General features: G+C 39.0%; 1 protein-coding gene across 1 annotated transcript; it reads right to left on the bottom strand.

Moving 5' to 3' along the window:
• Positions 1-18,313: 18,313 nt before the first annotated feature.
• On the bottom strand, positions 18,314-34,585 carry sob (sister of odd and bowl). The gene is made up of 2 exons (XM_065220179.1): positions 32,690-34,585; positions 18,314-18,722 (listed from the first exon to the last, which is right to left on the bottom strand). The coding sequence occupies exons 1-2, from the start codon at positions 33,637-33,639 to the stop codon at positions 18,329-18,331; spliced, it is 1,344 nt and encodes a 447-aa protein (XP_065076251.1). The 5' UTR covers positions 33,640-34,585; the 3' UTR covers positions 18,314-18,328.
• Between the last annotated feature and the right edge of the window lie 37,504 nt (positions 34,586-72,089).

Below are 72,089 nucleotides of genomic sequence, written 5' to 3'. Positions count from 1 at the left end.
CTGATTCTGGCTAATTATGAACATATGTGCCCAATAATCTAATATATGGATTTTAGGCTACTTGCAAAACCCATAAACACTTCTTTTAAAAAAAAAAAACGTGTAACGACTCTTTTTGCTTTCGAATAAAATGTACGACCCTATTTTTAATCTTTTTACAATCAGAATAATCAAAAGGCCCCACAATTTTTTTAAAATTCATCAAGAAATAGCTAAGTTTTGCTATCGCAAACTTGCCGTTAAACGTTTTTCGGAGGCATCGTATTCGGAGTGTTATCAGATTTCAGCCCCATTCTAACATTGTTCTTCTCCCTGAAGGCATCCGAAGAATATCTGGAATGGTCAGAAATGGAGAGAAATTGAAAAAAAAATACAAAAATCCGTTACAGTACGTATAATAGGCATGAGAAACAGCGTGGAGGGAGGTATAAAAATTGAAAATGTTTTGGATGTAATATTTCAATCGGTCCTCACCAAAATCGAGTCAAGTATTAAGTGGCAAGCGTAATGATTCTCTATGCCCAGAGAAGCCGAAAGAATTTCGAAAAAAAAACCAGATCGAGCCGCGCATCAATCCCACCACCTCCAGCTTGGTGACTCCGTGTCTTAACTGACTTGGCTATCTGAGGCCCCCTCTAACTGACATTACGTTCAATTCCAGAAACAGTTACTCGGACTTCAGCTCAGGCCGCTTATCTTTCCAAGTAGAAATGTCATCTAAGTCGCGTTGAGCATAATTAACGACATCAGCGAACGCTGATCATGCCAGCTGCTCAACCACATTGAGTAGGTAAGTAATCTCTGCCAGGTTCGCGATTGGATTAAAGTGAGAATCAGGAGACATAGGCCTCTCTAACCTCAGCCTCGGAAGATGCGCTCATATGGGGACATGAGCAATAAACAACTCAATAAAACCAGTCACTCCTCATTAGACCCTTACCCTTTTCTGCACTGCTTTCTTCGGGATTCGGCTGCTCACTGAGCTGGATTAAATTCGTCCTATAAACACTCCCATATTATGCACTTACATGAAAACTCAATAAACACACATCCAAGAGCACGGAACACAACAACCAACGACGCGACGGTAATACATGCGTAAATGAAATAAATGAATGACCGTATCAGTTCCTGTTTTTCCTCTTTGAACCTCGTTTCCAGCGTGCCTCAGGTTTTGAGTGCTGGGGAAAATTATCGAACTTGAGCCCCATTTTTACTTACCCTGTGCTCATCCGGAATCGGTTGACTTGTTGGATAAACTCGCGAACAGCTAATCTGCTGTCCATACGCAGACCGTTGCTGGTGCCTGTTGTGAAGGTTTCGTTACATAACCTCCCATTAAACTAACAAGTGCGGACTGATATCGTCCAGAACGAGATACAGCGAGAGAACAGGAAAGAACTGGATCCAATGAAAAATAGCCCCGTCGATGTGGCCTACGGGGTGAAGCGGGTCATCAACGATGGGATTTGTCACATGTTCTTTGACTTAATTTCTTTCTCCTCAGGTGGAACGATAAGGAAACCGGTTTTCGCGTGGGTCCGCTATTCTGCAGATGTGATGTTTGTTACGATAGAAAACTACTTCTTTTTAGATCTCTTTTAAATTATAAGGGGAAAAAAATTACTTACCACATTCACCGACATAAAAGGTTACAACTCCAAAGAGCGAGATCAGGGATGTGAAGGTTCTCACAAAAAAGCATCAAGTAACTCCAGTTTGATTTACATCTTTAAATTAAGGTCCTCTTGTGAGAGCTTTATTGCATTTTTATTAATAAAAAAAAAATCAACCACAAAAAGTTGTGTCCAAGTACATGTTTTACACTTATGCTCACTTTTCTGTTTGTTTCTTCGTGGATCTTTGTATCCATCTCACTTGTCGCTTATAATTAGAGCAAATCTACTTTGTACAACTGTCAACTGGACACGGCTTAGCATGTCGTTTAACTTTTATTTTTAATCCTCTTGCCTTCTCGTCTAAGCTCGCCTAGAGCAATAAACTAGCTGCCTTGTTTTGCAAACTCATCTCCTATCATCGTTATGCTATAACCTTGTTTCTATTTAATACCTTTATTTTCGGAGTTCCAGTACTGATTTCGCTCCTTACCTTCTAGGAATAGGAACAACGATATTCTTATCCGTAATACATTCTAGCTACTTATCGAATTATTGGATGGAAAAAAGTACATTTATCAATTCTAAAGCATAGTTATCGTAGATTTACAGGGGCGATAAATTTATCAATACTTAAACAAGCTGCTAGCTGATGAATTTAATTGCTCAGATAGCACATTCACTTTTGATGGCTAGCTAAGCTGTTTACATGAATTTAAAACTCCTAAAAGATTTGAAATAATATATTCAATCACATACTGGTTGCGTATTGGAGTGATGTTTGCGATGGTTTCTCCACTGCGGTGTTGTCCAAGTGTCAAAGGGTATGTTCATACCGTTCTATTACAAGTTTACGGACTTCCGAAAAGCGATCTTCTTGGCTTGGTGGAGTTTACCGACTTTTGGTGAAATAAATGTTTTCAATTGGACTTACATTTAATTAGTCTGTATTTGTCGTGAAGGGAAAAAAAATCTGGAGTCACTGAAGTTCTGCCAGCAGATAATCAGATAAGAGGGTCAATTATTAGCAATCATCGAAGATATAGTAAGGACTACGACATTAGGCCTCTTTCTTGCTAGAACTCAGCTTGATGCAAGTTTCGTCTGAAAAGTTGAGCGAAAAACTTAATGAATACCCAGCTTCAAAAGGCACATATTCCTTATTTTTATTAAACATTACATGGTACAGCTTTCATCCTTGTGTAGTGTGTATGAAGTCTAGGATTTGTAAATTTTAAATAATCTGTACTTCAATCAGTGATGTGGTCGCTGGTAGTGACTGACTACTTAGCACTCAAACCAATCAACTATCTGTTGCACTGATGCGTGGTATTCATATCCTGGTTTGTATCGGGGTGATTTACTGCTCAATTAATAGACGTTTAATGAATGCTATCTAGCTTTAGGAATAAAATTATTGAAACTATTTTCTGGAACACACTTTATGGATAAATGCTGTCTATAATTCATACAGGGTGCTCACTAATCCAGTCAGTAAAAATTTACTGATTTTTTTAAAATCTGTGGAAAATTAAAAAATGTGCATTTTTTCTAGACTTGTATAGACATAGTTCTGTTATTAAATATGTCAATTTTATTGATTCCTTACGAATAACGGTCATTTGAATTATTACCGAGTTTTTCAGCAATTCAAAACCCAGTAAAAAGTACTGACTCCTGTAAAATAATCTAAGTGTGTGTCTTCTCATTTGGCTAAATAAAACTCCCTGAGTTTCCCAGAACTCTCTCGGAGGTTTACAATAAGAAAACTGCGTTAAAAATAAAACATTTTTGGTGAAACAACAACAACAAAAATTAAAGTAATAGATCTTCAGACATGACAATCTGTTTAAAGGAACAGCATAACAATCAAATCCATTAAATGTTGAAGTTTAACATTTGATTAATTTTAGTAAGTCGAAGATCTCAAAATATTCAATGGATTGAAGTTTCGTCGTTCAAGTACAAGTTCAAGATATTGAAAAAAAAAAAAAAAAAAAAATATTGACAATTTTGACTTGGGAAGCATTACTGCCCCTAAAATGAAATTTTTACAGAAATCATTAATTGACATGATTTCTGATATGCTTAAATCTAACTCCATGTTTGATGCTATTCAAACTGGAGTACAATTTGCAAACAATATTGTCAATGGATGTGTAATGGATTTTAAAGCATTAAATATATTAAATTCGACTGGTCGATCTCTTAAAGATAATGAAGATGAGCTATTTAACTTTTTGAGAGTTCATAACGTGCATATTGCCGTTATAACTGAAACGTTCCTTAAACCTGACGATAAGGTTAAGAAGGACGCAAATTATTTCATTTATAGAAATGATCCTCTTGATGGACCCTGCGGTGGCATTGCCATCATTGTTCATAGACGAATCAAACATAAAATTCTTTCTTCATTTGAAACCAATGTTTTTGAAACTTTTGGAGTTTCTGTTGAAACAAAATTTGGACAACTTACGTTTATAGCTGCCTATTTGCCATTCCAATGCGTAGGCCAGCAAAAGAATTTTCTCAAGGGAGACCTTCAGAAGCTTACCCGTCATAGGTCTAAATTCTTCATTATTGGTAATGCAAAACACCGCTCATGGAATAATGCTCAAAGCAATTCCAATGGAAATATTCTGTTTGATGATTGTTCTGCAGGTTATTACACTATTCAATATCCAACAGTCCAACATGCTTTTCTTCTGCAAAAAATCCCTCAACTATTGATTTGATCTTAACTGATTCATGTCGACTTTGTAGCCAATTGGTTACCCATGCTGACTTCGGTTCTGATCACCTTCCAGTAACTTTTGAAATATCGCAAGAAATAATTTCTAATCCCAAACGCTCTACTTTCAATTACCATAGAGCTGATTGGGAGCAATATCGAACATTTATGGAATATAACTTCGATCCAAACATTCCTTTGCAAACCAAAGATGAAATTAATTATGCTCTTGAATCTCTGACTACTTCTATAGTTGAAGCAAGAGCTGCCTCAGTTCCAAAATGCGAGGTTAAATTCGATTCAATTATAATAGACGATCTTCAGCTCTTGATCCGTCTTAAAAATGTCCGTAGGAGACAATATCAAAGAACACGCGATCCTGCCATGAAAATTATCTGGCGGGATTTGCAAAAACAAATTAAAAAGCGATTCTCTGCCCTGAGGAACAAAACTTTTGAAAATAATGTTTCTAAACTAGACCCGAGTTCCAAACCCTTTTGGAAACTCACAAAAATTTTGAAAAAAACTTAAAAGCCTATTCCAGAAGGTGGTAAAATTTTGATAACAAATTTGGAAAAAGTTCAGAAACTTGCTAAGCAATTCGAGAGTTCCCATAATTTCAGTTTGGGTCTTACTAGTCCTATTGAGAATCAGGTTGCTCGGGATTTTCTGAATATTTTCTCTCGGGAAAATATTTTTGATGATTCCTGGGGGACTGATTAGGACGAAGTAAGGTCTATAACTAAAAAGTTTCAAAATATGAAAGCTCCAGGTGATGATGAAATTTTTTATATCCTCATCAAAAAACTCCCTTGTCTTTCTTGGTAAAATTATTTAACAGATGTTTCCATTTGGCATACTTTCCTGATAAATGGAAAAATGCAAAAGTTGTTCCAATTTTGAAGCCGGATAAGAATCCAGCTGAAGCTTCCAGCTACCGCCCAATAAGTTTGCTTTCTTCAATAAGTAAACTTTTTGAAAAGATAATTTTGAATAGAATGATGCTTCACATCAATACGAACTCAATTTTTGCAGATGAGCAGTTTGGATTTCGCCTTGTTCATTCAACTGCTCATCAACTCTTAAGAGTTACCAGTTTAATTCGTTCAAACAAATCTGGAGGCCACTCAACTGGAGTTGCTCTTCTAGACATAGAAAAAGCATTCGACAGTGTTTGGCATGAAGGTTTGATTGCTAAATTGAAGAAGTTTAATTTTCCACTTTATATTATGAAATTTGTTCAAAATTATTTAACTGACAGAACTCTGCAGGTAATTTAAATATCAAAATTCCAAATCTGATCGACTACCTGTTAGAGCAGGAGTTCCTCAGGGTAGCATTATTGGGCCTATATTGTATAACATTTTCACTTCGGACCTCCCTGATTTGCCTCAGGGCGACCACAAATCTTTGTTCGCTGATGACACAGGCATTTCCGCTAAAGAAAGAAGTCTTCGTGTTATTTGCAGCAGACTGCAGAAAAGTTTAGATGTATTCTCTTCTTATTTACAAAAATGGAAGATTTCTCCCAACGCTTCCAAAACTCAACTTATAATAATTCCACATAAGCCTAGAGCTTCCTTTTTGAAACCTAGTAGTAGTCACATAGTCACTATAAACGGAGTTCCAATTTCCTGGTCAAACCAAGTGAAATATCTTGGATTAATACTTGACCAAAAATTAACTTTTAAAGATCACTTTGAGGGCATTCAAGCCAAATGTAACAAATATATAAAATGTTTGTATCCTCTTATAAACAGGAAATCCAAACTTTGCCTGACGAATAAACTTCTAATATTTAAACAAGTTTTTAGACCGGCCATGCTTTCCGCTGTGCCAATATGGTCTAGTTGTTGCACTACCAGGAAAAAAAGTTCTGAAGATGATTTTGAAGTTGGCTTCTTGATACAGTTCTACCAACAATCAATACGAAACTAACGATTTTAAATTGGCTCACGACTTGACTAGCCAATTGGTCCCAAGCAAATCGATTAACGTGCCCTATTCCAGCCGAAATTCTAGTACTACACTAGGTTTGCTTTGATTCGCTATGAAAATTTGACAGACTAAATGAGAGGCTCGTGGATTTTCCTATGTTTCAAGGGGTGCATCGATTTGCTTGGGACAGAAGAGAGTACCAGAGCTGAGCCAAAAAGTTGAGCACATTTCTTCGGGACCTTCTGGTCTTAGAGTTACCTCTATGGTTCTACCGAAGTACATAGAATTTCGAATGTTGAGACATTAGAACAAATGTCCAACAACATTATTAATAACTTCAGGCAAAAATCGCTGCAATTCTCAATTGCAACAATTAATTCCCTTTATACTTAGATAAGATTTAGTTTTAGTTTTTAGGTTTAAGATTTCAATTGTTATACTGACATGCAGGTTTAAAAAACCTGTTTAAAATACTGAATTGCCAAGGCAGGAACAATGTAAAAAAAACTTAGATATATATCATAACAATTAAGGCTGGTAAGTTACTGTAGTAACTGGAGCACCTAGGTTAAAATGAAATGTAATTTATTTTGAATTTGAAACAAATATAGAGTTAAAAAAAAATCATAAAATATTATTTTTAAACTTCAATTGTAGGAACTTAACAGAAGCTCTGAGGAACAAAAGGAAATGCTTCAAATTTCTGTTAAGCTTATTAAACAAGCTGCGCGACGGGAAGTTCATAAACACCTTGAAAATGTGGGGAACTTCATGGAATTCTTAAGAGCATCAAAGCGGTTCCAAAACCTTCAAAGAAGCTGCAGGAGCTTTTAAGAAGCTCTTAGAATTTCAGGACTATTCAGGGAACTTAACGTAAGTCTAAATATATTCAAATAAGGGAAATGACTTAAATGTTGCCCTATGGATCTAAGATTGAGCCCATCGCAAAAAATTTGCTATTTATCAATTTTATCTAGATGAACGCGTCATTGGGACGGTACTAATGGATATTTTTGGTAGCGATTGAAAATTTAGTCGAGTCCTGAATTTATGTATGGGCCCAAATTAGGGGCATTTAGGCCGACCGTTTCCCCTATGTGGAGAGAATTTGAGAAAAACTGTGGAAACTTTTAAGAAGTTCCCAGTGCCTCAAAAAAGCTAGATCTAGAGATCTTTGGTGAATTCCTGAGATCTTAAGGGCAGTTTGCGAAGTTCAGACTTTTGAAGGAGTTTTAAAATCTGTAAGTGTGAGATTAGATAAATTAAGAGCAGCTCCATTGTCATAAGGAAGAAAAAAATACGATAAACATTAAGATTTGCCGACAATTTCAGGGAAGTATGAATACCTTCAGAGAACTTATGAAAAGTTTAGCGAAGTTATGGAAACTTCAGAAATATTTCGGGATTTTCATTTTATATTAACACAGAGACGTCGTGTGCCTCATTTGTTTACCTGAGCACCAAACTTTGTTCGTTATAGCTTACCATCACATATTAGTTTTTATTTTATTTTTCAATGCTCCATGAATTTGAGGGACATATTCTGAATTACTTTATTAATCACTACCTAACGTAACATTTAAAGGGCCTATCATCTTGTGTAAACAAAACTTGTATGGCCTTGTTCGCGCTAACCGAAGTAGGAGGAATTGATGATTTTTTACAGGAGTCAGTATTTTTTTACTGGGTTTTTGAATTGCTGAAAAAGTTGGTAAAAATTCAAATGACCGTTATCCGTAAAGAATCAATGTAATCGACCAATTTTATTTTCTATCATTGAATGGGGTTAACAGAACTAAGTATGTATAGGTTCAGAACAAATTTTCTCATTAATAAATTTTTCAAAAAATTTTAAACTTTTACCGAACAGTTCCGCAATTCAAAAACTCGGTAAAACCGTACTGACTCGATTAGTGTGTATCTCTCAAGCACTTCCGAAAACGTTTTTTGATACAAAACAGTGTCAAAATCTAGAGAAATTTCATGAAGTCAACTCTTTATTCATCAGAACAACACTATCAGAATGAAACAGGGGAAGCTCATAAGTTTTGACAGGCGTATCGGCGCAACCATCGGTATTTGAGAGATTTACAACTGACAAGACAGTGAGAGCGAGTTTTTGCGCTCTCTTTCTCCATTATTCTCTTTGCCTGCAATCAGATATCCAAGTGCACAGCGAGAAATGCACACTTTAGGCACCTATGCATCACAAATTCTAGACCAACAATTGAAATAGACGGAACAACCAAACGTAAACAATGGCTCTAAAGACAAAATTCTCAAGAATCAAAACACTCCCACGCAAACTAACAATGCCATTCGATAAAGGTAGTTTGCTCTATCAGATGACGGTGTTAGATTGCTTGAATGTGCTTTGATTCTCGAGGAATTTGTGTTTAAAGTCATTGTTTACGTTTGGTTGATCCGCCAATTTCAATTGTTGGTCTAGAAATGTTCTTATTTAAACTCACACATTCAAACCGGTCTGCAAGTATGATAACGTCCAAAGCGTACCAGACTGCTGTTTCCGTGTTGCTCCCGTTTGACGCGTGACTGCTCAAAGTTTCAATTACAACTAGTAGTGCAAACCGCCATGTATTGTAGAAAAATTATGGTATGTTTCACGAGGTGATAGAAGGTCTGCTTTGCTTACATCAGGCATTTGACCATTCACAAACTTACCACCCGCCTCGCAAAAAAGCTTGCTTTTAGGTGCACTATTTAACGAATTTTGTCATGGTAGTGATATCGACATGCTTAAAAATCAATGCATTAGGGATTAGGCAGACCATCCGAACTGAATTTTATCCTTTCTGAAGCAAACCAAGGTCGAAGGTTTAATTGAGCCACATTATAAAATAGTGTATTCATGGTCACTTGTGGTCTGGAGTAAAGAAGTACAGCTATAATGTGACCATAAAATCTATACAAATTATAAGCGCTTTTTTTAATCATTTACACCTGTGTCGTGCACAGGTTGCACGTGTGGACGCGACGTCACATCAGGAAAATGAGAGAGTTTCTTTATTAAAGAGATTTGCAGCCCTAGGCTGGTTCGTCTCTAAAAAAAAATTAGAGTAATTTAAGAATTTTATATGATTATCATGCAAATTCAAAGAACTTTAATTCCAAAAAAGCGATACATTCAAGAAATTCCAGAGATCTTCAAAGAAATTTGAAACTTTTTAGATAGTTTCATAATATTCAGCGTAGTACATCGAGGACGATCAGATAGTTTCCTACAAATCTCATTAATTTAAGAAAATTTGCAGAGGCTTACTCATTATTCCGTGAAACTCTATGACTGATCCGAAAATGTCATAAGCGTCAGGGAATTATGAATACTTAGGGATCCCCAGAGAATCATAGAAAACTTCAGGGATGTCCAGAGAAGTTCAGGAAAAGTTAGTGATTTAAGGGAAAGCACCATAAGCGTTATGAAATTGACAAAACTTAAGGAAAATTAAAGACAATTCAATTATCTTCACCACATTCAAATTCTGCATCCATAAGAGGCAATTAACCATCACTCAATTTGCTTTAGCTACTTCTTCTTGTATTTCTAAATCATGACATTTCTAAAAGTATTGAAAAAATTCGTTGGTAGCGTGCGTCGCCGTGCCAAACAAGTAAATGAATCATAAATATCAACTGGTATGTTGAGGAAAATCTACCGTCTCTTTTATTCTTTTACTTTTCAATACAACAGCAAATGTGACGTCACTCATGCACGGGTATAAGAGTGTCGTAGACACAACATTCACACTGCTTAGCGTGGTCATGACATTTTGTTTACATCCCTGAGCGTGAAAGCCAATAACAGGCTACATGCAATGTTGCCATCTTCCCTGTTTGCGTTTAATTCAATCTTTTTTTACCTTTTGTAATTGGAACGATTAAGTTCCAAAAAACGTCCTTTTAGTTTTATTTATTTTGATTTTGATATTAATTCACCATTAAAAACATCCACTCATTTAAGTTATTGGTTTAAACTTCGTATTAGCATGTTTAATAAACTTACATTGACTGCTAGAGGCAACGCTTGGTCAATGATTCTTTTACGTTCGCTAGCAAAGAAGTGGAGTCGAAGTGATTTTCTTGGTGTTTTCTTTTGTTCACCAAGAGATTTGACCTTCAGTTTATATTAATTTAGTGTATTCGATTACGTTAAATTACGGAATGCCACGAAGAACACAAGTAAGTAAATGCAGTGATGGTGACTTACCCAGAAAATATGCGATGTAAAATCATGAAATACTTGCTTTAAATATGTATACTAATGATGACGATTGAAGAATATTTCAAAAACAAGAATAATACCCCCTCCCTTGTGTCTTGAGAGCCTTAATAACACCCAAAAATACTAAGCACTTGCACAAAATTTGATTTCAAGCAAAGTGGCAATGTGATGTTAGCCATACATTTTCGGAGACTCTGTGAAAGTTGTTCACTATTTTTACACATAAGTGACGCCTGCTAATATAAGTACTGTAAAATTAAAAGCTTTTTTAAACAGCAACGTTATCTTTATTTAGATCATATTAAACAGATCAAATAATAATTTTCACAATCATTGCGAGCTTAAACAATAGTATCTGTTTTCTGAACAATTCACTAAATGGATTTAAATCACATTGTCATCTCACGGCAGTTCTAAGAAGATCCATATCCGTTCGGAAAATTGAGAAACTTCAGAAAGCCCAAAAAGGTTAAGTGAAATTTAAATTTTTTGAAGAGAAGTCTTGTAAGCATCAGGCTGATTTCTCTAACTACAAAAGAATTTTGAGACAGTTTAATTACCTTCAGGGAAATTTTGAGAACTTTCAAATAGCTTTGAAGACCTCAGACCAGGAGATTCTTCCTTCCTTGGAGTTCACTTTGTATTCTCCCGAAGTGCTTATGAAATTATTTGAGAAATTATATAAATTTTCTCTTCATAGTTTACTCCGAACGCTTCTTTGAAGCCTCTGAGATTATCACCGGAATATCTTTGGAATACTTTTGTGAATTCCCTTGAAATATTCCTCAAAACGTTGGAACTATCATTCAAATGTCCCCCATTGGCGATACTGCCATACAATGCAACAACTGGAAGCAGATCCCGTTCTGATGGAGCAGGATTGTTGGATAGCGGAAGATAAGATGTTTGCTGTGCTGTACCTTTTGACTTTAGTTCTACGATGTTTTGTAAAGTGAACAAGGATTCTCGGCTCTGTGAAGTTAATAAGATTGAGCATTATCAAATATATCAATAATTACAACAACAAAAAACCCTTTGGAACAATTCTCAGAATATTTCCGAATTCATTTAAAAATTTCATTTGAAATGCACACCTCCCCGTGTACTGGCATTGAACTATTTTACAGTTCTCTTCACAAATTCCTTAGATTTCACCTAAACATATGTTTTTCAAATCTCCTGGAATTCTTTTCCGTATAACTTTAAGGTTCTACTATTTTCAAATTTAATTGTTAGCCTTCATTTAACATACCTAAACCGCCTAAGACTCATAAAAATTTCTAATAATAACGCTCCGGATTCATTTTTCCCCATATGGGTCATTCCAGCTCAAGTGGGTGCAGAATTTTAAAAAGTTGTGGTCGATGTCACCGATTTGAAATATTATTGTTCCATCAGCGTGAAGGAATTCAAGAAAAAATATAAAAATTATTAAATAGCATTGATTTTCCACCAGAAAAGCTTAAAACTACCTCTCACTCATCTGGTCATATTAAAAAAAACTATTTGATCAAATAATTTGCCCCGCATCAAGTAGAAGAGTTTTCCAAAGTGTGGTGAAAATTTGAGCCCAATATATTAAGAAATAAAAAATCCCGCCCATGGTGAAAATAAGCCATTTTTTGACAATTTGGATACCTGCTGGTAATCAGTCTGTTTACTGTAGTTACTATAACAGAAACAAAATGTGGGTACAATTATGTGAATCTACATTAAAAAACCTTCAAATTGACGTTCTAAGATCACGAATAGCTTATTTGGTTGTGGAGTAATCTCTTCTGAAAGATGATTTTTTTTTAAATCTCAAAAATCCAGGGTTGTAGCCGAGAGGGATCTAGGCACTTCAGAGCAAAATAAAAAAGGCGTTTGTTCAGAATGCCAAAATAAGCGTTTCGGCCAAGTTTGGCTCAAATCGGAGACATCGACTCATATATTTCTTGAAATTGCACTCAGATTGCCCTTGGATTTTTGCTCACAATAATCATTGAAAAATCCTCAGAAATTTTAATGCGCTTTCATCAAAATACACTTTGAATCCAATTCAGGATTTTCTGGAAATTCAACTTAAAATTATTTCAGGTTTTTCTCATGATATCCAGGATTCCGCATAACTATCTTAAATGCATATTGCACTTGGTATTTCTACCTTGTAAAGATCATTATAAATTATATTCAAATTCTAAGAGCTTTCAAAACTGTGCAGGGGATTAAATTAATAATTTCTGGAATTATAATTACTTTTTGCCCACAATTTCAGAAAGTTCTTAAAATTTGTGGAAAATATTCATATTACTGAATTTTTTTTCTGCGGATCTATTAAGTTCGATAACTGAAAAGTAAAAATGAGGAAAATTAAATGTTTGCATTATAGAATGCAATTAATTCTTAAATATTCTTAGTAAGAGCATTTGAAAATTATCTGTGTAATGATGATTTAACAGGTATTTCCAGGAATAATAAAAATCCCTGTGAATTCTTGGCTTTCAGGTTTTTTTTCATAGAGCAGACACCTATTCATATCACCTTGTAGCAGTTGACGATTATGAAGTACATACTATGAATTATTAACATATGAAGTACTATGAAATATTAACATATTAACTAAAAAAAAAAAAATTGTGGAAGCTGAAAAAACTTCCTGCCGAAAACGAAAACAGAAAAAAAACTTCTGATGTAGTTTGAAGGATACTTCAGTAGATATTCGAAAGAATCATCCAGCAAATGGACAATGCCAAGCACGTGGAAGCTCTTTATACTGACTTCAGTAAAGCATTTGACCGAATCAACATACCATTTTTACTCTTTAAATTGCAAAAAATAGGAATGGAATCTAGACTTCTGAATTGGATCCAATCATACTTAACGTCGAATGATGCGACAGTAGAATCTACACTGTGAAGTCATTAGCATCACTATGTCAAAAGAAGAAATTAAAACCCCACTAAACCATAATAGAAATAATGCATAGAATGTAAGTAAAACATTGTAACCATTGTATGTAGTCTACTTTGCTTGACGAAATAAATAAATTAATGTTTTGGGGCAGTTAGACGTCTAGGAGAAGCCAGCATAATCTTGTGGAAAGGATGCCAGAAGACGATACCTGAAAGAGTTCTGGAAATCGCAGGAAGATGCTTCGGGGAGAAATAAAAAAAAAACTTCCTGGATGCCAACAAAGCATTCCAGGGGAAGCCAGAGATCTTCATGTATCGTTCAACGAAAATTAAAAAAATGCATTCTGATGCACAGCTATCTGAACACAGAATAAATAGTATTCTCCAATTTCCTGGAAGTCCCGAGAAAAGCCATTTCATTTAGGCCACAAATGATTTAAGAATGATGAAGTAAAGTGTGTTGTTCGACAGATTTTGGCTCATTCTATTGTCTTCTTCCTTGGAGGCAATTAAGAAATGTTTGATTTTTTACAGAATTAGAGAGAAAACTGAAAAAATAAAACACATTACGATAGACAATTTTTAGATGGAACAATAAATTGTAAATCACAAAAAAAAAAATAAAACCGTTCGTTTTTGGCACGGTTCAATGTTCTTCATTCCTTTATTTAACATCGGTCACTGTTCCTTAAATCTAGTGCCAGTCACCGACGGACATCGATTGCCATCCACAGCTTCCACACCTGCGTAGGATATTGCACCCATTCAAACACACATGGACCGGGACCAACGGCTTTACTTCCCTTCTGAAGGAAGACATGACCAGAGGTGTATGTCTCAGAAAAATCGCACCGAACTCGGCTGAGATTGAACCCAGACCCGTTGGGGTGAGAAAGCAGTCACGCTTACCACTACATCACCAGCGTCAGCAACGTGGTACAAGGTGGACAACATTACATTTTCAAGCTTGTTGTCAAAATTGAACGGCACTGGACATTGAATAAGCATGAGCAACGTCCAATTCTAATCTCCATTTTCTCATTCTGCACTCATTATTCTACCTCGATGTTTTTAAAACAATAATGTACGCACTAAGTTGATTTAAGATTCCTTTAGCGAATTGGGGATTAGATCGACAAATTGAGGAACAGAGAAAAATGTTCAAAGTCTCGGACTTAGACAAATGTTGTCAATGTAGATCTAGGATATAAAGGGTGTTACGATCAAAATTTGGTCGACTTAAACTTGGCGCATTTCTTTTAATCGAGCATTTAAACAACCCTCGTTTTGTAGGTTTATGTGTGCAGAATGATGCCTCTATTTAAATTTTGACATTTGTTCTTCAGTTATCAAAATGGCGTCCAAGCAAGTGGAGCAACGCATCGACATTTTGCATGCGCATTGCGAAAATCCAAACTACTTCCACGCAAGACAGACTTCAAACAGCTTCCTGGGCTGGAGTTTTATACGGCAACTGGAAGGGTAAAGGTGGCAGAAATTTTCAAGGATATGAAACTGTCGAAGTTCGCTAAGAAATATCTAGTTTGGCAGGTTATCTGTATAGGGTGTACCGTTTAAAATATGCACACTTTCAAATTGCTCTAGCTTTTGATCCGTTTGGTAAAATAATTAAAATTTTGCGTAGACATTGTTAAATGTGTATTGTTTATACTGTTGATTTCATCAGGTGCACACAAGTTTTCAAAATGGCGACGAAAGAACAGTGCGTGTGCGAAAAAGTTTTGCACGAGTACTTCGAGAATAAGGATCTGTCGCATCGTGCCATCGGATAAAAGTTGAGAATCTCGAATTCCACGGCGTCTGGTATCATAAAACGGTTCAAAGAACGCCTGACTGTTGATCGGAACCGAAGATCCGGAAAAAGCCACCAGGTCTACGAGAACGATCACAAACACGTGGCTGGGGCCTTTAAACGGAAACCGAACGCCTCAGTTCGAGACGTGGCTAAAAAGTTGCATGTGAGGAAGACTTTCGTGCAGAATACCAAAACTCGAGCTGGACTACGTACGTTTAAGGTTACAGAATACGGTCACAAAAAGCCGTGCCGGAAGTTGTTCGAAACCACACTGCTGCGTAATGGATGACGAGACATATATGAAGGCGGACTTCGACCAGATTCCAGGAATCCTGTATGTGACTGCGAAGGATAATTGTGATGTTCCCGAGAACCTCCGGACACAGAAGATGTCGAAGTTTGCCAAGGTGTTCTTAATTCGGCAAGCGAATTGTATTTGTGGAAAGCGGAGTACACCTTTCGTTACCGCAAGCACCATGAATGGACAGGTGTATTTAGAAGAGTGTCTCCAAAAGCGGCTTCTCCCTCACCTGAAGGCTCACGACGGTCCGACGGATTTGGCATCATGCCACTACACGAAGGACGTGCTAGAGTGGTATAAAGCGAATGATGTCAATTTCGTGCCAACTGATCTGAACCTCTCAAACACTCCAGAACTGCGCCCAATATACTGGGCCATTATGAAGGAGCACCTTCTAAAATGACCTAAAGTGGAGAAGAATGTAGAAGAAATGGAGAAAGTATGGGTTAATATGCAAAAAACTGTCGATTCTGAGGTCGTGCAGAACCTTATGGCTGGGGTTAAGGCCAAAGTTCGCGCATTTGGATATAAAGGCGAAATAAATTAAGGTGATACTCTAAGGAAGCCTTAGCGTGAAACTTCAAAGGCACAAATGTCAGCTTCCACAAAACATACAAATTTGTAATTGCTACTCTCTGTTTGTAGTAGCACAGCAAACAAGGAGTAGCAATTTCAAATTTGTATGTTTTGTGGAAGCTGACATTTGTGCCTTTAAAGTTTCACGCTAAGGCTTCCTTAGAATATCACCTTAAATGAATGATGCAAAACTAACTTTTTTTGTTTCTTTTTACGCCCTGAAAATTTGGTGATAATCGGATAAAAACTCAAATTTTAAGAATGAATTTTGTGTGTGCGAATTTTAAACGGTACACCCTTTACCCGTAGCTTAAAAAGCGACATTTTCATTGAAACCGGGACCGTCAACCAGGAAATTTATGTGAACGAGTGTCTGGAAAAACGTGTGCCTTTCCTGAAGCAACACTATTTTTTTATTATTATTATAGTCACTTTAACGCTCTTGAGTCATTCGTGACTTGTCCGGTAGTGAGATTTCAACTCGTGACTTTGGCGTTATAGGTATGGATGCTAACCACTACGCCGGGGTCGCCCCCAAGGAGCAACACTACTGTTCCGTGCTGTTTTGGCTGGATTTGGCATGCTGGCATGGAGCGGTATTCCGCCAACTATGTGGAGAAGTAGGAGGACCCTCCCATCACGCCAGAGCTCCTTCTAATCGAAAAATATTGGGACATCGTCAAGCGGAACCTGAAAAAGACCCGAAAAATTGTTGTTCTGCTCTGCGGCAAACAAAGTGGATAATCTTATGGCAGAAGTTAAACGAAAGGCCTGGCAATTCGGATTCGGTAAAATGGAAGCTTAGCTGAATATTTTTTCTGCATTTTATTTTGAATATTATATTTTATATTATTTTTAAAAAGAAAAATAATTTGACATTTTTATAAAAAAAAATTAAATCAATTTACACGCATTCTTGTTTGACCAAGTTTTGATCATAACACCATAAAAAAATGCTACAAGTTGCTCGTTTGCGTGAAACGAAATACGAGTTTACGTTTACGGAATGTTTACATCATAATTAAAATTCAGAATTTTTGCTGGGTAGATAATACCAGAGAATCCAGTTTATCAAAGAATGAAATGCAAACTTAAGGAAATCCCAGAATAAGAAACAGTATGAGATTTATAAAGCTGTAACATGTGGTTCAAGGCATCTCGACATACGAAGCATAGAAATATTCAGAGAATATCGCCATGGGATTCAAAGAACACCAGAATAAAATTCAGATCCAGAATTAACAGCACAAAATCCCAGAATTACATCCCTAGAATTGTCATGTAAGTCCACTCCGTACCTACCTATGCAATTATGAAAACCTCTCTGAGATGCTACCGAGCTTAATCACAGGACAGTGGCTCTATTCCAAAAGCTTCAGACTTATATGAAAGTTCATTAAGCTAACCCCCGAAGTCCTGCAGCCTTTTTTTTAATAAAATCCACAGGTCTTGTTTGCAGTTCTTGGCACACTACCATAATCTACCTAAAATATCATGCAAATTTCTGCGAGATATAGCGCCCATAAAATTAACGCTAGACTTGGCATAAATTTATGCGATATTTCGTGTAAATTTAAGCACAATATTGCATAAATTAGCAATATTATATGCAAGCTTGTAAACGATTTTGCTGTTTATGCCAAGTATAGGACAAAATAAAACTGATTTTACGCGATAGTTGAAATTCAGATTTTTTTTTCTGTGTAGTCCGTGAACCATACCAAACGCTCCTCTAAAACTCATTAGGATCATTTGAATGTTTTGCCAAAATTATGTCACAACTACACTAGTAAATGTAAACTGAATCTAGTGAATGCAAAACTATCGTCAACCTGAATGCAAAACAATCAAGAAACCTGATCTTATTTTGGCCAGGATTATCGTCATTTGACTAGGGATAATCAAATGGATATCAAAGTTTTAGTAAAGAAGGACCCTACCAAAAATTGCAGACGAGTAAATCGTGTAGGCTCCATTTAAAAATCCTATATCAACCAAATGCATTACATCAAACACCATGACATTGATCAAAACGCGAGAGAACCATCGCAAACCATTAAGTGTATGACAAAAGATTTCTACAAATGCAATAAAGTACAAGCGACGAACCTCGCTGCGTCGAGTAAAACCTATCTCACTAAATGTCAACGTTCCCTAATCTAGAATCGATTCCAATTAAATAGGACAATAACATTGCACTATTCCGTCAACTTACTTCAATCCACCCCGGCCAACGCCATCAGATCGATCGTGTTGGTCTCAGAGTCACTGGCACCACCCATCGACGAGGAACTTCCTGCCATGTCCAGCTGCCCATCCGCTCCGCCCAGGCCGGTCGCTCCCAGATTGTGCGTCAAACTGTGCCTTCGTAGATCACAATTCCGTCGGAATACCTTACCGCAAGACGCACAGTGGTACGGTTTGATGTCGGTGTGGGTCAGCAGATGTGTCTTAAGATTCGATCGCTGGTTGAAGCTCCTGCTGCACACGGGACACTTGTGGGGGGATTCCTCCATATGCAGGATCTTGTGAACGGCCAACGTCCGCGACTGGCAGAATCCCTTTCCGCATTCCAGGCATTTGAAGGGTTTCTCCTTGGAGTGGATGTATCTGCGATCAGTTTTTTCGGCAAGGGAAATCCGAGGGGAAGAGAGAAGAAGAAAAAAATGAAGATATTAAATGCCGAGTTCTGAACGAAAACATAAAACACAATAAATTTTACGAAAAAAAAAAATGTTAAAGCCAAGCAGAAATCGTAAAGGTTAGCAGCGATGCGCCAAGTGTGAGTAAGACAATGGATTTTGGAAGAAGAAACGGAGAAATCATTTAATGTATCCATCCGAGCGACCGTCCGTCCGTCACACCATCTCACGTGTTCGTGTGCGCCGGAGTTATTTCAGTTCCGTCTTCGCTTCGTTCTTATATTTCATCTTTATCAAAGATTAAGCATTAACAGATGTCGGATGAATAAAAACATAATATTTTTATATTGATTTCATCAATTGTCTAGTCATCTCATCGTCAACGTTGCGCTGAATGCCGTTGCTTTTCGGCGGCAGTTCTGTTGGGAAGAAGGAGATTGGAGGAGGGACCTACGAAAAAATGCAAAAGATCTCCGCAAGAGCAAAAGACGCGGAACTTTGAGGCTAACAACCGGATGGTCGCGTTTCAACGCTTTCCGACTCTGTGTCCTAGGTGTCGATCGGGTGGTACAACGGCTTGGATGGCTCGAATTGGCGATGACAGCCGACCAATGACGACGATGACTTCAAGAAGCATTGATGTGCACCAGGGTGGGTGTAATTCAAGACTTGTTGTTCAGAACATCCCCTTTGTACGCCCATGGCTGCGCCAATTACGACCGGCCAAAAAGAGGCAACGGTCATGCGGTTTTAGTTCGGGATCATTGGATGCAGATATCTGCGAACTGTACACACGCGCAACGACCGGCCGGCTGCGGAGATCACTTTTGAAATCGCTCTTTTTTCCCGTGTTGACGCGATACCTCAACACGGATAACACAACACACAAAAAAGAACGCGGAACGGAAACATGTTTTTGATTTTTATTATATTCATATACACGACGACGACGACGACGCTGAAAACCAGAACTGACGTGCTTGTTCTCGCGTGCCTTTTGCGGGACTCTCGGCGGGAGGCGGAGAGCCACGGGAGATCATCCCGCATAAACTGCCTCCTGCCCCTTTCGACGATCACCGCACAAAGTGACTGCGTGGCATCAAACTCGGGCAGGTTCTTTACCTTCTTATCGACAACTCACATGATCGTGCATGTCAGTTTGTGACCTTTTGTTTGTGGGTTTGCTAATTTTGCCAATGCCCAACGAACTGGAGTGGATCAACTTTTTGTCAAGAAGTTACGATATAGATAGAATTTATTGGAAATTGGTGGCTCTGAGCTTTTTCATCCTCTTCTACCTTGAAGACATTTTCCCACGGGTATGAAGCTCAAACATTGAGAACATTTGGAAACATTACAGGTAATCAACAAAATGACTCAATAGTCGTGACAAGTTCTCCATTATAATAAAGATTGCTAAGCTACATCAACTCTTTCAGTATGAAGTTCAACAGCCTAGAACATCGCTATTCAAAAGGGTATTAAACTTCATACATTCAACCGAGAATTTTAAAGCAAGTACCACACGGGCAAACATATTTTTCAATTCTAAAAAGTATTGTCAATCGTAGCAAATATTTACCGCCCAATTGTCTCCAGTTCAGGCCCATTTGAAACTACTTGGCAATTATGAAGAGGAAACTGAAGGTAAAAGGTACAGTCATCAAAACGGCAGTTCAGATGAAATATTTTTTGGGATAAAATTGTTATCCGAGACCGTTGGGCGCCGCTTGATGGGTCGTATTAAGGGAAAAGTTCGAAAATTCCTTCGAAACCATGACGAATAATTCGTTTCATATTTTGTTCTTAAAAATAAGGAATAGTATGCACTTGAGTGAAAACTGTTTTCAAATCCGTAAATTCAAATCCGAAATAGTCCAAAATGATGTTGTTCCATTACTTTGTGAGCCATGATTTACTTTGTCAGCGAAGTTGAGCATTCTAAGGCTAAATACAGAGGAAAAATATGAAAGCACAGGCTTATAGTGAAATTGATGACCTAGATCTCAATAACCTTTATCATAAGAAGTTTCAATTGCAATTTATTTAAAAAAAAATTCAAATTTAATAATCATTCTCTATCAAGAGAAAGATGATATGATCTCAGAGATCTGCATTGCTGATAATCGAATGTAATAGTCGATCTAAAATATCCTAGAGCTCGTATCTGAAGAGCTACATACTGATGCAAATATTTACGACGAATATATTGATAAGCATTTTGACGCAAAATCAAAACAGTTTGATTTCATGTTTCAATATTTCCCCTCATTTTCCCCTTCTGTTTTACTTTACCAGCAGATGGGGCCTGCTCTTCAGCACCTTTTGTTAAGGGGGTTGTAATTTGACTCCAAATATTCCATCGGATATCACAATGTTGGTGAGGACCCTGAATTGATAACCCCCCGAAAATATTGTTGAAAATATTGACATGAACATATTGATGGAAATATTGACGAAACTTCAGTCGTTTGAACAGATTCTGTGCTGTGGTCGCCGGAAGGTTATTAAATTATGTTGTAATTTTATGCTAGCTTATTTTCCAAACCAAGTCTGTTTCCTGTGAAAGTTTTGTAGGAAAATATGCATTCTGGAACAACTTGGCTTTAAACTGCAGTCCATTCCAATAACTGCCATTACATTTATTGTATGCAGAGGATGTAATAATTCCAATTGGATGTAAGAGAAATTTGTGTTGCATTTACATGGGTTGAATCATTCGACTATTGTGTTACTGTGTAACATCACAGCGCATTGTATGCCTCATAAACCATGGCCCACTTAGTAATGGAACAAACTCTTTTGCTTATTACAACGCTCCTACTGGACGTTTTCGAAAGCATTTGACGTCTATTTGATGACAATAATAATAACAATAACAGTGTATTTTTTCAGTTCATAAAACGCTCTTGCTTTGGAGACAGTAACCATGCAAGAGGAGCGTAGAAAAAAAATCGTGTATAGTCCAAGCTGGATAAAGTGTTGAATTTTCCTAGAAACTCCGTATGGCATGTGCTCAAAACGTACAGGGAAACCTTGACGACGAATCGTAAGCCTCAAAGTAAACGCCGAAGTGGAACTACCAACGGTCTGCTCTATGGAAAGGTATTGAGGTCCGTCAGAAGCAACCCAGGTTTGTCCGATCACGATTTGAGTTAAATGTATGGGAGGCCCAAGGCAGTACAGTGAATTCGCTACCGCGAAGGCTTACAGGCATACCGCACCAGTACGCAACCAAATCGATCGCTCAAGCAGAATACCATAGCTAGAACCCGTGCTCGAAAGCAGTATTACAACCTGCTGACCAAGTCCGGTGGGTGCATACTTATGGATGATGAAACCTATGTAAAGGCCGACTTCGGACAGCTTCCAAGAGCAACATTTTACAAGACGAAGGCTCGAGGAGGTGTCCCTGGCAGATTCAAATTTGTTTGTAAGCAAATATATGATTTGACAGGGAATTTAGAGCTGCGGCCCGAAGACAAAGGTTTTCGTAACTGAGAAAATTATGAACTCAGAGGTTTACAAAATCGAATGTCTCCAGAAGCGAATTCTGCCCTTCACCCAGCCACATGACGATACGGTGACATTTTTGCCGGATCTTGCGAGTTGTCACTACAGCCAGCAAGTACAACAATGGTACAATGACCACATAGTCCAGTTTGTTTCGAAAACCCTCAATCCACCCAATTGTCCCCAGTTAAGGCCCAATGGAAACTACTTGGCAATTATGCAGAGGAAACTGAAGGTAAAAGGTACAGTCATCAAAACGGGAGCTTAGATGAAAAATTTTTTGGGATAAAATCGCTAACGAGACCGTTTTTTTACTAGTTCGTTTATTTACTAGGCTCAGTCGTGTGTGACACTTTTCGGAGCCAAAAATCCATAATTTTTAAGTAACATTTTAAACAGCAGTAAATCTATGTCAGTATTGGGTACAATTACCACTCATAAATTAATATGAATAATAACTCAATAAGACGGTACCCAAGTAACAATTCTGCAATCATTTGGCATCCACTCTGATTTATGATGGTTTTATAATGGCAATGAATAATCCATTTAGTTTAAATACAGCATTTCACAGTGTAAACCGTTCCTGCTTAGTAGTTCACCTTCTCGCTGTTTTAAAAACCTTTTACAGTCTGACGAGAAATCGGAAAACTGTCTTGTTTTAAAATTAAATTTAAAGTAGTTCTCAATCCCGCCATAAAACTGTTCTAAAAATCAGTCATAAACTTCATTAGCAATTTTTTTATTAATGCCTTGATAAAATACTCTAATAACCTGTTCCATCATTAAAAAGCAATCATTAAACCATTCGGTTTTAAATGAGAGTAAAGTGCATATATTGTTGCCTTTTAGGCTTTTAAAAGTGTATCATAAAATCTCCTCTGTTTACAAATTGAACTTTAAGGATGGATCCTCATAGTGAATAAAAACCAAATTTATGACAAGGATATCTCTAAGGATAAACGAAGTTGGAGGAAAAATTCAAGCGAAGTCGATTTCAGTAAAATTTAGTTCTTTAGAAGAACCAGCACGGCCGGCGGAACGAGTACCATCAACGACTGAGCATCTGGTGGAGAAGAGTGAAGTGAGCGTGGTCCTCAAGTTCATAAAACATTGTCAAAACAGTCTGAAAACAGACCAGCCTTCTCCAGTCCTTGCGAATAGATGAAGATCGGAATAACTTGCGTCAGTACCGACAGCAAACCACTGAAACTGTCAGTTAGCGGACACTAGTTGGTTTCCGATCCATAGCTGCGATTTAATTCGGTGAAAGGATCATCACTTGGAAAAACTTCATTCAACCGTACATTCCTGCATAGTTTGATGGTGCACTTCCACAACCATCCGGAAGAAGGAGATCTTTTCGGGAATGATCGAGGTTACAGCTGTGCGAAATGCGAAATGTTGTGAACTCTTTCTGGGTAACTGCTTCCAAGTCATCGGGAGAGAATTGCCTGGAAGAACGCTGAATCGCACAGTGCAACTATCGAAAGATAAATTCGGCAGGATTTTTATACGATCAGTTTTCATTTTAATTATTTTGATAAGATTGGATGATATTTATGAATCCTTTTTATCTTGATTGTTGTTTTTCTAGTGAACTTAGCAAGCAGCTTGGGTAAATGGCTTGAAAAATGGTTTTAATTCTTGCCAAATAGCTTTTATTGTAGCTTAAATACGGTTCTGAAATGGATCTCAATGCGTTTATCGTACAACCATTTTGCAGTAAATCAATCTTGAAGAGCTTTGAAAATATACCCTTCAGAACCTTTTCCAGAGTGGGCCAACTAGACATATTCTAGCATCAATGAGGTTTTGGTGGATGCATCAATGGCAAAGCAGTCTTGACCAGGGTTTTATGAATGTTGTTTTATAGTAGCTTTGTAGTATTTGATAAAACTTAAAATGTTACTTGGGTATTTTTAAATGGCTTATTAATTAAATTTTAATGTGATGAATTAAGACTATAAACATCAAATATAGTCCCAAACTCCAAAGAAAGATCTCTAAGAAGTCAAAAGAAAAAAATCCAAGAATTCTAAGGAATAATATTCAACAATTCCGTTAAAAGGCAGTAAGCACCTAGAAGTTATTAAACACTTAAATACCACCTAGAAATCATCCGTGATGATAACTTGAAAAATTATGTCTATGAGCAGTTCAAAAAAAAAACCGTAGAGTGCTGAGATCCGTTTTCTTGAACGATCCACAATTTTTATCCGGATAATAATAATAATATCCGGATATTCTGGAGCACCACCCAATGGACCTTGGGGTCCATTTTCCAGTCATATTCTGAAGAGACGTCTATTACCTTCCAGGGGAGCGTTTATGATGTCTCCAGGGATTATTTTCCGATCATAACTCAGAATTCATAATTAAAAGACGTCTATGAGAGTTTTCGAATAATACGGAGTTGTTGGATCAGTTTCATGAATTTACCACTTTTACGGATGTTTCGGATCTTTCGGAAGACCATCCACTGCTCAAGTCCCAAAGCCGTATTTAGGACGACAAAAATGTTTGCGCCCAAACCATCAGTTTTAGGTACATAGAGTCTTGGGGAAAGTTGCTTCATATTTTTGGCCGATCTTTATTTGTTAGTGAAATTAGGGTGATCAACAAAATTGGTGGATTGAATACACAAACTTTTTCATTATTTGAGATAGACCAATGCAATGTTTTAAAAAGTTGTATAATAATCAATTCGGAGCATTTTTGTTCAATACACCAAGTTTATATCTCTTATTGTTCATGAGTTATGATTTTTTTAAACAAGCAGGTTAGGGTGGCCCCTAAAAACAGATTTAGTTGAATAACTTTTTATACGTTCATTTCTCCTAAAACTGTTGTTTTGGATACATTATGAACTTATGATGACGCATATTGATGACGCAACCATATTGCTATCTCTTTTGATTAGAAAATGAATGGATATATTTTTCGATTTTTTTTTTAATTGTCAATATCTCTAAAAGGAGCAAACCGGTTTTCAAACTTTGGATTTAATTTGAGAGATCGTGTTTTTCTTTACATTTGGAGAAAAACGGTGAGAGCCTTTTTTGTTTAGTGTATTTTATTTTATTTAAAAAAGTCAAATATTTTACCAAAAATAACTATAACTTTTCAAATAAAGTTAAAAAAAAGTATTTTAAACAAAGTTTCTACGAGAAATGAACTTATAAAATAATATTTAAAGAAAGCTGATTTCTAGGGGCCACCCTAACCTGCTTGTTTAAAATAATCATAAGTAATGAACCATAAGAGAAAGAAATTTGATATTTTAAGCAAAATTGATTAAAATTGATTATTTTACAACTTTTTAGAACACTGCATTGGTCTTTCTCAAATATTGAAAAAGTTTGTATTTTCAATTCACCAATTTTATGGACCATGCTAATTTCACTAACATAAAAAAATTGGCCAAAAATACGAAGAAACTTTCCAAAATACTCCATATACCTTAAAGTGACAGTTTGGACGCAAATATGTTTGTCTTCCTAAATACGCCTTGGGGACCTTTGTGCACTGGTCCCCAAAGTAAAATTTCTAGTCATAACCCAAATTGATTCTGATAAAATGCCGATGAGTGGTTTTGAAAAAAAAGGACCATCTCGTGGTCCCAATGGTGGTCACAACTCCCATTTTATTCTGATGAGACATCTATCAGTGATTTCGAACGATCATAAAAGCTCTACACACCAAAAAATTATGAATTTTAATGGTGATGTAAATATCCATGCATGCAAAAATTGAAGCATGTAAACTTCCTTTTCACGTAAACTAGCAACTTGCAAGAAATATTGCTTACAAATATGGATGGTTGCACACAATATTTAGAATGTTTCATTAAATGACTCATAAATTTACACGATCTGCAATGTGAATTTGTATGATATGTGACGCTCCATTTATGTGCATCATTGTGACAGAAATTTACACTACTTTTTCGAACTGTGTAGGATCAGTTCCATGATTTTACCTCTTTAAGGGATGATTTTGATCCTCTGAAAGGCAATTTCGTGGACCCAAGAGTCAATTTTCCGATCACAACTTCGAATTCATATTAATAAGATGTCAATGAATGGTTTTGCAAAAAAAAAAACGAAGAGTTCTAAGATAAGTTTCATGAATTGGCCACTTTAACGGATGTTCCAGATCATGCGCATATTGGTATCCTGCTTGGTAGTAACCGGTGAAACTTTCTCCAGGACATAATCAAAATCCTGCTTTGTCATTCTCACAAAATAACGGTAGTATTCTGGATCTTCATCGCCCAACTCATTCAGTTGATAAGTCACGATTCCGAAGCCTTCACGCTGAGCAATCCACGATTTTGTCCAGATTGTAACGGTCTGTGGGCATGTCGGAATTCATCCCCAGCAACATAAACGAAACAAGGTTCCTGAAGTTTCCGGAAGGCGGTTGAGTAGTCATTGCAGACACCGAAGCCAGTGGATCCATTTATGCGTGATCCATCAGTGAAAAATCTTCTATTACAATTGATTTGTTCGTACTTTTCAGCAAAAATGCGGGGAATTGTGATAAGTCGAAGTTGACTTTTATAAAGTTCTAAGAACTTCAGTCAAGTAAAGAAAACTTCAGCTAACTCCAAAAAACTTGAGGAAAACAGTTTACACTTTATATAAATTCCAAGAACCTCACACGAGCTACACACCAAAAAATTCTGAATTTTACTGGCTATGTAAACATCCATGCATGCAAACATTCATACATGTAAACTTCCTTTTCACGTAAATTAGCAACTTGCAAGAAATGTTTCAAACAAAAGTGGACAGTTACATGCAATATATGGGATATTGTATGACATGTCTCATAAATTTACACGATCTATAATCTAAATTTGTATGATATATGACGCTCCATTTATGTGCATCATAGTAACGGAAATTTACACTACTTTTTTTTAGCTATGTAGGTCTAGATATCTTCAGTCTAGCACAGAAATCTTAAGGACAGTCCCAATTACTTCAAGATGGCTTCATGAATTGCTGGAAAATTTCGACAATCTTTAATGGCGGTAAGCTCCAACTTTGATTAACTTTCAAGGCCGACCCTGAATGGATGATTAACACCGGCATCGACCTCAAAGTAGCCCGACATTCGTGAACGGGATTTGATCATAAGAATTCCGGGCATTTCAGGGAAATTTTGAGAACTCCTGAAAATTTAAGAAAACTTCAATAATGTTTACGTAATTATACAGGAGTCAAGAAATTTTCAGGGAAAATCTACAGATGAAGAACTTCATGCGAATTTTGCAAAATTCCATGAAGCTTCGAGAACATCAGAGATGATCAGAGTACCTCAGTAACACTCAATTGACTTAACTAGAAACTCAGAGAACTTTCGTAACCTTCAAAAAAGTTCTGAGTTCTTCAGGAAGTATAGAGAACTACAGAGATTTTTTGATATTTTCAGGCACATTCATTTGATTTCCACACATCTTTATAGCAGGACAATTTATTAACTACGGGAGCTTTCAAGAAGTTCCGATGAATTATGGAAAATTGATAGAATTTCAGGATTGTTTCAAAAATGTCTGGAATATTACGGGGTCTTTAGGGAATTTCCATGAATATCAGATTAACTTATGAAACGTTAGAAAATTTCCTTCTTGAAAATTTAGGGAACATGGAAGAACGAAAACTTATGTCTTGTGCAGAAAAGTTCAGGGAGCTTTAGAGATTTTAAGGAATGTTTCATAATATTCAAGAAATATTTCATAAACTTATGGAGAAATGCAGGATTATCTGAATAGACGCAGTACTTTTAAAAATGATTTCCAACTAGACAGATTCTAGTCTTAATGAGATTTTGGTGGATGTAATCAAGGCAAAGCTATCTTGACCAGGGTTTTATTAATGTTGTTTTATAGAAGCCTTGTAGTACTTCATAAAACGATAAATGTTTCTTGGAATGTGTGCTGATCCTTGGCGGGCGTTGTTGGAAATTCACGGTCACAACACAGTGTTGCCAGTAACTTTTAAGTTCATGCATATTTCAAACCATGGGTGCCAAACAGTGCCAAACAGTGCCAATGAGTGTGCCCAGGTATGCCCAAGTAGTGTTTTGGCACACTGTGTGGAGTGTTCTACCCCTTGGGTTGACCTCACTTTTTTGACACCGGGCGGTGGTTTGTATACATGGACTATAGAAAATGGATTCTATTTATAAATAGATTTTTTAAGAGAATAATATTTTTTAAATAACATAGTCGGATAACATATCCTTCGGAACTTTTTATTTCAAACCTCGACTCCACTTGAATCGACTAACAGGCAAAGTTAAACAAACCAGAACTGGATGTCAAAGTGATGAATGCGAGTTCATCGCGGTCATTTGTGACGTCAGCGAGCAGCATCCAATTGCTGAAGTAATTGTTTACTCGATAAGTTGATAATAGTAGAGCTACGCAGAGTTGATAATAGACTTCTCTGACATTTGTGAAATGCACAAGTATTAGTGCAGAACTTTGTATTAGTGCAAGACAATCTTTGAATTTTCCCAAAGTTCTGCACTAATACTTGAGAAATTCACAAAAGTCAGAGAAGTCTATAAAGTCTGTTCCAGTTAGTATTTGGCCGTAGCAAGAAACTATTGACAGCGTTTCGATCCGGAAGGATTGTTCATTTAGTAGTGAAAATTCCATTAGGATTCATATACTTGTTTAAAAGTTATCGAAGATGGAACGGGACAAAAGTGAAAAAATTCTGCACACTCACATTGTGATGGACGATGAAACTTACGTAAAAATGGACTTTGGACAAATCCCGGGCCAAAAATTTCACTTTGCTAAACGTAAGGGAAATGCTCCGGATAAATTAAAATTTGTCTTTGCAGATAAAATCGCTCACAAGTTGATGATTTGACAAGGCATCAGTTGCGGAAAGAAAACAAAGGTTTTCATCACTGGAGCGACTATGAATGGACAACTTTACAAAGAGGAGTGTCTCCAGAACATAATTCAATCACACGAAGGTCCCGTAAAGCTCTGGCCTGACTCAGCCAGAATGGTATAGACAGAATAATGTAAATTTTATTGAGAAAAGTGTCAATCCACCAAATTGTCCACATTTTCGTCCCATTGAAATTTTTTGGGCAATTATCAAGCGCAAATTGGCAAAACAATCAAAACAGCATCTGATTTGTAGAAGTGGTGGAAAAGGATGGTAGATGAGGTTGATAGTACTACCAAACGGTGGAAACAAATGATTTTAAATTGGCTCACTACTTCACTAGCCTATTGGTCCCAAGCAAATCGAAATTCTAGTACTACACAATGTTTGTTTTGATTTGATATGAAAGTTTGAGAGATAAAATGAGGGGTTCGTGGATTTTCCTATGTTTCGAGGGGTGCATCGATTAACTTGGGACCGAAGATAGTACCAGAGCTGAGCCAAAAAGTTCAGCACATTTCTTCTGGACCTACTAGTCTTAGAGTTACCTCTATGGTACTACTGTGCAAGACATGATGAGAGGTATAGACGAGTGCACGGATGGATTTGAGTTCACTCACTCGACAAAAAGTGACACCACAGCGGGGCCCTGTTTACTAAAAATGAACACATGAATAATTCTCACGTAACACTTGAAACGGGCCAATCAACTTTTGTACACAAAATTTGTTAAGCCTTTTTCGCGCGAACCGAATACGCCTACGCAAACTAACAACACCATCGGGTAGGGGAAATTCTCCCTTTCCCGATAGTGGTCTTGGTTTGCGTGGGCGTACTTCGTTTCTCGTGAAAAGGACCTAATAAATTATTTACAAAAGTTGATAGGCCCTTTTGAAATGTTACGCGAACATTATTCATGTGTTCATTTTTAGTAAACAGGGCCCCGCTGTTGTGTCAATTTTTTTTTCAGTACATGAACAAAAGTTCATCTCGTCTATTCCGCGAAAAGTTCGAAAATTCATCCGAAAATCTGACGAATATTTTTTGTATTTTTCCCTTAAAGCTTAATAAAAATCCTACAAAATGATACTTTTAGCGTTTTTGTATTTTATTTCCCCTTGGAAAAATGACCTGCGGCCAAATTCTAAATGGAACAGACTTTAGAAGAGTTACGCAGACTGAAATCAAAATCTACCTAACTGTCAAACCGTCTACCTATCGAGCATAGTAGCAACAATCAATACGAAACTACCGATTTTAAATTGGCTCACCACTTTAGTAGCCTATTGGTCCCAAACAAACGATTAACGTACCCTATTCTAGTTGAAATTCTATTACTACACTATGTTTGTTTTGATTCGCTATGAAAGTTTGACAGATAACATCAGGGGTGTGTGGATTCATGCAGAACATGCAGGGGTGAGTGAAATAGCTTGGGACTGCTTGGAACCGTTGTTCTGGTACTGAGTGAGCCAAAAATAATAATGATTTTCTTCGGGACCCAGTGGTCTTAGAGTTACCTCTATGATAGTAGAGTTTGCACAAATCAGGAAAATCAGGATCAGAGGAAACTTTCACAAGCCAGGTGAAGTCATCCGAGGAGTAAACAAAAACAAAGGTTGCCAAAAAATGCCCATTGATCGACATCAGGGGTGCTCTGGACTTAAGGAAATGGATAGGTATGAGTGTAATAATGGGGTGAGCTCTTTGGATACCATAACGTATTTCGGCGTGATGACTGCAAGAAATCTACAATAATGGGGTTTTTTATTCATACATAGTGACGTCATATGTAAAATGCCAGAGAAGTCTATACAACAGATCAATGAACTTTGGTGGGTGGCTGCCATAGAGAAACTTTTTATCCTCTTAGCGGTAGTGAGTTTATGAAAAGGATTTAATTGCGGGATATGGTAAGGATGGAATGAAATGGACATCACAGCTAATTAGCATCAATGAATTATGGGTGTTAAGGAGTAGTCTGCTCGAACCATGGTGTCAAATGTGATGGATGATGTGTTTGTGTTTAGTTCAGTTAGTGTGATTTCTCCGTTTATTACTTTCTGTAAACACAAGAAAAGAGATCATAAAAAAAGAAGACAGAAGCGTAAATTGCAAAAAGTTAAGCCAAGTAGATTAGCAAAAGCGAATTAATATCACAATTGTCTACCTACCTTAACTTATCAATCATATCAGACTCTAGGCAGCGCATGAACAACGCGTGACAACAATCACACTAAACTGAACTTTCAACACTGACAACCACCGCACCGGAATGGAACGGTGGAAAATCACACACCAAACACCAAGCATTGACAGTAATTCACGCTTTTATGACGCCCGACGAAAAAAAAACAATAATTCCGGCCGCGCCGCAAAAAAAAAAAGCGTCAAAATCCGAATCACCCTCGCGCGCTTATCTATCAAAGGAACAACCCGCGCCATCGCCGTTCGTGGTTCCGCACACGCGTAGTCCAGCTTTTATTTATCGTTCCACGCCGAGCCCATATCCAGCGATTAATCACGGTGAATCATTAGCAAACGAGAAACAACAACAACAACAACAACAACAGCAACCGAGTATTGGAGAAGAAAGCAGCGCGCTGTTCAACTCTCGGACAGCAATCTTCCAATTTGTTTGTACCCGCGGGGTCCTCGACCGGGTGCTGCGCGAGCTCACCCGGCTTATCGCGAGGAACATAAATTCCGTCCGCGAGTGCCCGAAAATCTTCTTTTTTTTCCTGCGTCGGTCGTGTCTATCTTCCGAAATTTACATAATCCGCGCAAGTCCGACGGGGCCCGGCTTTGTTTTAACGCAACGCTTTTAGTCACACCTACTCCCGAACGCGGAAAGTGGTGTTCAAAAATGTCATAAATTTCCGCGCGGCTAGCGATAATTTTTCAAATCCCGCGGGCCGGGTGACAGATTAAAAGTCTAGGCTTTTCGCGTTGCAAGAAAATAAAATCTTTATTAGTACGAATGAGAGGGCAAATTAACAAAAAATAAATCACAATCATAATTTCGATCCTTAAACAGTACGGTTAGCAAGGGACTTCCCTTCCCTTCGTCTTCTTACTTATCTACGGTTTGCCAGTTAATGCTTGAAATCGGTCATCTTTCAACTCTAAAAGCGTTATAAAAAGAGCTAACTATTTAAAAACTCGATCTCCCCGCGGGTTCTTGTGCGTCGCCGTTGTGAAGCGCATTAATAATAGTGATCGTAAAAGTCACAAGTGATAAAGTGCGTAAATAAAAGGTGTGTCTCTGAGTACGAATGCATTTCGGTTTCGGTTCACGCAGACCTAGGTGTGTAAGAGAGAGAGAAAGTGTGTGATATGGGAATTTGGTGTGTTCGGTGCGGGGAGAGGATGAAGGAAGTGGAAGGAGGACGGCGTGAAAAGAGAGAGTAAAGAGAAAATATTTCAGTCAGATAGATTTTACGGGTTTCTGGGTTGCCCTGAAAAAGTAAGAAATTTTTCGGTTTGGGCAGGCTCAGCTTACCTATGATCACGTAGATGGTCCTGCCGACGGAAGGCTTTTCCGCAAATGTCACACGAGTATGGCCGTTCGTCCGTGTGGGTCCGTTCGTGAATTAGCAGGTTGTACGATTTCGTAAATTGACGTTGGCAAAATTGGCAAATGAATTGCTTTTTGGGTCTTTGACTGGCGGCAGCCGTGGTGATGGCAACGGCCGAGGACTGATGTCCCTGGGCTTGGGTGGTCACGGTCGCAGATGGCGTAGGTGTACATTTTTTCGATGCAGCAGCTGCAGCGTTCGTCACAAAGCTTACTGCGGCGGCTGCAGCTGCGACGGCGGCGGCAGAACTGGAAGATGATGATGCCGCCGCCAGAGTTTTAAACTTGTCGGCACTCATTTGCTGATGGAAGGCAGCATTTAGAACTAAACTGGGGTAGCCACTGTCTAGGGAATTGCCGTCGGAGGTTGAATCATGCATTGGATCGTCGAAATTGAGATCTTCATCCTGGTCCAAAACCGGAAGCTCATCAGAAAGTTCATTGTTCTGGAGCAACTGGTGCACCGTTGCAGGTTGAGTATCCATAAGCATATCGTCCGAGGCGGTTGTTACATTGGTAACGGAAGAGGAGGTGCATGTGGATGCCGAAGAGGTCAGAGGCATCGAAGGTAACGGGGTACGGTTAGTTAGTCGAAGCACATCCGACTTTCCGGTGATTCTTTGCAACGTGAGATATGACTCGAGTGCCTGAAGGTTGAAAGCAGCTGCAACGGGAGAATTGGCTGGCATAAGGGCCGCCTGTTGCAAACTGGTTAACATGTTGTTCTGCAGCGAAAGCACGACCGCGGCGGCAGCTGCAAAATCACCCGGTTGTGAACTTCGTGCCACATTACTGGTCGCTGTGGCCCCGGCAGCAGAGGCTGACTCATTCGATTGCTCCATCACGTTCGCTTGGCCGACGGTTTCCAATAACATTTATCAACAACCACAAACTCGGCACGCTTGAGTATTTATCAAGCTTGGATTAACTACCAGAAATTGATGGAAATTAATCACTTGGCTGCTCTCGAACCAAGTTATGATCTCATCGCAAGCGCCGTCGAGTAACACAATCCTATTAACACTCTCACTCGGAAGGTTCGTCAATCTTCGGGCAAGATTCGTGCTCCGAAGCGCCAGGATTTCCGACGCACTTTCAAGGTCTATTTGTTCTCTCGTGTAACTGCTAATTGTTTACATTTACCACGCGCATGCCCCTCTTCACACATGTAAGACACAGCGGCAACAACAAACGGTTCCGACAATTGTTGACAATCTTATCGTCTACTGATAAGCTTTCGTCCAGAACAGCCCTAGCCAAATAGATGTCTCACGCCTGTGGCACTTTTGGAATGTTTCCAGAATCACTGCACCTAATCGGCACACACTAGCGCACACACACTAACACCCGCAAGCACCTACACCTTCACCCGAAGGATAATGATCAATTGTTCAGGATTCTAATTGGATTGCCGGGAGGAACCGGAAACTGGGTAATTCGCGCGCGCACCCTTTTAACAAGACACTTGTGACTTTCTGGCACCGGAGACCGTGACTGCTGGTCTCAACTCCGCGTCACCGTCGTCGTCGTCGTCGTCGTTCGTGTAGTTCTGCTGTCTACCGTATTGCGCTGCATACTGATACACGGACTTTTTCTCTTCTATGATATAGACACTTGGATGGTTTTTACTCGCGCGCGGCCTGCTGCCAGTGTTCAGTTCCAGTTCGAGCTGGGCTTGGATCGCCGGGAACCAACACACGGCAACAAAGCAAGCTGGTTCGTCGTCGATTCACTTGCTCTCTCCTGCTCCGTCGTTGGACTCTCCGAAGTCAGCAAGTCAGCCAATTCAGCGCGGAAAAGATACAGCTGAAAACTTGTATTTTGTGCCTTTTTTCTCAGCTGCTTTGCAAGAAAATCAAGAGAGGGAGAGAGAGAACGAGAGGATTAACTAAAGACCGGGGTCCACTCGAAGGGAGAGCAAGCAGAACGAGCAAAAGAGAACACCTCCGCCTTTACCTGGCAGCGGGAACCTGTTGGGCCTACTATGTATGAGTGTGCATTTATGCTCTTATGCTTCGTTTTATGACCCTTCCCATACACAGGAGAAGATGGGAGATGTTGGTGCTGCTTTCCCATACCGATTCCATCACAGCCTTCTCGGTTTGGGCTTGGGACTCGTGCGCGCAAGAGGCATCCACAACCACCCGGGGCTGTTGCGAGGGTGTATATGCGATCACTCGGTTTCGTCCGTTGTCTTGGGACCCACAGACGCACGGGAACTGGTATGGTTCGGTTCTGCTTACCCTTCTTCGTCTTTTCCCCAGCTTTTGTCGTTTATTTCTTCTTTCTTTCGAAGCGTGAGATTGGGCTCATTGCAGACAGATCGGGTTGTGTTGCTTCCTTTCGATCGGCACCGGCTGAAAATGATACTGCAATTATTAGACTGATAAATTGAGAGGATGCTTACAGGGTAATTAGGATTTCAGTCGAGGCTGGATTGTTAGAAAGATCGACCGGATGACGCAGAATTAGCAGCTATTCATGAGGTTGATTTGCGTGGGGAAGATCAATCGGTAGTCGGTTTTTTTTTTTCCTTTTGTTCATATACGTATCCTGAAATTTCAGTGTTTCAAATCACTTATACTAGTAATCACCATCGAGTGTTGCAGTGATGGTTCTTAATACTAAATATACTAGTTCTACGCAGATTCTAGGAAAAACACCTAATAACGTGATTTTCATGTTAAAAAATCATACTTCTTACAGGGTGTCAGAAAATTGGTTCGAAACATAATAACTCCAGGGCTTGACTATTTTGAAGACTTTTCGCTTTTCTTATTTCGTTTCGTCCTTTCGAGTTTAATTTTTCAATGTTAACGTAATGTAACGAAATTCCACGAGATTTAATTTATTTCAATATCCCTATTTAAAAATTTCCGAATGTCCTCTAAACCTGGGAGAATTTGGCCAACAAAGTGAAATTTATTTTGTGTGAATACAGTGCTTGCTCAATATTTTCTGCCTCTCTCCCCGTCAGTTTTTTTTAAATTTATTTCTTATAAATATATGTTTTACAATCGCCATCAAGATGGCTGCTTTTGACATGCGTTAATGCAATCAAACCAGTGGAAAAGTTAAGGTATTTGAAATATAAATGTGAAAGCTAATCAAATAGGGCTGTCACCTAGTGACAGATCACTTGTGGTGCATTTATTAAAACAAATAAAAAATTAAATGAATTTCTATCCATCAGGAAAAATTCGTTTTTAGTTGTGTGATGCTCTAAGTGACAGCTCCTACCAATAAATACATGCATGCTTGAAAGGTTTTGTTCTATTTTGATGTTCGTTTCAGTTCGCTCAAACCACCACTCCTGACTCGAGAAAATTATTCCAGCTGGCAGCATCGGACGCGGGAAACTCTATCCAAACCTACCAGAGCAGGAGAAAACAACTTATTAATACCAAATTCATGTATGAAAACAACATAACTGGCAACCTAAAAACGGCATTCAATCTCTGGACGCTCCAAGCAGACGTATGCTCAAATGGTGAAGGCTGCATCAGCCGTCCAAGATGCAAACCAATTTTCGATTTTGTCAGCTGAAAAATCGGACTCTGACTCATCCGATGAAGGTGATTCTACCAACAATCAATACGAAACTAACGATTTTAAATTGGCTCACTACATGACTAGCCTATTGGTCCCAAGAAAATCGATTACGTACCCCATTCTAGTCAAAATTCTAGTACTACACTATGTTTGTTTTGATTCGCTATGTTTCGAGGGGTGAATCGATTAGCTTGGGACCGAAGATAGTACCAGAGCTGAGCCAAAAAGTTGAGCACGTTTCTTCGGGACCTTCTGGTCTTAGAGTTACCTCTATGATTCTACGGTGGTACACGCACCTTCAAAAATGGACGGATTATCAAAAAGAAAATGCCCCTCCCCGAAAGTGCGCCGTAAACAAACTCAAGTCACCTCCAGAAAATTGACAAATTCCCAGGGTAATGGGGACGAAAAACTGAAACCGAAGGCTCGTGCTGATCGAATCTCTGGCAGCAGCGGGAACTTCCCACCATTACCCAAAAAAGATAAGAAAAATAATAAAGCTGCTCCTCAAACTTCTCAAAAGAAATCCAAGTCCGAACGAGGTTTACTAGCTTTTTCGGACATTGTGGAATTCATATTAAACATGTTCAACATACAAGACCCTCTAAGAAGCTTAGTTTCTGCCTTGCTTCCAACGTTAGAATCATATCTTAAGCAATTGACTGTTTCATGGCCCCTTCTTGCATCAATCATATCTTTCGATGGATAATTCGTCGAACGAGGTTGAAGATATGATCACTGTGCTACAGTGGAACTGCCGTAGTCTAGTGCCTAAACTAGACTCGTTCAAATTTTTACTTCACAATTCTGATTGTGATGTATTTGCTCCCTGTGAAACATGGCTTTCTTTCGATAAAGAACTCAACTTCCACGATTTTAACATTATGCGCCTGGATAGAGACGATTCTTATGGAGGAGTACTTTTAGGGATCAAAAAGTGCTACCCTTTCTACAAAATTTCCCTTCCTGCTCTATCAGGCGTCGGAATCGTCGCTTGCCAAATAAATGTGAAGAACAAAGACTTTTGCATAGCTTCAGTTTATGTTCCACCAAGAACCTCCATTAACCGTAGTCAACTCTGGAATCTAGTTTCGATTCTTCCATCCCCAGTATTAATTCTGGGTGATATGAACTCCCATGGTACTGGGTGGGGCGATCTATATGATGACAATAGAGCGGCTATTTTCTTACGATTTATGCGACGATTTCAACTTGACTATTTTGAACACTGGTGAAGCGACACGTATAGCAAAACCTCCGGCTCGAGAAAGCCGACTCGACCTATCTTTGTGTTCAAGATCGCTATCATTGGATTGTATGTGGAAGGTTATCAATGATCCCCATGGTAGCGATCATTTGCCAATCATCATTTCAATTAAGTGTGCCCCTCACTCTGCAGAACCATCTCGAGTTCCATTTGATCTTACAAGGAACATAGATTGGCAGAAATATGCAACGGCGGTGACAATCGGTGCCGAATCAATAGATACGCTTCCACCAAGAATATCGATTCCTAACCGATTTGATATACAAAAGCTGGATGGGACGAAGAATGCACAAAATTGTATGTAGAAAAATCTGATGCTTTCAAAGCTTTTCGTAGACACAAAACCTCCACATACTTCGAGGAATATTCAAAGCTTGAGACAAAGCTGAAACAATTAATCAAAGCAAAAAACGCGGTTATTGGCGCAATTTAATCGAGGGACTCCTACGAGAAACCTCAATGAATACCTTGTGGAGGGTAGCTCGCAACATGCGTAACCGCTCATCTTCTAATGAGAGTGAAGAATACTCCAACCGATGGATATTCGATTTCGCTAAAAAGGTCTGTCCAGACTCAGTTCCAGCACAACACATTCTTCGAGAAGCGTCTCCGAGCTGTAGCTCTCTAAATAGACCATTCATAATGCTGGAATTCTCTATGGCTCTTCTTTCATCGAACAACTCCTCACCGGGAAGCGATATGATTAAATTCAATCTTCTGAAAAATCTCGCAGATAAAGACGCTTGTTAGATTTATTCAGTTCCTTACTAGAAAACAACATTATACCTGAATGCCTGAATGGAGACAGGTCTAAGTAATAGCCATTCCTGGCAAACCAGCGTCTGACCATAACTCATGCTTTCGTGCATTAGGAAATTGTTGGAGAAAATGATCCTTCGGAGACTCGATCAGTGGGTCGAAGCAAATAACTATATACAGTTTGGGTTCCACAAGAGCAAAGGAACAAACGATTGTCTAGCGCTGCTTTCCACAGATATTCAACTGGCCTTTGCGCACAAGGAGCAATTGGCTTCAGTATTCTTGGACATTAAGGGGGCTTTTGATTCAGTTTCCATTGAAATTCTGTCAGACAATCTGCACAGATGTGGACTTTCTGGAATTTTAAATAATTTCTTATACAATTTGTTGTCAGAAAAGCAAATGAACTTTTCCCTTGGACAACTGACAACTTCCAGAATTAGCTACATGGGCCTGCCCCAAGGCTCATATCTCAGCCCTCTTCTTTAAAACTTTTATGTCAAAGATATCGACAACTGTTTGGCAGAACAATGCACGCTAAGACCACTTGCAGATGACGGTGTGGTTTCCATAAGAGGTCCACATGCCGTGGACTTGCAAGGACCATTGCAAAGTTCCTTAGATAACTTGTCTTCTTGGGCTAGGAATCTAGGGATCGAATTCTCACCGCAGAAAACATAACTGGTAGTGTTTACTCGAAAGCGGTACCCAGCCCAAATGCAGCTTAATCTTTTGGGCAGAAACATTACTCAATCATCGTCTTTCAAGTACCTTGGGGTCTGGTTTGATTCAAAGTGCACTTGGAATACCCATATTACGTATTTGAAGCAAAAATGTCAGCAGAGGATCAACTTTCTCCGTTCAATTTGTGGCACATGGTGGGCTGCTCACCCGGGAGACCTCATAACGCTTTATAAAACAACTATTCTCTCTGTTCTAGAGTACGGCTCTTTCTGCTTTCTCTCGGCAAGAAAATGTCACCTAATAAAATTGGAACGAATTCAACATCGTTGTCTGCGTATTGCTCTCGGCTGTATGCACTCAACGCATAACATGAGTCTCGAGGTTCTGGCAGGAGTAACACCCCTCCAGAACCGTTTCTGGGAGCTCTCTCTCAGAATACTAATCAAATGCGGAGTGACGAACACACTTATAATTGAAAATTTTGAAGAAATTCTTGGGCTCAACACACAATTGCGATTTAAGAGAATCTACCACCACTACATATCGTCAGATATGTGTCTTCCTTGTTACACTCCAGACCGTGCTCACTTCACCAATCGCAGTTCCTCAATTGAATATGATCTGACCATGAAACAAGCAACTCATGGGATTCCCGATCCACTTCGACCTATTATTATCCCGCGTATTTTTACTGAAAAGTACCAACACGTCAATTGCGTGAACAGATATTTTACAGACGGGTCTCGTCTCAGTGGATCCACTGGCTTCGGTGTCTTCAATGAAAACTCTAGCACCTTCCGCAAACTCCAGGAACCTTGTTCCGTTTTTGTTGCTGAGCTGGCAGCAATCAACTTCGCTTTGGGGATGATTTCCAACATGCCCGCAGACCATTCCTTCATCTTCTCGGATAGTCTCAGTTCGATCGAGACTATTCTGTCGATGAAAGAAGGTAGGCACTCATCTTATTTCCTTTCAAAGGTAAGGGAGCAGATGAGTGTGCTGGTCGAAAGATCATATATGATTACCTTTGTATGGGTCCCCTCACATTGCTCAATCCCAGGCAATGAGAAGGCGGACTCTCTGCCAAAGGTGGGCGCGCAGGAAGGCGAATTTTGTGACAGGCAAATTTCACACGATGAATTTTACCATTTAGTGCGTCAGAGTACCCTTTCGAGTTGGCAAACCGATTGGAACAATGGAAATCTTGGACGGTGGTTACATTCAATTATTCCTAATGTTTCTTCGAGAGCGTGGTTCAAAGGCTTGGACTTAAGTCGTGACTTCATTCGCGTGATGAGTAGACTTATGTCCAACCACTACTCGCTGGATGCTCATCTCAATAGAATAAACCTCGTGGACAGCAACATCTGTCGGTGTGGAAACGGTTACGATGACATCGATCACGCAGTTTGGCAATGTACGGATAATGACACCGCCAGAGAGCGACTTTTGAATACCCTCGAGGCCCAAGGAAGACAACCCTATGTTCCTATCAGAGACGTGTTGGGAACTCTGCTATATGCAGTCGATTTATGTGCTTATGTGTTTCTCCAAATTTCTAGTATAAGAATTTAATTCCTTTGTCTCTCTTTTAAAAGTTTTTGTTTGTCTTGTCCCCCCGTTTCGATGAGTCTCTTCGTCGCCCACTGGTCACCATAGCCGGTCGAACCCCAGACGAAACTAGAACCGCACTACCATTCATACTGGCGACAACGGCTTGATAAGACAACGAAACCCTACCCCCAAGCTCCTCCCCTGATCCTATCCTTCGACAATGTACCTCTCTAACCTCGAGTAAGCCGCGAGTATTCGACCCAACTCCTACTAGACATAGAATTAAGAGAATTTTGTTACAAACAAAGAACAATGAACTATCGGCTTCGTAAAGCTAACGCGATTGAGCCTTCCAAAAAAAACGAACTAGTTAAAAAAAAACCTAAAAACGGTATTGACACGAAGCTGACATAAGAGGTAACGTAACAAAAATAATATCTCGAAAATGTTCTACGAATAGCGAGCTAATACATAATTTAGTTATTATAATAGTTGACGGATACTCAACGGATTTTTTGTTGATGCCAGAATACCATAATTTGTTATTTAAAGGGTTTTCTAATACCAATCTAATAACTCTTTATTTAGGTGCTATTTTCTCAAAACTGGAAAATCACGTTTTGTTATTTTGGTATTCATTTGATATTTTACAAAATACGTCGATAACTGAGTAATATCAAAACACGGTTTTATACCACATGCATACCAAAAATAAGGCATCATACCACATTAAGATATTCATATGTTATCGGTTAGTAATCGGATATTGCTCCGAAAACGCGAGAAACCTCCGGCGAAACACACTGACATAACCGAAATCCACCGGTACATTAAAAAATCTCCTCCGAAATTGTGCGGTATCCTCTCCGCCGTGAACACAACTTCCTGCAATCTGCTCTGGCGGCAACAAAATCTTGCAGAAACTCCCTCCAGGACATCCATTGCATTGGACAACATTGAAAACCTCCTCCGAAATCGTACAAAACCTGGTCCACCGTTATCACGAGAAAACTTCGTCAAAATTCCTTTGACAGCATTGGAAATCTCTTCCGGAATCATGTGGAAGCTCCTTCACCGAAAACACGAGAAAATCCTGTAGAAATTTCCTGGAACTTCCGTTGACTGCACCGAAAATTGGCTTCAAAAGAATTGAAAGAACTTCAAGGATGCTATGAACACATCAGGATAGATCAGAGAACCAAAGGACAGTTCAATTCATTTCAAGAAAATTCCTGACACTTTGAAGAAGTTTTGGAGTTTTTGAAAAATTCCGCAATGTCCGAGGGCTTCAGAACCATTTAGGAAATGTTCGGGAAGTAACTTGAAAATCAGGATAATGTGAGAATATTTTAGGGGAAGTTCCGTTTCACTTAAGGAATACAAAAAAAAATGGAGTTTAACTTAAAGAAAAAACATTCAATATGTATAAAACAGTGATAAAAAAGTGCCCATCTGATGTTGGCTCTAGAAAAGATAAATTAAAGTAAAAGAATAGCATGTTAATAATTAATGTGTCCTCCTTCTGCCTTCAGGACCTGTTGCAGGCGCTTCGGCACGCTGTCCACCAGGTTCTTGAGGTGCTGTGGATTTAGCTCTTCCCAGACGCGCTTCAGGGTTTGAAGTTATTTTTATTGGAAACACCAGGTTTGGCAACCCTGGCATCAAGAATCGCCCACAATGGAGGCCATTTCAGCAGTTTGATCCGACAAGACCGGACAAATACTTGGTCTTCTTGTCAGTATGCTTCAGGTCGTTGTCCTGCTGAAATACGAACTTCTCTTCAAGGCCCGTCTGGATCAACGAAACCTCCAGATTTTTCCGCAGGATGTTGATGTAGCAATCTGCCGTCATTATCCCGTCAATTTTCACGAGGCTTCCCACTCCACCCCACGAAAAACACCCCCAGACCATCAGACCATATTTTTTCCTTCATGCTTCACCGTGCCTTGGATGTGGCGCTTCTGAAGCTCCTCACCCGATCTGCACCACACACAAACCCACTGCTTTTGGTTGAACAGCTCGAATTTTGATTCGTCTGTCCAGAGAACCGTTTTCCCGAGCTCTAGGGGCTTATCAGTATGCTCCTTAGCAAATTTAAGCCGTTTGGCATTGTTTGTCTTGCTGATAAATGGGCGATTTCAGGCAACTTTGCTATTCAACCCCTTTGCTACGAGACAGTGACGAACAGTTCGACCAGAAACTGATGGCTGAAGGGTTTTCTGGGTCTCGTGCACAGATACCTTCGGGTTCTTCTTGACTTCGCGCAAGATCTTGATGTCCGTTCTCGCATCCGTTTTGCGCTTCCTGCCTCTACCAGGGCGATCCACCACTGATCCGAACCTTTTTAGTTTCAGAAGAATTTTCCCAATCACTGCCTTGCTGATACTGTACTTCCTAGTGACAGCCCGGTGCGATTCACCGTTTGGCACATCATGAACCATCAATTTTCGAATATACAAGTGAATTGTATTCAAAATCACTGAGTTCTTCATTTGTTTTCAACTGAATCAAATGCGATCACGTGTACAAATGCACCATGTCGAGCCGTTTGCTCCAAAACATCAAAAAATTTACATTTTGATATATATTAGAATTTTTTGAAACGCTATTATGATATCATGCATGAAGATTATATCCTAAGTATTATTATCCTAAGTATTATGATTGATCTATATGATTGGTATTTTATGGAATGTATAAGTAGATGATATAGTAAAACCGTAATTTATGGGAGACCCTTTTCATTCTTGACATCGATTGGGACAAGAGTACGAATGGCTTGAGTGGTGGACATATCCTTTCAATTTTGAAACAATTAAAGGATGTTCCACATGAAATTGCATCACGGAAAAAAATGCCGTAGAAAATTACACATTGGGTATTTTCTTTTGAAAATTTGGGTAGAAGTAGCTTAGAGTGTATTGTTTACACTGAATTTTTATCGCTGTCAGTTTTTCGAAAATTGGAAAAATTGGCGTCACCCGAAAAGCAACGTCACGAATTGATTTTGCGCAAGCACCTGGAAAATCCTCAACTTTCTCAGGGACATCGGAAAACAACTTGGAATCGTACAGTCAACGGTGAGTCGTATGATTAAACGTTACTACGAAACTCTGACCATCAAACGGAAGGAGAAATGCGGTCAGAATGGATGTTTTATTAGTGACCAGGATCACAAGCGTGTCGTGAAAGCGTTTAAGCGGACTTCCGGCAACTTCCGAGGTTACTGTTCTTCACCCTCCAGCACAAGTGTGATGTTCCGGAGTAAGTAAAGAAGCAGAAACTTTCAAAGTTTGCCAAGAAATACATGATTTGGCAAGCGATCTGCTCATGTGGCAAACGGAGTGCGCCGTTCGTGACTACCGGGACTGTACACGAAGATATCTACCTCAAGGAGTGTCTACAGAAGTGTCTGCTTCCTCTGTTGAAGCAACACGAGGTCCCTACGATCTTCTGACTGAATCTAGCTTCGTGCCACTATTCAAATGTTGTCCTGGAGTGATACGAAGCCAACGGGGTCACTTTCGTACCCAAGGATATGAATCCCCCCCCCCCCCCCAACGCACCGTATAACTAAGGCCCATCGAAAAATACTGGGTTATTATGGAGCAGGCACTACGGAAGCATCCCAAGGAGGTCAAATCTGAGGAAGACATGAAGGAAAAGTGGGTTTCCGTACAGAATAAGCTGCATTCATATGTTTTTCAGAACCTAATGAGTGGAGTTAAGCGTAAGGTGCAAGCGTACGGTTAAGATACTGAAGTTGAATGAAATAAATATGCCAAAACCGTACTAATGGGTTATATTGTATTGTCTAAAGGTTTGAAAAGGATCGGTCAACTAGGTAATTTTCTACAGCGTTTTTTCTGTGTTCCAATTTGATGTGGGACACCCTTTATAATTTCTGTAGGTATACAACCTGCGGAATCGAATGGATATAGTTTCATCCTGGGGAAAATAGAGGAAGTCAGAGTTTTTGACCTAATTATAGAGGCCTCATAGCCTAGTCAGTAAAGGCACGGTATTACCATGCCGGAGTCAGGCTGGTGTGATTCCGGTTCGGTCGAGGGAATCTTTCGGGTTGGAAATTTTCTCGACTTCCCTGAGCATAGAGTATCATTGTGCTTGCCACACAATATACAAATTCATGCATTGGCATCGAAAGCTCTTAATCAATAACTGTGGAAGTGCATTTAACGTTTGCATTAAAAAAAAAATGAACAAACATTGTCGATTTTTCATGAGTTTACCTTCACCCGCACTGACGAAACTACCCATGTAGCATCAATCATAGTAAACCATGAGTCAGCAGACAAAATTTGACAGCTCTATCAGTTGAACTCTAACCGTGATGGCAAAAACAGTGAAGCAACTCCGTTCAGAAGTGTGCGCGTTCAAAGAACGGCACCCCGCCGCGTCTAAAACGGACATCGTGCGGCACTTTGTGGACGCCGGATACGCCCGGCACTATTAGACAACAATCTGAGCATCGAAAGAAATCCCGGTTACGGACGGCCGACGACTCTGAGCGACAAGAAGCTCACAAGGATGTTGAAGAGGAAGATCGAGGGAAAAGTTGCTACATCGCTGCGTGCGCTTGGCCGGGGGATCGGTGCAACTGGCCAAACAGTGAAAAAGTACATACATGTCGAACATGAACATACATGTCAGGAAGCGGAAGTGACGTCCACTGGTTATGGAGCTGCAGGCAATGACGCAGCGGCAGCGGCTGAATAAGATGGTTAACTAGTTTTTCCCGGCGAATCGCGACGTGGCGGTGGTGATGGACGACGAGACCTATCTAACCCTGGATGGCAACGACTGGCAGAAGGAAGTGAGCTCCTAGGTGAAGTTCATTTCACACACCAAGTTCCCCAAGAAGGTGCTGCTGTGGCTGACAATCAGCGAGAAGAGGATGTCAAAGTCGCTCTTCTTTCACTATGGACTGGCCGTGAACGGGGAAATTTATAGTACGATATGCCTGCAGAAGGTTGCGTCGTTCATCAAGAAATACCATAAGGGCGAAGACGCAGTGTTGTGGCCGGATCTGGCGTCGGCCCACTACTCGAAGCGATCGTTGGAGGAGATGGAGCGGCTGAATATCGATGTGGTTCCTAAGTCGGCGAACCCGCCCAACGTCCCCCAGCTGCGTCCCATCGAGAATTTCAGGGCCAACCTGAAGCGTACGATCTACTCCAACAATTTTGTCGCGAAAACTGAGGAGGAATTGATAAATAAAACGAAGAAAGAACTCAAAACATGCCTACACGCATGTTTTCGTCCGCCATGGCGAATGTTCCGCTTAATCTGCCGGAAGGCGGCTCGCAAGAGCGTAGAATTTTTTTTTGCAAGTAAGCTTAAATAATTACCTTCCATGGGAAATTTATCAAAAGAAATTCTCTGTCTTAGCTTTTTTTATCACAATCCGTAAAAGTCAATTTTTTTAATACAAACGTTAGTAGAACACTAAGTTGAGAGCACGCAATAAGATAATATGCGGTAAGCAATAAGCTTGATATGCGAAAAAGAAAAAGAAGAAGAGTTTTTGGCTTTCTTATTCTCAAGGGGAAAATTTATTTTGAGAAGGAAAAGCAAAAAAAAACTTAAACTTTATGTATTCTCCCCAGGATGACACCGTTTCCATTCGATTTCGTAAGTTGCCTACAGAATTGATACAAACTGTATTTTTATTTCAGCGAATTTCAGTGGCACACTATTAAATGTATTTTTACGAAAAAAATTTCCCCATTGGCAATAGGACGCAGCCGGAACCCCTTTACATAATCAAAAATTTAAGAAAAATGCCATGATTTTTCAAATAGCTATCCAAACGGAATTGTGGTCAATAGTCAAGGAATCAACTAACTACTAAACTAAACTAAAATTTGATGCTACGATAAAAAAGATACATGAATTTTAAAACTAAACGCGTACTCTTGCCCACTTTACTTTGCATGGATACAGCCAGCTAAATAAGCTATGTGAAAACCAAAGATTAAAGAATGAGCAACTTTCAAAGAAGGGAAAACAGTATAATTTCATATTTTAATTATAATTATTTGATTGAAGTCATGACAAATCAGTTTCAGAAAATTTAGATCAGCTTTTGACCTTTAAACCTTTTGTTCTTTGGACCTTCTGTCTTTTGACCTCTTATCCGTTTTATCTAAAGGCCTGAACATACTTGATGAGTCTAACAATACCATATTTCTAAGCAGAATGCTGAAATATGAGGCAAAGCTAAAAAATGTCTTGTGCCATATTTCCACTATTACAGACATGCATTTAAAAGCCAAATCCAACAGCATCCACTTCAGGTCCAGGAGAAATTAAACGCAAGCCAGAACATCTGTTCAGCAACACATTTTCTCCGCCGCAGCAGTTTTACCCCCTTCAGCGAACAAGGGAAACGAACCAACGTAAACATAAGTTTACGGAAGAGTTTCATCATATATCATAACATTCCTCTCCGCTGTGCCGTCGTTTACTTTCGCGTGTGATTTTTTTTTTCTTCGCTGCACTGTTTCCAAAGTTCAGGCCTCGCGCGTGTGCGTTTCTCTTCCTTCGCAGCTTGGCAAAAATTAATAAAGCACATTAACATAAACATGCATGAAAAATGAAATTAGAAAGAGAACCAAGGCACACGGCACCCCTCCACTCGGCATGATGCTGACCCACTAGCAGCCGCCTGGCTAGTCTCGCAGTTCAATAAAAATATGAACCATTGCTGCTGGGTCGAAGCCCCGGCTTGGGTGAGACGACCAGAGGGGGTGGATTTGTTGTGGGGCTCAGTAAGCGCTCGTGTTTTTACACTTTACCAACGCGTATTGTGAGGATGAGGAACATCTCAGGAGAAGGTCCTCTCAGGAATTTGCACGAGCGGGTGACGGAAGACCGATAAGGCTTAAGGCGACTCACAGCCAGTACCTGGTAGAAGATAAGCTCATGAATTAATTCTTCCACACGGAGTACGGTGGAACGGAGGGGGCTTGGAGGTAAAAGAAAGATGGGAAAACCTTGCGGGATTGAAGGAGCGTGGGCTCTTAGGAGAGGTAAGATAATATTAATTTTTAACAAACATGATCAATTAACACCATCGTACAAGTTGTTACCCAGGGCAGGTTGGTCTGCCTCCGAAGAGATGAGGCAGATTTCTGAACTGGTGAACAAGTGTTGATGTTTGTTTTGCTTGTAATAATCATTTGGTTTCAATGAAAAATGAATAATTTCCTGTTGGACTTTTTATAAATTAAACTGGTGCCAAACTTGTGCATTGAACTGCTGAAAGCTTACCGAATTTAAGCCAATTTAGCACCAAGCAACTGATAGCATTTAAATCGAATAAGTAGGTACTAAAAAATCAATTCCACTAAGCGTAGACTCGCTTGTTCTTGCCATTTACTGTTGATGCCATGTTGATAGCGTTCATCCCACTTAGCTATGCTTAAGTAAATAATAAAAGTTAATAGCGGAATAAACTCGCGAACAGAACGAGCTTCGTAGTAGCGTAGAAACGCTCATCTACCAACCGACTCACATCAGAACGTTTCGGAGTGTCTACATGTGTGGGCTTCTTTCGTTGCTCGTCGTGCAGGTCACACCCGGTGGATTCCACTCATTTTATGAGCAATCACGACGATATCAACTGGCTGAAAATAGCTGATAATTGGGCTGCCGTCAGACAGCAGCGCGTGAGGTTTTCGGCCTTGATCGGATCTCGGAGTTTGAAGGGATCTGTTTTTTTTAAAGTGGATTTAACAATTTGCTGCTTGATTTAAAAAATAAAAGATATTCCTTAGTTGAATTTACCTCTACAATTGGTCCCGAAGCCATGGTTTATTTTCTATGTCTTCTTTGAGTTATTAAACATGAATAATAAACTGGTACGATTTACTTCTAGAGTAGTTAAATTAGATTATTTTCTTCTAAATTTCTTTAATTGGGTTAAGTGGGTGAAACAAGTATTGTCTCAGATAATCAGTACAATTTACAAGTGCTGCAATGACGATTAATGTTAGTATGTAATTTTAATGAGAAAAGAAATTTTCGAGTAAAAAAAAATCGGTGATATATTCTGATCTTATCGGTTCTGATTTCACAAACATTATTAAAGTTATTATTGTGGGGCCTCATAGCCTAGTCAGTAAAGGCACGGTATTACCAAGCCGGAGGCGGCGGGTTCGATTCCCGGTCTGGTCGAGGGAATCTTTCGGGTTGGAAATTTTCTCGACTTCCCTGGGCATAGAGTATCATTGTGCTTGCCACACAATATACAAATTCATGCATTGGTATTGGCATCGAAAGCTCTCAATTAATAACTGTGGAAGTGCATTTAGAACACTAAGTTGAGAGCACGCAATAAGCTAATATGCGCTAAGCAATAAGCTTGAAATGCGAATAAGAAGAAGAAGTATTAAAGCAAACTAATGAATCATATCCTCATATAGAAACTAAAACAAGATGGAATAATTCGCTTTCGATGCATAACAAGTGAACAACAACCTAAAGAAATCATTCGAGGACTTTGTCGTTCAGATTTACCCGGATATTATTGATAAACAAGCTACAATTAAATAAATCTAATTTTTCCCCATACATTTTTTACTCGCTTCCAGTCCCAAGAGAGCCTGAACATTAAAATCCAATAGCGAAAATTTTCTCTCACTAGCCTAATATCTCAACAAACCATTATATTGATGTCACACAATATTTGATTTCCCTTTCACAGACTACAAAATATAGTACCCAGCCCTGAACAAATTTCGGAACCCTTATTTAATCAATTAGATTTCCCATCCAGGGGCAGGACTTTGCAAGTATTTTTGTCATCGAATACGTATAAAAATGGAGGGACTCTAGATGTTAATCTATTTGCATATATAGAGGTACATGTTCTGACCGCACTACCCTCTCTTAACGATTAACGGAATTAAGTGTTTGCGTTAGGATTGGGCGATCTTTAGAGAAAGATCGATCTTGACGGATCGATCTTATATTTGGCTCTATTTTTTTTCCTTGATTTGATTTCCGTCGATCTTGTTTTCCGTGCTAAGCACCAATGCTATCGACGCCAGGGAGGCAGCTCCCACACCTGCACCCTGTCTATCGACCCATCAACTCATGAACCGGGTACCAACGGCTTTACTTTCCTTTTCAGTTCGGGGAATTTCTAAGTGAAATCTACTCCATTATCGCGATACCACTATTGCGTCTTCTTACTGTAGTGGCAACTCGTCAAATAAGGCCAAAACTTAATCAGGTATTCGGTGTGGTAGGTTTGTATATCCTCAAGTAGACCAATTCTCCTTGTTGGTAAACCTTTTTTAAATATCCATCAAGTTCTCATACATGGCAGAAAACCAAGCGAGATTATGAGCTTGTAGAAGTAGATTATGGTCTTATAGCATACTTTGAAAAACATCATAATAACCAAACAATTTAGTGGTAAAAATATAATTAAATACTAGGGGCATCCCACTCTAAACTATAGCTCTATCTTTCCAAGTAACTGATAAGTATTCTTAAGTATTTTGAAGTATTTTAAGATTTGGAGTTTTTAATCGTAGTGACCGGTTACTAAAGTTGTTGTTTGTTGTTGTATATTCCGTCAATGTATTACTTATAATCACGTATTAAAGCATAATAAAACTAGTTTCAATGTGTTTTAAATTAAATGAAGAAGTGTGATCATGTTATAAGTAAGTATTTTAATTCTAGTTATGAAATAGTTCATCAAAAACATTTTACTTTCAGCGAACCAGTTAGAGCAGGGATAGCGAATTATTTATGATTTCAAACTGGCTGTTTAGTACGATATCAAACTTTTGAAGTTGCTTAGCTGGAGGTTAATGGTGCCGTTGTCGTTCGAACTCGTATACTCCCGATCAGAAGTTTAAGGACACCCCCAAAAAACATGACAAATTTATTATGTTCATATCTCTGTCATGTTACGTCCAATTTTCGTTCTCTTTAGATCATTTGAAAGGTATTGAATGAAACTTTCCTCGTAGGCAAATTGTTCAATATAATTTTCAAATTTTGTGTGCTAAAAGTTCACCCAAAGTTACAATATTTTTCAAAATTTACTCTGAAGAATCGTGACTGATTTTCTCAGAATTGGGTTGGCCAAATTTTGAAATAAAAATAGTAGTAGAACACTTATGCTATACCATTCATACCATTCAAACAACCTTTGGAGATCGAATATTGAACGTAAAATGAGAGATCATTGAACAAAACATATTTGCATGGTTTTTTGGGGGTGTCCTTAATCTTATGATCGGTAGTGTAACTAGATTTCAAACTGAACTGCCAAAATAAAAGCGTATGATGAATGTCAATTCGGCTAAGAACTATCAGCAAGCTGCATGATTATGAAATTCTTGGACTACACTGGTTATTTGCTCTGGCCAATGAAGCATAACTACCAGCAATTCGTTGTGCTGGTGGGCTCGAAGTTGAGCTAATTGCAATTGCCACTGGTGGTCGTATCTTAGATCTTATTTTGGGCCTAGTAAGCACAACCCGCCCTTAACCTCTATTTTTTGAACGAAGTTTTTCACAAAATGGAATATTCTCACTGCAGATGCTTTCCAAATGTATTACGTATCGTAAGATTTGATAAAGAGAAACAAATTGTGGAGATATTGTTAAAAATTTAACACTGCTTCTAGACGCCAAACTCAGCTTTCGGATTCTAAACTCGGCCTAACGCATTGAAACGCCATTCAAACGCAATTGCATACACTCTTTTGTTTTTTGAGAATAATGGGTGCAAACATTCATAGGGTAGAGCGCTACTTCGTCGTAATCGCCCATTTCCGTTCTATTGATCAGAAAAGATCAATAATATCAATGATTTCACCGTGCACAAATCAATAATAGGTTTGTTCCGATGCGTTAGTTCATTAGCTACAACATAAATCCTGTTAGAGCGCATTGTATGAATATTTACGCTCATTGTTCTCAAAACAAAAGAAGCGTTCCTAGCGAATCCCCTTTTTCTACGTTTATCCGTACGACGAAGAAAATCTAATGGCGTTTCAATGCGTTAAGACGGAACTGAAACTCGTAGAACGAATTAAGAATCACGAAGCAGTATCTCAACAATTTGTGACTCTTTATCAAATCCAACGGTATGGAAAGGTGGATAAATTTAGAAGTCATCTTTGTTAGAAATATTCCATTTTTAGTTTAAATTCGTTCAGAAAAGAGAGGTAAAGCAAGGGTTATCCTTAGTAAGACGGAAATTAGATCAAAACCCTATCACACTTTCTTATTGACTTCGTTCGGTAGATTTGGAACAGAAGTATCGTATAAAACGCATAATTGACTTGTTAACGCCGTAATCATGGTTTGATTTGATGTTTTCTGCTAAATAGGCCCAAAATGGGTGATTAGGCCGAAGTAGCTCTCTACCCTAATAAGCCTTAAGCAGGAGAGCATCGAAGGTTCCAAATTCGAGGAAATGTGATTCTCTTCTTATTCGGCGGCAATCTATAGGAGATGTGGCTTTGCGGATGGTGCAGAAAGCTTTTACAACTTCTTATTCAGCTTCAATCAGCGTAAAGGCCTGAAGTTATCGTCCAACGATCAAGAACTTAATGAACGAAAAATCCATCTTTATGGAGACATGGTTTTGGGATAGAAACATTTGCTTAGGGAATTTGCTTCCACACGCAGTTTCTTCCACAGTAACTTTCCAAATAGTTCCTTATTCTTCCTTTGAATGACATGTGAATTGGTTTGGCAATGTAATATTCCTTGAATCAAAATAGTCTCCTCCTCGATTCCTACAAAAAAGGAATAAATTAAAAAATAATAAATTTTTCTAAATACGCACACACAAATTCTCGGAAGACACCGGGTAAATAATCGAATGAAATCTGTCTAGCAACGGAGGTAACAAACTTGCGCTAAATATTTCTTAAGTATTTTTAAGTATTTGCAGGTATCTTAGATATCAGTAAGAACTTTCTGAGTATAATGCGAGAAATACAAAGTTTAGAGTGGGATGCCCCTAGATTAAATATATAACGGTTGAGCATGGGATTCGAACACTGGTCCTTGACGTGATAGATTTGTATCATCCTAATTAGACTAATTCCGATTTTTCGGCGTAGGATTTCGGCAACATATTGGGGGTGCAATTTCAAAAAACCAAAATCGACCGCATTACGAAAAGTGGTCAGGTTTTGACCACTTGTAACTCTGTCAATAGTGGGTGGATTTTAATTCTAAACAAGCCAATCGATTGAAAAAAAAATTCTACAAATCGACTACAATGAACACTTTTCGAATTTTCAAAAGGTCACAATTGAAAATTACACAAATTTGCAACTGTTGCAATGGTGATCAAAATTATCACCGATTGCCTGCAAGAAAGTGGTTTCGCTAACACTGTTGCCGTCACATTTTCGGTCGTGTCTTGGATACAACCACTTACTTTTTTTTTAATGAAGATGGTCCCTCCCTCAGGTATGAGCTGGACGATTTATCTTTAAGAAATTAAATATGACATTTTAATCAGGTTAGCAAAAAAAAAAATCGAACTGGATACAGTTACAGATACAAATTTCTTCTTGAGTACAGTTGCTTCACAGCGATATAAATGATTAAAAAAAACTAAGGCGTCCACCTATTTGTTCGCATTTTTGTCCACCTAAGATATTCATAAGTATTACATAAGTTAATGAACAATCAAAAAAGTATCCTATACTCTAACAACCCCGCAATCTGATGCTATCATAATTTTCAGCAATGTCAGGAATATCATTGGAAGATCTTAAGATAAGAATCGATCTAAGTGAATCGATTTATTTTTTTTAAATTAATCGATTCACCGATTTAATCAATCATTATGAACCGATCTTTTTGAATCGATCTTTTTGAATCGATCTTTTGAATCGATTCATTTTTCAAAATGGCACAAAAATGATTCAAATATAACGGATCATAGGAGAGTTGGTATAGATTAACGCCGAGTTCAGTCTATAGTTGATATTACGTTACATAAGCGATCTTGTTTAAACATTTCACTTATAATAGTCATTTAGTGTGATGATTGATATCATTTAGAAATAAATTGTGTAGTACGTACAGCACATCCCTGGTCACACTTGTATAGTTTTTGTATAGTTGCTGTATAGTGCTCATAATGATGCTCATGCTCATAGTTTGTCCACAGACAAACAGACGTAACTCTTAGAAAAACTTGTTCTTGAAAACATAGTATCTCAAAACATATAACCTCAGTAACGACATCTCTCTGGCTTCTCGCGGAAAACAAGCTTGCTCGCTAACTCGTAAACAATATTGCATAAAAGTTCTATAGAATATATAGAAACGTCAAAGTGATCCGATGCCAGCGCTGCGGCGAGTAGTTCGCGGAACTGATAATATTCAAATCAACCGTTAAATGCATGAACGAAGATGCACAATGAAGAGTTACGTCTGTTTGTCTGTGGTTTGTCATACAAGTGTATCCGCGGCATAACATACATTCATGATGAGAATACACAGTAATTGACTATTTTGGTTTTATTTGTCATGTGAAAGTTTTTGCTCAGGATACTTGATTGAAAACAGGTTATAATATTCGTTCTATTGGTATTAAATGAACGATTTAAAAAACGAAAGATTAACATATGAAATAAACAAGCAAGTGAGCAAGAGGGAACAGATTCGTGGGAAAACAAACCGCCCGTTCATCCATGTGTGCTAGATAGAAAAAGACAATTAAACGTCAAATAGGTCTATAAGCATCTCTGGAGCCCCAAACTTTCTCTTCCTTGTTCTTGCCTACTGAACTGTCTACTAGTTGTTTGCAGTATCCATGTTCAAGGCAGGTGATATGCAAAGGTGAAGACAAAAAAAAACCAATATTTAATTGCAAATTCAAATGCAATGAATTTTTATTTAATTGAAATAACAATCGAAAATGAAATTTTTTAAATCGAAATAAAATTGTCGTGTTTGAAATCGATTCAAAAAATCGATGAATCGAACCAAAAGAATCGATCTTTCATGTTTCGATCCAAGATCACCCATTGCTAGTCAGGAATGCTCAAAAACCCCCGACGTTTGCCAGAAAACTTACTACTACTTCTTTTTCTTCGCATTTCAAGCTTATTGCATATCGCATATTAGCTTATTGCGAGTTCTCAACTTAGTGTTCTAGATGCACTTCCACAGTTATTAATTGAGAGCTTTCGATGCCTGTACCATTTTTGCATTGGTATAATTGTGTGGCAAGTCCAATCATACTTCTATGCCCAAGGAAGTCGAGAAATTTTCCAACCCGAAAAATTCCTAGACCGGACCGGGAATTGAACCCAGCCACCTCCAGCATGGTCTTGCTTTGTAGCTGCGCTTTTACCGATTGAGCTAAGGGAGGCCCCAAACTTACTACTAGCTCAAGGTATCTCCCAAATAATCTTCAAGGATACATTTGTTTTATCAAATGTTAAATTCAGTCCTCTTTATCCGTAATACGCGCTCTCAAACCTTTGTAGACTACTTAAAATAATGTTTTAAACTACTAAATTGTGAAACGGTCAAAAATTGGTCAAATATAATTAACCATGATTGCTGAAGAGAGCTATATTCAAATAAAATTAAAAAAAAATTACCAAAGTTAAGCTCTACCTATCTCTGGGGAGTGAATTCTAAACTATGATGATTACCATATAATTGTTTTAGCTCATCTTAAAAACTATGCCGAAAACATCTAGGCAAGCATACAAGCGAAACCAAAAAAGTTGGATGGTGGTGTACAAGACACGACCGCATTGTTGACGTAGGACTACGAAATGTTTGTTCGATTTTCTAGTTTGTTGTTTCGGATATTATTTTGGAATTAAGTGAACTTCATAAGTCAACTCTTTTGTAGAAAGTTGTGGTAGCCCTGAACTGTGATGGTTTCTTTATGACAAGCTTTGCTATAATCACTGGACCTCGTGGTTATTACTTGCGCAAGAAATCAGTTTGGCTCGGCATTTCTGACCAGCATACGTTCCAGTAGCATGAAACAGGTCAAAATTTGCCCAAATCTGTCAATAAATTTGTTTGTTTTGCATTTCCTAATAGCAAAATACTGAACTTTTTGAGAACATTCACGCCAAAGAATTTACCAACCTTTTTGTTACATGCCTCATGAATGTAACAAATTAAATTTTGATTGCCTTTCTTTTTGAACACGCCGGTAAAGTACACAGACTTCTCCCATCATGAGTAGTTTGCTATCAAGTAGCGACACTGGCTCCTCTCCGTTTGAACTCTCTGTACTTTAAGTCTATACTCTATGTACTCTGTATTATTTGACGGTTCGGACGATTTCGAAGATGTCGCGCAGCAGGAGAATGCAACGATGAGGGTTTCTCAGTTTATGAAAGTGAAACGGAATAAAATAATAGCCCACCGATAAGACTACAAATAGAACATTTTCCTAACAAATTATTTGATTTTTGTATCATTTTGATGTATTTAGTGACAAATTGAATGGGTGAATCATGGGTTACTCTATATAAATTTTATTCTGACTCTTTTCTGAAATGAACTCGGTGGCCCTGAATAGGGCCGTTTTGTTACGTGACGGCATCACGGATCACATTTTCTAGGAACACCTTCAGCACACCTCGTAGATCAGACCGGAGACACGCTTGACACCACCACGTCGAGTATCTTATATAGACAACCAGCTCTGCCGGTACCATATCTTCTTTTGACTTTAATTGATCTTTATTTCTTGTGTTTGTGTGGTTTACATGTATGAATTTTCAAGTGACACAGATGCGTCTTCTCAACTTTAGTACATTTGAGATTTTAATTATTATTTACAGTTCCTAGTCCTATCAGGCCTGTTTTTAAAGTATGACCACCTTGGTGGGATTGGTTTGATTTGAATTGGAAAAAGGAGACTACTTATAACTACTATTTACAACTACAACTAACCTACAACTACTATATACACCTAATCTACTATATACAAATTGCTTATCAAAGCATGTTCTGATAAATTACATTTTTGTGCAAATTTAGTTTTAATTTCGTTAATTCTGGAATCTATTTTGGCAATGCCTGTCTCTTGGTGTAAATTTGTTATTCTAGTGCCGAAAGGACGATCAAGTACCATCCTCAATAGAGTGCCTGAGCGACCTGAATTTTGTTCCTGTGAGTCTGTGCACATGATTCCCACACCGGAGCTGCGTAGAGGATCGCAGGTGCTACGATTTGTTTGTAGACGGCCAGTTTGTTCACCCTTGAGAGGCGGGATCTGCGGCAAATCAGCGGATACAGACTCCTAACCAAGGCGGAACACTTGACTACGGTTTTCTCCACATGCGAGCGGAATAGGAGCTTTTCGTCAAACAACATCCCGAGATAGGTTACTTCGGCGGACCACTCAACCCTTGTGCCATCCATGATTACAGTACAAGAGGGAGCTGGTTTAAGTTTGGGAGATTGCCGATGGAGGAACACTATTGTTTGGGTTTTGGAAGCATTGATTTTGATTTTCCACGTGGTGGCATAATCAGCAAAGGCGTCAAGGCATCGTTGGAGCTTGTTTGTTATTTCGCGAGGCATCCTACCCTTGACGGTTATTGCGGTATCATCTGCGAACAGGAAGAACACGCAACCGTCTCCGAGGGGAGGAATGTCTGAAGTGTAGATGCTGTAAAGCAAGGGGCCCAACAGACTTCCTTGCGGAACTCCTGCTGGGACGGAGAACGTGTTTGAAAGGCAGCCATTCAACGATACCTTAAACGACCTTTGCTGAAGGTAGTTACGGGTGATTTTAACAAGATGCAAAGGAAAGTTGAAGTTACAAAGCTTGTATACAAGCCCATTGTGCCAGACATTGTCAAACGCTTTCTCAACGTCTAACAATGCCATGGCTGTGGACTTGGGTACAGCCTTGTTACTTCGGATGTTTTTCATCACCCGTACTAGCTGATGATTTGTGGATTGCCCCTTCCTGAACCCGAACTGTTCCGGTAGGAGAAAGTTTTGCTCCTCGACAAACTTGAGCAAACGATTGAGGATAAGTTTCTCGAACAATTTGCTCAGCACTGAAAGGAGGCTGATTGGTCTGTAGCTTGAAGCTAGCGTTGGGTCCTTCCCGGGTTTGAAGATAGGTATGATATTCGCTGTCTTCCAGATACTTGGAAAGTAGTGCAGTTCCAAGCATCTGTTGAAGACAGCAGCCAGCAGAGAGTGAACCTTCATGCTGAGATTTTTCAACAATACACACTACCAACAAGTCATGTAAATTTCCGTGCCCTGAGACCGACACATGCAAGCGGCCCAAATGACAAAAGAATCAGTTGAAAGAAACGAGAAAATAAATTCAATCAACCGTACTTTTCGTCAAGTTGCGTATGTTTCGGTTTGGGAACAATTAATTTTACATGACATGTTTGTTTACGTTTCATAATTTACGTCAAAGATGGATTACGTCTCGTGTAAAAATAGTTATTTCTAAGTGTGAGGTTGAATATTCCGTCAAATCCGGGGGCCTTCATGTTTTTGGTGCATTTCAAAGCTGAGCAAATCTGTTCCACTGTGATTCTATCCTTCGGAGGGATAGCACAAGGGGAGGAATCAAGGTTGAGTACGCATTGCTCAACCTGAACTTCGAGCAGACTTTGGATGTTGGAGCCAAGCAAGTGCGATTTGGCAATATGCTCACCAATCGCATTTGCTTTCTCCTGAGGGGTGATTATGAGCCGATCGTCATCATTTTCATCTTTGAGTGGTGGAATGGGTTTAGGGTGCGTCTTTAGGACCTTGGCAACTTTCCAGAATGGTCTGGAGCGTTTGTCCAGATTCTGGACAAGCCGCCCGAAACTTTCGTTCCGAAGTGAGACCATTCTGGAAGCAATCTCCTTGTTCAGATCGGCCATTTCACGTTTCTTCGCTAGATCTCCAGTCCTCTGAAACTGGCGTCTACGAACATTTCTCAGGCGAATTAAGAGTTGGGTGTGGGAATCAATGGCAATAAACTTACCCCTCACATGAACTCGTCGGACGCACGCCTCGTCAGCCACGGTTATGGCTTGGTGGAGTCCCTCCAACACTCGCTCGATGTCCTCCACGGAGTCAAGCGGCGGGTTGTCGATGATGTGCCTGTCTACCACACGTCCAAACTGAGCCCTGGGCTTGAAGCAGGAGCCACGTTGCAGCCTAATTCAGCCACCACCGGTTGGTGGTCGAAACTGAGTTCGTTCTAAAGCCAAAACCGTAGTTAGCAACCTGTTATATAGACAACCAGCTCTGTCGGTACCATTTTTTTTCTCGCTTCCCATTGGCTACATACAGTCATGATGATGCAGCTTTGTCGATATTGGGAAATTCTGCGTGATAACATCCAGGGCCTGCCATCCATCGTCTGGCTCGACGTGGTGGTGTCAAGCGTATCTCCGGTCTGATCTACGAGGAAACCCGAGGTGTGCTGAAGGTGTTCCTAGAAATAATGATCCGTGATGCCGTCACCTGTACTGAACACGCCAAGCGCAAAACCGTCACGGCCATGGATGTCGTCTACGCTCTGAAGCGACAGGGACGCACCCTGTATGGTTTCGGAGGTTAAAACTTATCACCAACCTAACTTTGGTGGCCCTAAAAAGTTAGAAGTCATTTCAGAAAAGATTTAGAATAGAATTTATATAGAGTATCCCCTGCTTCCAAGTTTGGTTACAGGATTACAACTATGGAGAGCAGCGGCATTAGCACCGGTGGTGTAGTGGTAAGCGTAATTACCTCTCACACAGGTAAGCGTAATTACCTGGGTTCAATCCCAGTCGGCGCCACTGGTATGTTTTGAGGTATAACATCTCTGATCACACCTTCCTTCGGAATTAAAGCCGTTGGTCCCCGGTTCATGAGTTGATGGGTCGATAGGTAGGGTTCAGGTGTGGGTAGTATTGGTGCTCAGCACGGAAAACAAATCCAAGGAAAAAAACGGAGAGCAGTTTGTGTGGTCGTTGGGGGCGTGTGGTTCTGAATTGGCAGCAAAATGTTTCGCAATTGCTTTCTCTCTATTCGTACACGCCGGAAGATCGGAGGCGAATGTCACTTCGACTTGTTTCATCTAGAAACCATTCTCTGATGACCCATTTGGGGAAGCAGCATATGCATGTACGTAATTGATGAATTTGTTAGTTATTTTGAAGCTTTTGGACAATGCTTGAAATTTATCACTTTTTCAATAGTTTCAATTTGAAAATCAACAGTCAAAAGCATTGTTATCGATGCGTAGAAATGTTTCTGATCGATTGGTGATACAAATTTTGAAATTGGTCCAGGGGCAGCTAAGTTATTAACGTTCAAAATCTTTCATAATTTCATCTGTCGGTTTTCATAAAGTGTACCCCCATTTTCCCGAAAGACATAGTCCTACGTCAAAAGAGTGGTAAAGAGTGGTTTAAAAGGCTCTATATTAAATTTAAACCCAAGTGATCACATTTTCAAAACATTTGTTGAAATGCATTGTCCTTCTTGTATGCTAAAAATTATGAAAAGTTTCTTCTCTTTTCGTTAGAACTCATATGAAATGTCTGCCTTTTCATTTTTATATAATATGGTAACCCAACGCATTGCTAAATTTTGCTTGCATAAAGGGTGATACGGTCAAAATTTGGTCAAGGGAAAACGCGTGTAAATCGGTGAAATCGTTTATTTAAAAAATCAAATTAAATTTCTTTTTCAAGTTCAATTAGTATAAAATTCAGGAAAAATATTCAGTTAGGCTTCCGCTTTTCCAAATCCGAATTGCCGGGCCTTACGCTTGACCCCTGCCATCAGATTTTGTACAGCCACCTTGTCCACCTTCTTCGCCGCAGAAAGCCAGTTTGCCTTGAACTGCTGCTCGCCCTTAGCAGTTTTTTTGGTCTTCTTTAGGTTCCGCTTGACAATAGCCCAGTATTTCTCAATTGGGCGGAGCTCTGGCGTGTTGGGAGGGTTCTTGTCCTTGGGAACCACCTGCACGTTGTTGGCGGCGTACCACTCCATGGCCTTTTTACCGTAATGGCAAGATGCCAAATCCGGCCAAAACAGTACGGAACAACCGTGTTTCTTCAGGAAAGGCAGCAGACGTTTATTCAAACACTCTTTCACGTAAATTTCTTGGTTGACAGTCCCGGAAGCTATGAAAATGCTGCTTTTTAAGCCATAGGTACAGATGGCTTGCCAAACCAGATATTTCTTTGCGAACTTTGACAGTTTCATGTGCTTGAAAACATCTGCTACCTTTCCCCTTCCTTTTGCCGTATAAAACTCCTGTCCCGGAAGCTGCTTGTAGTCGGCTTTGACGTAGGTTTCGTCGTCCATTACCACGCAGTCAAACTTCGTCAGCATCGTCGTGTACAGCCTCCGGGATCGCGCTTTGGCCGTCGTATTTTGTTTATCATCGCGATTTGGAGTCACTACCTTCTTGTAAGTCGATAGTCCGGCTCGTTTTTTGGCTCGATGCACGGTTGTAGACGATACACCCAGCTTATTTGCGGCATCTCGGAGAGAGAGGTTAGGGTTTCGCTTGAAACTACCGGCAACTCTCTTCGTCGTCTCAGCGGCTTCCGGTTTTTGATTTCCCCCCGATCCAGACTTCCTGGCTGTCGACAAATGTTCCCCAAACACTTTAATTACATTTGTAACGGTTGATTTGGCAACTTTTAGCGATTTTGCCAACTTTGCGTGCGAGTAGCTCAGATTTTCGCGATGCGCGAGCAAAATTTTGATACGCTGCTCTTCTTGCTTGGACGGCATTTTGACAACTGAAGAGTGAATTCCAAAATCAAAATAGGAGCAACATTCTACACACACACACCTTCAAAATGAGGGGTGTTCAGGTTTTTTAAATGCAAAATTGAAAGAAATACGTCAAGTTGATATCGACCAAATTTTGACCGTATCACCCTTTAATCTGTTCTGCAGCTTAAATTGTATGTTGGGTTCACGATGACTATCCGAGCACAATCGTTAAGAGGAAGTTCACCACACCGGAATTTTTTTTTTCGGCACGTTTTTATTTTTCTAAAAATTTTGGGAAAATTTATCAAAAATCCAAGAAAATTAGTTTTTTACTTAGATTCCTGACAACATTGAAATGCAAAAATATTTTAGCAATCCCATAATGAAAAAAAATGGCCCTCAGCAAAACCAAATGATTGATCCTTTGTGGTTTTTTAGTCCAACTTTATACCATGATAACTTACTAAAAAACTTTTTGCACGTAAATTTTCTTTAAATAATTCGATTTTTTTTAAATGTTTGATATCTTTTACTAATATTTTTTTAATCAAAACGTTAATCTTTTTCGGAGCGGTGAACTTCCCCTTAATGACAAACCTAGGATTGAAGAGTTTACAGCCAGATGGTTGCTTTCAGCAGAATGATAGATTGTTACAGAAAAGTTTAGTTTTATTTATTATCGTGACTTTCAGCCGTTGGCTCGGTTGCCTCCTCATTGCTCCAGGATAGAGCTCATGCTTCTATGCTTTATGGTTATAGAAGGTAGAGTAAAAAATGCTACACACTTAAACAGAGACCCTGAGTTCATTAAAAAAAAATACCGTCTCAGATCGGTAATCATAAAAATTAAAATCCTAAAAATGTTTCGGTATTTTCTCGCTTTATTGCTGAAAACTGTAAATGAAACGACGGAATTTCAGCTAAATAAAAACGGTAACAATTTTTACCGGCAGGTTTGTAAATCAGCTTCATCGCTGACTTCGGTGAAATATTGTACTGAAGTTTCGGTAAACAACGCGTTCCATTACCGAGTTTGGTAACGGTCTCGGTAAATGTCAAATATGTCATATTGTGATTTTGATAACCTTTGAAAACGTTTGTGTTTGTGAAAATTAAAAAAGTGAAACAATGGAGGCTGTTATGCAACACCAAGATGAGCAAATCGTAGATATTTTCCGCAAGTAATCAATTTTCGCTATCTTAATAAATACCCATTACAGATGGCAGATGTTGTTGCTTGTTTTTTTCATGTCGGTCCAAGTTCTATTCCCGTTGGTGACGATATGAAAACGGCATTTGGAATCTTTATCCAATGCTTCCCTGTTTTCAGTGTAGTGCCGAATCCTTAAAAAAAAACTTCTTTTTGTTCATTGGTGGAGCAATTCGCAACACTAATATGTACATTGGCCACGACTGAAGCGTGGATTGCAGTGACCGCCACCTTGAAACAATATTAAAGCAAATTACAGTTGAATCGGTAACCTTTTTGAAAATTATGGATCTTTCGGTAATGTTCGATTTGTATATTGTCCTCAAAATTACAGTTCTCCAGTAAAGTCGACTACAAATCAAACAATGCACATCGGTAAATGTTACCGATCGTTCGGTAAATTTGACAGCTAATTTTGCTGATGCAGTTTACAGATTTTTCGGTAATGTTCTCAATTACCGAAAATATCACCGACCGTTCAGCTGTAGAGAATTCGGTAAATGAATTACCGAAGTCGGTAAGTTTTTCCTAAGTGTGTACACTAGACTGATGCAAAATTTGAAATTTTCGCTCCACAGTGCTTAAACGGTTCCAAATTGGGTCCTGCTTAGCCTCCCAAAATTTGAACTACTTTAGTAAAAAACTGACTTGACACAAACCATTTCAAGTTTATATGGGAATTACTATGGTAAAACTTAAGTTTTTGTTCATATCTTTCTAACAATTCACCACATCACTATGCTTTTAAAAATGCTAGCAGTACTTGTAGCAAATTTTTTCAGCTACAACTTTTTTTGAAAACTACTTTTCAATCAAATGTAAGGAACAAAAGTTATTAATGATTTAAGTCACTGATGTCTTATGATAATGCTCATTCAACTGTTCAGCAGGCAACATTGGTGTTTCTAGCGCGAAGAATAGAGCACAGTAATCATGGCTACTATGTCACACTGCAGAATAGAGTGTTGCCCACAGAACAGCTGCTTGATCATGCCATAAGATTATCAATCTCTTAAACAATTAATAACAATTTAATTTGACATTTGGCTTAAAAACAAAGTTGTAGCTTAGAAAGTTTTCCCGTAAGAAAAATTAAAGAAATTTTCTAAAAAGCTAAATGAAAATAGGTAGAAGACAATGAAAAAAAAAAGTTTGGTTTTCCCATAGTAATTTCCATACAAACTTCGAATAGTTTGTGACAAGTCGGTTTCTTACTAAATGAGTTTAAATTTGGAGAGGCTAATCAGGACCTGATTTGAAACCGTTTGAGTACTGTGGAGCAAAAATTTCAAATTTTGCATCAGTCCAGTGTACACTTGTGTTTTTTTTTCAGAACATGCTTTTTCAGAGAAAACTGCGAAACGATATCCCACAATGTGAGTTTATATTTATTTATTTACTTAACTACTATCTTTGACATTTTAGCCATACAGTCTGTTTACTGTATGTATTACTGTAAGTGATTTAATAATATTCTTAAAAACTGGTATACTTTTATTAAAATCAAAAACATCACACACATCATTAAACAGTCTGCAACATCTATCGAGAGGATTGTTATAACCGTAAGTAGTACGATGTCCGGGAGTCCACAGAAAGTAATAGTTGCGGAGACGGCGAGTTGGAGTGTGGAAATTGATGTTCCCGAGCACAACTGCAGTCAATATGATTACTAATCATGTCAAATATGAACATCCTCTGGAGAAAGACACGGCGATTTGTTAGTGTTTGCAGTCCAATAAGCGCACATCTATGCTCGTACGGAGGTTAGCTATCTGGATTTGTCCATTGCAGACGTCGTAATGCAAACCTTATAAACTGTTTCTGGATTCTCTCGATGCGCAGTATATGAACAGCATGATATGGAGCCCAAATGTGTACTCCATATTCAAGAACACTGCGGACCATAGAGCAGTACAGCGCTTTCAGGGCGTACACGTCGTCGAATTGTGCAGTATTGCGGCGCAAAAATCCTAGCATGGAGTTGGCCTTTGCAACTGTCATGGATATGTGCTCGTTAAACCTTAGTTTGCTGTCCAAGATGAGCCCAAGATCCTTAATGGTATTAAACCTTTCCAGCGGCGATTGATTCATAGAATAATCAAAAATTATCGGAGAGTGAGAGCGGGTAAGGGTAATCACTTTGCATTTGGCAGCATTGGCTTGCATTCCATTCATCTGACACCAGGATGACAATCGCTCTATTTCAGCTTGTAGTGCGCAACAGTCTATGATCGATTTGATCACACGGTACAGCTTAGGATCATCCACATGTAGCAACTTACAGGAATTTAGCATATCACACACGTCGTTAATAAACAGAACGAAAATGAGAGGTCCTAGGTGACTCCCTTGTGGAACTCTCGATGGTATATGGAATACCTCGGATCTGGAATCACGTACCTTAACGAAAGCCTTCCTGGATGATAAGTATGATTTCAACCAACAAACGATCCACGGTCGAAGACCAAGGCGGTTTAGCTTCATAATGGCTAGGTCGTGAGGGAATTTGTCAAAAGCCTTAGAGAAGTCGATGTAAACGGAGTCCACTTGTTGACGCTTCTCGATGCTACCTATAAGAGTGTTCGTGTAAGTCATCAAGTTAGAGACTGTCGAGCGCTTTTTCATGAATCCATACAGAAACTCTGAGATTATGGGTTGAACAGCTGGATACAACTTCTCATGCAGAAGACTTTCGAGAACTTTGGCCAAGCAGTTCAGGATCGAGATAGGTCGGTATTTTTCCACTTTGTGCATGTTACCGGACTTGAAGATTGGTGTAATTGAAGCGAGCTTCCAGGCATCCGGAAAAAACGTCATCCTTAAGCGATCGATTGAAAATAGACATAACGGGAGTGGCCAATGATGCTGCACAGTTCTTGACGAGAGACGGTGGAATACGGTCCGGGCTTGGACCTTTCGATGGATCGACTGAGCAAAGGGCTTTGAGAATAGCGTCTTGACGGGAGATGAGCTGCTGCAGGTGAATGTCGTATCTTGGTAGCTGATCAATGTATTGCTGCGGTGGAGGAGTTTGATCGGGTTCGAAAAAACTTCGGAAAAAGTCAGCGAAAAGGTCAGCTGAAGCGGTGTCGGTGGTGGAGCTTCTACTACCGTAGGTGACGTCTACGGGAATACCAGCTGATCTTTTCCGAGAGTTGATAAAAGACCAGAACGACGATGGATTTTCCTTGAAACCCCTCTGGAGGTTGTCGATGTACTCATGAAAGCCAGCTTCCTGCAAACTATTATACTCTGCTTCTACTAGCTGCACCGTCTACTTTTTTGCTGCGGTCCGGGAACGAAAGTAACGTTTTCGAGCTTTACGTAGACGGTTGCGTAGATTACGCAATTGCGGATTCCACCAAGGTTGTTGGAATTGCAAACAAGATTTTCGTGTCTTCACCGGAACAGTATCTTGGATTACTTTATAGATGTTGTCGTAGAATACGGAGACGGTGGCATCAATGGTGGGTTGGTCAAGTATTTGTACCCAATCCAAGGCGGCAATCCTCGTGTTAACAACATCGAAATCACATTGTGCAAAATTATACTCACTGCGGGCTGCTGGGTATGGGAGCGGATGATCTCTCGAACGGGAGTCAACTTATAGAACCAACGTTATTTTAAGAGATGGAGGAAGTATCGCCCTATCCAGGATCACCAAATGCCAACCTCGAAAAAAAATCAATTAGGTTCCTCACCTCCAAGCACGAAATCAATATATTCCTCAAACGCCATAAATCACGGCAAACTGCTTAACTATTCATATACCTCCCACGCTAGGAGCTTCATTCGACAAGGTCTATCGACACAAAAAGCACCAAAACCTTCTCCTTAAACAAGCACGTCAACACGATCGAATAAATAAAAAAAAAATCATCCAACACATGTGAAGAACGCCGGGGCAGTGACGCAATGATCGATTTCTTGCGATAAATCTTCATTCAGACCAAACGAATTCAAAAATCGAACATCTCTTCAAACGACCATAGGCAATGTCCCCTCTCTGAATACTGCTGCTGCTGCTGCTGGAAGAAGTCGTGTTCCTATCTGTAGGTGTGTAGGTCTACCTATAATATCGCTATCGATCGGCGCGGATGACATGTCGGTTCTCAATGCTAGAGTTCGAAGTGATTTGAGCTTTGGAACCTGATGTTGCCACCACAACCCAGCGATCAACAAGTTTCCGACACATCGAATGCAGTCATCCGGCGCGGTTCGAATTTTCACATGTTCCACAAACTGGCACGACGACGACGACGACGACGACGACCGGTGGTGGGTGCGATATCTCGCCGCGCACACAACGGAACATAAAATATTGCCATCGGTTGTGTTTTATGTACACACATTTGTTTAGATTTTAATCAAAATCGATGGGAAATGTTCGCGCCCGAGAAGCGACTTGTCCGGCAAAGGAATCGATTCGATTCGGGGGTTATTGTTTTTGGTGCTCTTGGGCTGAAGTTGCTGCATTCGGATAAATCGCTGCGGAAAATGCAAATCTTTGAGTCGATGCGCCCGAGATTTATCAACTGATAATTGAACAAACGCTGTTCAGCATTTCAACGCTCGGTGTGCGGGAAATTTATTGTTTTGCGGCGCTGGCTGGTGCGATTTCAATTTGCACATTGCATTGTGGACTTGCTTGTGCTGAATGGGGTGGTTATTGAATTTGGTTCTCTGTTGTACAGCAATACTGAAGTTTGGAATTATTTGCAATCAATCAATTGAATCGAACTTCAAACAAACGACTATTGTGCACATTTTCTATGAGAAAAAAAAACCTACGGAGCTTTGTACACTTGGTCAACGATAGAAGGCAAGAGCTACAACATTTCCCTGCGCGCTTGAAATCGATCAAACGGCCCAAGGTCACAATGATTGTCACGCAGTCAGTTGTCAACTTGCCCAAATGCCACATCAAATCAGTTCAAATTACCCGCTCAAATCGGCGTTGAAACTAAATCCTAAACGAAACCTTAACACCCACGGAGGGATCTGTGTCGTCGTGGTCGTCGTCATTCAACACAACTTATCTAGTTCTCCCTTCTTGTTCGGCGATTATGCTCAGCCAAACGTGATTCTAGAGTAGGTAGGCCACGAAAACCCAAGTTGGTCAAATGTGTCAATTATAGCTCTAGGAGGCTTAAGCACGACTTAGGACACCAATACGTGCTAGGGCTGGCGGACAACGATGTTCGAACATGAGTTTTAATCGGAATAACCGTACAGTGTGACTCACCGATTGAATTTCGGCTGTGCTTCAAAGTTCAATATTCCGGACCATCGCTGTCGGATTCGTGGGCGCAACCGAGACGTGTCGTGTGAGAGCTGTGAGGAGGAGTGATCCATTCTGATGTTTTGTTTCTTCCTCGGCGTAGGCCCAGCCGAGCGTCGAAAATAATATCAGATTTCATCTCACTCAATCAACATGGACCAAACTGGCCGCGACCAACTTCTCGGTCAGAGTGAAGCTGGAGGACAACACAAGTTCGGGATAAATTTATTCCGATTGTCAAATACGTCATTTTGCTCAGCGATAAATCTCTTACCGATCGGTCGCAGTTGAGCGGGTGTATGTTAGTTGTTGGAGTGCTGTGGCTGCGTGGCCCCACGGTGTGTGAGGGCGTGAGGAGGGAATAAAGGAAACGACAAAGAAAGACATAAATCCAGCTGAGTGATGAAATGCGAAGAAAAGTGTTGTTTTGATGCTTGTCTTCAATTGGTGTGAGATATGGACATTGAAGTGTAAGAAGAAAGCAAAACAATACGGTTGGTGTAACTTCGAACCCCCACACATCCCTCAAATCGCGATTTACGCCTTATTAAGGAGATACACGCAATTAAAGATTTCGAAGACCCAAATGCCCCTCAAATCCTGATTTAGGCCTAAATTAACGAGAAAAAGACAAATCAAGATGTCGAACCCTTGGTTAGCACTCGATTTATACCTTAATTAAGGATATAATCACAATTAAATATATAGATTCTCAAAACATCTATCAAATCACGATTTATGCCTTAAATAACGGAGATAATCACGATTGAAGATTTAGAATCCCAAAACACCCCAAAAATAGCAATTTATGCTGTTGGGTTATACCCCTTGTCGAAGTTCTATGGAATGGCCACAGGGACTCACGAAGAGCTACTGATTCCGATCAATAGCGGTGCGGCTTCTTCGTCCTTCTATGGATACATATGTAGGCTGCATATCACTGCTTGCAGGCAGAATTTAATTGTATACTGGAGAACACTAACACTCACCACGAGGTGATTGAATAAACACCGTTTGGTGAGACCGGATGAAATTCAATTTTGAAATCTGTGGGGAGTCGGAAATCGCTTTTCGCAGGCAATCGGTGATAATTTTAATTATCATAGCAACAGTTACACATTCGTGCAATTTTAAATAGTAAAATTTTGTTAAATAATGAAGTTTTACATTTAACAGATGTGTGTAGAAATATATCTGATCGATTGGCGATAAAATTATTGAAATTAGTCCAGGGGCAGCTGAGTTATTGACGTTCAAAATCTTTCATAATTTTGTTACATGTTCCATTCTTGGTTTTCACAAAGTGTACCCTTATATAGAAAACACAGACGTAGTCTTAGGTCAAAAAATTGAAATCCACCGGTTAGCAAATGGTGATTTTTTTATATTCTTCCGATTGTTGTTCAATGACGTTTGCAGTGCTGTGGACTATCGCGTGGCTGTATTGGCATTAGTGCAATAGTAGTATCCATAGTTGAGAGGGAGAAAATTATGCTGATTATTGACATTCATACTTCTTAGCTAAGTTGGTAAGAGAACATCAACGCAGATCCATTAATTAAAAAAGGGGAGAACTTGCTAAAGCACCGATATTTTCAAGAAATTCCAGAGAAATTCTAAGAAATTTTAATATTTTTAGATTTCCGAGTATTTCCAGGACGATCAGATAACATAAAAAAAAACTCACTTGACTTATGGAAATTTGCAGTGACTTACAAGGAGTTCCTTAGAATTATGGGATATTCCGAAAATTCTATGATTGATCCGAAAACTTTAGAAGCTTCAGGAAATTATTAATATATATCAACAAATTTACCGGAACATTTGATCACTTTAGAGAAATTAAGCAAGCATAGAAAACTTCTTTGCAGGGAAAATTAGTGATTTAAGGCAAAGTTCCGTGAGCGTTTATAAACTTTATAAAACTTAAGGAAAATTGTAGAACTTAAAGGCAATTTAATTAATTCCAGTAAAATGGTTAGTTCATTTAAAAAATACTGAGGCAGGGGTGTAGAGAGAATTTTAAGGAAATTGAGAAATATTCTGGACAGTTTTAAAAACATCAGGAAACTCTAGACTATAAAAGAAGTTATGAATTAGTTTGGATAATTAGAACGTCAGACAAATCTTGAGAACATCAGTGAAAATCATAGAACTATATTAATTATTTCGCTGCGAAACATTAAAGAGGTTCCTGAAATTTCAGAATAACTTTGAAAACATCACAAAAGTACAGAGATCTTCAGAAACATTTCGATAACTTCATAAAAGTCTATGAATTTTAAGGGAAGATCCGAGAATTTCAGGAACTATTATGGACATTTCGGGAGCATCTCAAATAAGTTTAGTTAAGCTCCAAAAACAAAGGAAATTTCAGGGGAGTCCAGTTCCATTAGTTTCAATAAATTAGCGGGAAATTTGAAGAAGTTCCCAGATTTTTAGAGAACTTTACTGCCGTTCTACGCATATCTGTCCCATGTTACTTTTGGACTTTTGTTCATAAAACAGTACTTTTTAGGTAAGCTTTCGAATGAAAATCGAAAAACATGTTATTTGCTTTGGGTTTATTTAAAAACAACATCAAGTCTAATTGTCCCATGTTGAAATTCTACGCATAACTGTCCCACAAAGAATTTTTTACTGAATCTTTTATTTACGAATCGATTTGAGTGCACGAATTATTGAAACAGGATTTATATGATCAAAAAAAACTCAATGAGTCATTTCGGGAAGTAGAAGCTTTTTTTTATGATCAAAAATAGAAGTAGAAGCTTTATTGTATTATGCAAAATATGAAGAGAAACGGGAATTCATAATAAAACACCAGATTATAGTTCAGATTTCAAACTGTGCATTATTAGAGTAATAATAATCAATTGATAAGTAGCAGTGTAATGATTTAAAATTCAATTGTATGTAGCAACAATGTATAAACATCTTCCAATATTGGCATGATTAAAAAAGTACGTATTGTTGTCTAAAACAACTCGAAACAACGCAGTTAACAATGATGGTACTTTCTGTCACTTGATGTGTTCATTGATAGCTGCTACCATATGTGTGTTTTAGTTGATAGCTGCTACCATATTTTGTTGTTAAAATAAGGTTCCTGTTGACTGATTCAGAATATCCGTTGTCGTATAGTCCTTTCGTAAATTTAGTCGTTAGAATGTTCTCAATATACTACCGTGGATGCATTTGGTTGATTATTTATGATGAAATCCTTACTGAGTATGTTAACTTTTCCAAAGGTTTTCTTGAAAGCATCGAAGCACACGATCGACAATCTTTTTGTATTCTACACAGAGCATTCATCATTTGTTTCTCAAGATGCCCATACTTATAGGCTTTATAGATGTAGCAAACGACGATTGCAGTAATGTCAACTCACTTATTGTTGGTTTCAGTTAATGATGCAACCCTATGCAAACAATACACTTTCAAAACTTCGCGGAGAACTCAAGCACGCTCATGTAAACACAATCACAACCACAAGAGTAAATACGTCAAACGCAACGTGGCCATCAAAGTAACACGGAAAGTAATAGTTCTTACTGGGACTGATATGCGTAGAATTTCCTACTTCATAGCAAATTTCTCGGCATAACAGTCCCACTGAATTGTTTTCAAATAAAAATAGGCTTGACTAATTTAATTGAAGGTAATTTCTGTAGTTTTCACACAAACAAATTGATTCTGTAGAAATGTGAACAATGCACTAACTTATTTTAACTTATGTTTCTTTCAATGAGCAGAAATGATTCGAAACATTATTTGCGATTTTCTCAGATGTTATTTTTAGAACATGGGACAGATATGCGTAGAACGGCAGTTTAGAGATGTTCAAAAAATTATGTAGGTTTTCACATAAATAGGTCCAGAAGTTCACGCAAGCTTAAACATTTTCAGAGCAGTTTAATTATACAACAAGCTTCATGAGAACTGCAAACACTTTAGAGAAGTTTCAAGAACTTCTAGAAAGATATTGATCTCGCTAATAAAGCTCTAAACACACACAAAACTTCAATAAAGAACCGACATCCTCATAGCAGAGAGGTTCCAGAGCAGGAAAATTACATAAATTTTAAAAAAGTTTCGAGAAATTCAGTGAATTGTTAACACTTTAGAGAAGATTCATGATCGTTAGGAAAATTGTGGAAACTTTAGGAAGTCCGAAAAAGTTTAGAGAAGTTAAATAATGAGGAGAAGTATTGCGAGCATCAGGTTAGTTTCTCAAACTACAAAAGAACTTCAAGGCAGTTTAATT

This window comes from Ochlerotatus camptorhynchus, unplaced genomic scaffold, assembly GCF_037179485.1.
Source record: "Ochlerotatus camptorhynchus isolate MF236.1 unplaced genomic scaffold, CSIRO-AGI_Acam_v1.1 ptg000117l, whole genome shotgun sequence".
Taxonomy (NCBI): domain Eukaryota; kingdom Metazoa; phylum Arthropoda; class Insecta; order Diptera; family Culicidae; genus Ochlerotatus; species Ochlerotatus camptorhynchus.
Note: the sequence above shows the minus strand (reverse complement) of the source record. Positions and strands in the feature narration are given on the sequence as shown.

Coding starts and splice junctions, on each gene's coding strand:
- sob (XM_065220179.1), bottom strand. CDS start 33,639: ATGTTATTGGAAACCGTCGGCCAAGCGAACGTGATGGAGCAATCGAAT. Junction 18,723..32,689: donor GACCATCTACGTGATCATAG/GTAAGCTGAGCC, acceptor AACTGATCGCAG/ATACATCCACTCCAAGGAGA.